This window comes from Ptychodera flava, chromosome 7, assembly GCF_041260155.1.
Source record: "Ptychodera flava strain L36383 chromosome 7, AS_Pfla_20210202, whole genome shotgun sequence".
NCBI classification, from domain to species: domain Eukaryota; kingdom Metazoa; phylum Hemichordata; class Enteropneusta; family Ptychoderidae; genus Ptychodera; species Ptychodera flava.
The window spans coordinates 25,864,773-25,936,861 of record NC_091934.1 but is presented as its reverse complement, the minus strand read 5'-3'; the positions used below and the strand labels follow the sequence as shown (position 1 = coordinate 25,936,861).

Genomic DNA, 72,089 nt, shown 5'->3' with positions numbered 1-72,089 from the left:
AATTTCAATTTACTGTTAACGTAACGCTACTAGAGTTGACTTGTCGTCATCAAAGTTCTTTATGCCTTACTCAGGAATTTACCGGTTAAAGTCAAGGTCATCGCTACTTGTAACAACCATTCTTACTTTCATTTATTGATCAAAACGAGACTGGCCGATAGTAATACCGCGCAATAAGGGTTATTCGTAACTCAGAAATACAACTCATAGAGATAATGATGAAAGTTGGACCAATTTTAATGTAATCATCGTGTGAACTGACTGAGTAATGAAATTCTTCTACATTTCCACGGCCATTCTTTGATTCAAGGAGAAAAAACAGTCGGCCGAATAATGTCATGAAGTGTGAACTCAGAGACAAAAATAAAAATGTTCGCTCTTCACAAAACCAAGACGTTGAAATTTGCCCAAACTTGTCCACTTACAAAAGATCAGAAAAATATTGTAAACATTGCAGTTTCCAAAAAAGTCCCCGACTTGTATTCTACCTAAAAGGAATAATTGCCATATTTTTCATTGCATTGCAGGTTTTGAAACCAGTATGTGGGTATATGTCCATTTCATGAGACTCGTACCTGAGCGCCACTGTCCACTCCACCATACAGGAATGCACGCGATGACCAGGTAGAGGGCGCTAGAGTTCCCCCGGCCTTACTGTGTACCGCGAGATGTCGTGTCACCCTTTGCTTGACAGCCTGTTCAGTGATTGGATATTACCAAAACTGTCCATTTGCATTTATAATGAATACAGTCGATGGATGTTAGAGATGCTATGACAATGCTGCGTCTTTGTGAAAATCGTAGAATCGATTTTGAATAAATATTGGGAGATTTTAAATAATGCTGGAGAACTAATAACTAGATTGTTTCATTTTTTTAGAAACATATCTCACAATTTCAATGACAGTCAATCACTTGAAACATCGAGGATGCGTTAGTACCTGAGTTCTCTTGAGAATTTTTGTTGATTTTTTATGTTTGCTGGATTAATCAAAGTGTTTTATGGAAATGTTAAGCTGTTCTTCGTTCCATAGATTTCTATAAACATTTCCAATTTGCAGTATCGTTGCTGGCACTGCCCATCCATAACTAACGATATGGGATTTCATTCAAAGTTTCATGTTTCTCATGAAAAAAAAAGCATTTCTTCCGGTTGTCATAGTACCTCAAAATCTGATAAAACATTTATGCACAGTCCCTCTATAGAGGGACTGTGTTTTATGGAAGAACAGTTTCTGTCCAATTCATTATTATGTCTGTATGATTCGCACAAAGTAAATATTGGGGCCTCGCACTGTGCTCCAATATTTTCAAACCCCCTCCCCCGACACCAAGTTTTATTTTGTGTACCCCTTCAGTCCTCCTCTGTCGTCATCGTTGAACCATGGGGGTACTGTAATTCTCGCTTCTACCTCCATGGTTGAAAAGATGCTCGACCGGGATGGCAGTGCAATGACACCACGGGCACTTTCTAAATATACAGCGTGTGCAAGGTGAAAATGTCTCTAATTTCCTTAAGACAGGCAACTTTCTTGTTCAAATACAACATCAAGTTTTAGCAATGCTATATGATAATGGAACACTGGCCTAATGCCACTTGTGTGGCGTTCTCATAAACGATTTCCCTACACCAATTCATCAATATGCCGAAATGTAATGATTAAACACATTTTTTGTAAACAAAGGGTGCGACAATTAAATGTACAATCAAAGAATATTGCCGTATCTCTGAATCTGTTTTCAGTTTGATGAACATCAAAACTATGTAAACGATTGTGGAATGAAGTTTTCTAACGTGGAGAAAGCATGTAATTGGCATATGACGTAAAAATACTCACACGCCTAAGTATGCTTTAGGCATGAAGGTACAAGTAAGACGTACTTAATAATGAATACCGACTGATAGAAATACGGTGAATGGAATTCAACAAAATTCAATAATATATATTATTGCCTGAATACATGGGTTTATGTGCCCGAGAGCAGGTGACAATTTGCCCCGCCAGGAGGGCAAATTGTCTCCTGCTGCGAGGGCACATAAACCCATGTATTCAGGCAATAATATTTTTATTACATGCCTTTCACAGTTAACGCTATATGACATTTAGTTACATGCAGGGCATTTGCAAACAATTTTACCATTATCGAGCAGCATCAAACAGATTCTAACGAAAGTCAAAATAGTAGTGCGCGCATTGATATTTTACATCTAGCGTTAAGCGTCTACTTTGACATCGAAAACGTCGAAGGGCTTCACCGGACCGGGTAACTATGGAAACCGGTCAGTACATCGTTCACACGCCCGCTAACTCCCCGGATGTTCCTATTCGAATCAATGCACATATTTGCACTAACGCCGAGGCATGTAATAAATACCAGCCTGGCAAGCGATTGATGAAGAAAACATGCGCAACATATGGAACATTTGCAGAAATTTAACGATTTAGGCCGAGTTTAACCGATCGCGTCACCTGCTGTCTCTGAGCGTATCGACGCGCCAATGCTCGGTGTATGAGTGCATTAGAAAGGCGATCAAGTTATGCGTTTCTTAGAAATATATTATCAATTTCTTGGAAATTGCCTCCCTATCAGCATTGTTTATTTTACTGTTTAACCTCATCTGTCGATGAATTGGGTCTGGTTATGCACTGGTCTTGAACCTTCAACTTAAGGCTGCGTTCACAAATAGCGATTGGGGGAGGGGGCTGGCTGGAGGAATCGCGATTGAAATCTTTTTTTTTTTCCCCTCAATACCCTCAAAAAATTTCAAATGGCCCCTCTATATGATCAAAATTTTTCAAGTCCCCCCAACTATCACAAGCACGCATATTTGTAAAGGATGTGCGCGCAGACAAAATAAACACGTATTGCGCCATTCCGCTCACAGATGTTCAACATTACCTGTTATTAGTACTTTGTATAGTCATATTTCTAAGGAAAGTTTTAAATTGATTCATTTTTAAATGAATCAGTGAACTTTTTGGATTTATCAGTCTAAGCCAACTTGAGTTAATTTAAATCTGGCCAGGTCAATTGCTCCTGCCGAAGAGCACACAAAATGATGATCATGAGAGAGTATGCAAATTGTGAAGTCTGGCTAATTGCCATATTGTAAAAAACTGAGTTCAGTGACCTATCAAAAAATTGTTTCAAAAGTACAATACATATATGTATGAATTAGATGCTACTCAAAATTGACAATATTGGAAGGTTGAAGTATTCCATCAAATGTTTTAATCTCTCTGAAATTTTGGGTTTAATAATGGCAAATTTGGTCAAAAAATAAATAATTCCATCTCGTCACATATTTTTTCATTTCGTCTTTACTGTTCAAAGTTTTACTTTTGTATTATTTTATCACGTGAATATGAAAAGTTAGAAAATTGAACATGGTGACTATATCTTTTTTCTTTAATATTATTCTCGTATGCCAGTCTCCTGGTCTTCCATATGTGTTACTCTCTGGCCTAATCTTGTGTACAAGTATGTTTCACTGTCATGACCGTCATTTGACACAAACTCTTCTTCAACTACCATGTACATCAGAGTCAGAGCTATCTCTATCACTGCTCAGGTATGCAGTGACAGTGACACTGCAGTAGCAGGGTAGTATCTGATAGTGACACTGCCCGTAGGCAGTAGCTGTATTAACTTTGACAATTTTGACAATATTTTTGTTCAGTTTATACGACTACGTTCTTCTTCTACTCCCTACAGCATGTTGAACTGTACAGTATTCAGCTTGCTATCACAGCCCGTGTATGTGTACCATGCATTTGTATCACTGACAACTGACTGTCACTGATTAAATTACCACACCTAATACATATTTGTATATACAGGTTTTGTCGACAAACTAATGTTGTGTGTTTGATTATGCTGTAGGGAGACAGCAAATATACATAGAAATATTGCAAAAATCATCAACAGTTGCAGCTTCTGCCCTGTTACTAGGCTCGTTTGGTTTTTTATGACAAATCACGCGTTTAGATTTTTTCGAGATAAAAGTCATGAAATGTGACAAATGGTTCTAGATTTTGTTAAAAGAAGTTACAAAAGTAAGGAATTTTATCTCCTGCAAACGTTCATACAGCGCCACCTGTGGCGGGGGTCAAGAGGTCATCGTGTAGGCTTGTCCTATCCTCTTTTGCCCTGAGACGGTCCTCCAGGCAAGACTGCCATTTCGGCAGCTGGGCCCTATCTGAACTTTAACAACGCCCTCCTCCTCCCCTTTCCACTACATTTTACCATGTATGGATTTGTGTTTGGGCCCCACAAGATTGGGGCAAGATTAAATGAGTTACCTATGTAGGTGAATTCTTTGTTAGACTGTTAATTGGTCACCCATTTTGTGGCCCACTTTATGTATTTCACAGTTATGAGCATGTTAATCATTGTAAGGAAATTTGTTTGTGTGTCAGTTTATTGGTCACCAATTTTGTGGCCTAATTGATGTATCTCACCTTTACAACTTTATCACACGTATAAGTAGGTTAGTTATTGTAAGGTCACACGTTTTGTACTATGTTTGTGTGTCATCAATTAGTGGCCTGTTTGATGTATTTTACAGTTACAGTTTTTCATTAAATGGTCACCCATTTGGTGGCCCATTTCTCCCACAAAGACATGAGTTGGGTGTTCCTTGATTTGCCTATGTTGTTGCTGGCATGGGCACAGCATCACTACCAGTGATGTGGGGCCTTGTCCAGCATTGACAGCGTTTGCAGGGGATAAATGATTACTAACATTACAACAATTGGATGAGATAATAATGGTATTCATTTTCATTGAATTACCTACAAAAACTGGAATTTTGGAAAATGTAAAACATGAAAAGGAACCAAAAAATTTGCGAGTCCCCCTCTACTACCCAAAATGTTCGAATCCCCCCTGAATTCCTCCAGCCCCCCCCCCTTAACCATTTTGTGTGAACGCAGCCTAACAGTTTACAGAAATGGGATATAGAGTCCGAGCAACTGCACCGAGCAAATGCTCACAAAAGTTTTGACCTTGATCTGAAAGGGCGATAACCAAGTAAATCACAAGTAGCACAAGTACACACAGCCTAGAATTTTAGAATCTTCTGAAATTTATTTTCTCTATCTCCTTGATTGTGAGGAAATCACGTCACATTAGTTAATCAACCTTCCGGACTATCGAGAGCAAATAACTTGTCCACGGTCGAATTATTGAAGTTCATGACATCGTCAAGTGAACCAAAATTATGTTTCTCTTGAGTATTATCATGGTGTCTTGCGACAACTGCATCTAAAAATTGGTCTTAACATTTATCATGTTGTCTTGTGTATTGATCATGATGCTGTCGTCTGCATGTATACATTGTTGTCCTGGTTATTTAAAGGGAAACAGTCGTCGGAACTGCGCTCAAAGGTCGTAAGGGACCCATACGACCAATGTATTGGCAAATGAAGCAGACTTACATAAATTTGTGATATGAGCTGACATAGATGCTGTTGCATCAAGTGTAACACCAAGATCACGAACTACAGGGGATGAATGAACGCTAACTCCCCCAACCCGCAGACTACAAGCACGTGGTTGACCTCCATCACTAAATTTCGACGAGAATCTAATCACCTCAGTCTTCAAGTGCCATCATTCAGTGCCAACAAGTTGGCACACATCCACTGTCTGATTTCTTCGATACAGTTCTCAATTTTAGCTGTCGGTGTGGAGACACGAGAGCAAGTAATGTACAGTTGGGAGTCGTCAGCATAGAACATGGATTCTAAACCATGCTTTTCTATGATGTCCTCAAGGGGTGCTGTATACAAACTAAAAAGCACAGGTCCAATGACAGATCCCTGAGGAACACCACAGTCAAGCGACTGTGCTGTTGACACCATCGACCCAACACACACCCTCATTGTCTCATGTTGATATACACAGTGTTCAGCTTGTCAACTCAGCCAATACATGTGTAAACTGCACTGTTATTGTCGAAAAGTGACTTCTGGTCTGGATTAGAATTCAAATGTAAACAATAACAATGCATTTTACACATGTAAACGCTAAGTTAACAAGCTGAAAAGTGAGTGTTTAAACATTCTTTTTGGAGTAGAATAAGAAGTTGCAATTGATATATAAAATAAAAATGATGAAAAAATAATTAAAGGTTATCATTCCTGGTGTAATGACCTTTCATAGTTAGAATGAGTCTAGATTGGCTTTACATTTTTCTCATCACCATATTATGACCCAAACACATTGTTTTTTGTAGTAAAGCTGGGTCTCTGAACAGGGAAAGAATGTGTGTAATTAGTGATCTATATTCTGAATGACTGCACTAAATCTGATGAAACTTGCTGCAGATGTTGATTATACAAAGATTTAACAGTCAAGAAAACCATAGCAGTATCAATTGCTAATTATAGTCTCCTCTGTAATGAACATAGGGGCATTTTTGGTTCAAATCTGGCGTTCTGATTTTTTTAATGTTAAGAGCCATTACTCAGACATGCCTTGACCAGTTTCTTGCAGATTAGTTGAATTTTGACATTTCAAGAGCCAGTAGTAACGAAATAACCCTACGCCATTCATACTAATGTCTGATTGTTTACAGTGCAATCCAATATGTGCATCGGTCGCAGATAGGTTTTTCGCACCTCATTTCATTTTTCATGTCGATCACATTAATTTCAATTTAGTTACTTCCACTGACTAATTGCCAATTACAAGCGGGACCATGTCATTGTGAATAACTCGTTGCTTCTGATTTTGGAACCAGTAGAAAGTTTTATAGTAATCCGCGGAACCCGAAAAAACGCACAAACATTGCACATGTTGTGGGTCCCGACTTGATTTGGAGATTGCGCCAGCTGACATGACACGAGAGCTTTCATAGACTGATCGCGGTATTACATCGCACTAAAAAGTCAATATATTTGGAAGAACCAGGAGGAATTTCCTGTTCCTACATCCTTTTCCACCTCAATGATACCTGTAACACCACCAATAACTACTATATGGATATGGATGCATCTCTGTTGACCTTTCCGTCGTCTACAAACACTAGCTAAGGTAGCTTGGTCGACCAGAGACAGAAAGCATCTACTTTATTGAAAAGGTCTATATTGGTGTTGTTTGTGTTCCTCGTCATTTTGTGTTATCTGCAGTTGATAATACATCTATTTTCGTGATTTCCTCTTTTGATCGATTTCGTGAAAAATTTTTATGGTAGTTTACCCGAATAGAATTAGAATAAACGCCTCTCATTCCGATAAAGGATTTCTTTGAAGTGCAAGCACGTGTGTTTTCGTCATGATGAACTCGTTTATTGTATTTACATATTTTTACCATATAGATGTTTCAAATATTGAAATATCCCCTCCGTCCTTTATCAGGTGGTTAAAATCAACATTTTTCTTCAGAAGCAGCAAACTGTCTGAGCGACGTACGTATCACTTATTATTGTTTGTCCAACAAGGGCAAGCAATTAATATTGCCATTTTAAAGACCGACAAATGCTAAAGAGGGACAAGTAACGTGTTGACAAACTAGCGAAAGCCTTAATAAAAATTCAATACAACAAATTCCTAACATAGCAGAAAGCAAAACATATAAAACGCTAAAATCAAATGATACTGACACAAAAAAACGAGTAAACGACAACATCACAGTACATCAAAACATTTTAAAGACTTAAAATTGATACCAATGGCAATACCAGGTACAAACCTGGCAGCACACAATAAACCACTCAGCTAAGGAAAAGGTCAAGAATTCAGTGAGACACCTGAACATCTGAACGGAATCCAACGAAATACATCAACATACGACGTAAAGTCAACAGTTTCAACATTCAGTACACACACAAACACACACCTACACACACTACACACACTACACACACACACACACACACACACACACACACACACACACACACACACACGCATCCGACTTCAAATATTACTACTAATGCAGAGTTCGCACTGGGAAACTTTGAAAGTATTTAATGTCTACCACTGATAGGATCTCACTTATGGAGTAAATTAAGGCTATTGTAGGGGCTATTTTAAAACACAAACCGTGTAGTACCTGTTTTCAGAGTTTGTCATCTTTTTGTTGCAGAAGTTGGTAAAATGCAGTGCAGGGGGAAAACCGGATATTCGGTTGCCCTGGCGACAATTTCAGGGTTAAAAATATGAGGAAATTTGTGGCAAAGATATCTATTGAACGAAAAGTCATACAACAACCGAATTTTTTCTGTAGCATTCAGATGTATATGTATTACAATATGAACCTACATCTATGACTGTATAAGATGTCAATATAAATTAAATCATAGTCATCTCGGTAAGATTGAAAAATTAATAAATTTCACAACTTTCCGTCAAGTTTCTACTATGACATGATTGGATGACCTTGTTTTTGAGATTTATTTTGTAAACTATTTAATTTCACATATGTTGGCTGATTTTCATTGCATTCCAACCATTCTTTCAAGAGTTATTACTGCCACAAGAAACGAATGCAGTACAAAACACAATTGTTAGGAGTATTGGATTGAAATGTTTACAACATAAAGGTGATACTCATACTTCATGCAAAGTTTACGACCTCAAAATAGGGTATTGGACAAGTTTAAATTGTCAGTTAGAATTCTATTTAAAAAAGCCTGGTTGTAATTGCTTTCTAAGTGAAAAATGAACTGTTAATTATCAAAAAGCATTGATTTTATAATCAGCATGATAATGAAATTCATGTGAGATTCTTTATTTGTTATGTATATGGACACCATAACGTCTAATATGGTTTGTTTTCTGGTTTAATTGCTATACCTGAATGAAAATCTTCATGTGCCTTACAGTAATATCCACACAAAATATAAAACAGAATCATTTGTTGCAAATTTCTTCCCGATTACTCATTGATCTGGCTTTTTTAGACTGCAATTAGTCTCAAACTCACAATTTCCACAACGCCATATTTTTACCTCTGAAAAAGCTGCTTCAATAAGCAAGCAAATAGTCACTACTTCATACATGATGCCATAACTCAACAAAGTTTTTAGGCAACCAAAAATAGCGATTTACCTGTTTTGAATATATAATTGGACTAAATAAAATTTGACCAGGGGTCAGTGGGAAAAAACGCGATTTTTCTCGATTTTAGTTAATATTTTTTGAAGAATGATATAGCTTATTTGAAAGTATACATGTCGAGGGTGACAATGAAGGAAAAAAATAAAATTTGATTTTTTGAGCATTTTGACCGACATTAGCCCAGACGATGGCCTTAAGTTTCACCAGGTCAATTTCGTGACTATCGAAAATCTAATTTTCATCGCAGACTAAACACAGACATGGCCATTTGGAATTACAATTTGTTTTGCACGATAGCCACTGATATTTCATGTTGTCTCCGAAAGACAACGGTTTCAAAGATGCCTCACGGAAAGTTTGAGCAAAGGTTTAAGTCTTACTACATTAATGAGCAAAATTACACAAAAGATGGAAATTATCTAGAAGCTGCGATACAGGCACTTGTTGATATATACACCGTTTTGAAAACAGAAGAGAACACAACTCATGCCGAAGCCATGATTATGAAATCGCGAGATTTTGTCAAACCATCGGATGAAGAAAAAAGGACGGGCGGTTCCATACAACACGGAAGATAACACAAGGGAGCGTAAAAATAATTCGTTGACCAACAATACTATGACCACGTAGATCAGAAGGCATAATTAGTCACAACAAAAGGTTAAGTTAATTAAAATTGTTTGATAAATTTATTAATACGAATTTTGATATAAAGTGTTGTATTTCTACCATCATTGTATACTGAAATAAGTATTCAACTATTCTGGAATCCTGAGAGGTGGTCAGATTTTTTGCCAGATTCACACTGTGGTAGCATAGACCCTCAGAGATAGGGTCTATAATTGACGTAATGTATGGTAATGCGTGCTCACGGTATTGACTCTGCGGTCTATATAAACATAGAACAGAAAATACTTCAATTCTGTAATGTAATGTCCTTGGACAACAGGAATTGGTCAACACTTGTTCCACTTATTTTAATCTTCCACACAAGTATTGGCCGACGGTAAAAGTTTGGAGTTTCGGCATAGAATATTACAAAGTTGTGCCACCACAATTTACTGGTTTGTGAAATGGAAGAAACTCAACCATGACTTGTTTACTTTTTGTGGAGCAGAAAGAGAAATGCAGTGTCATTTCGTGAGTGACAGTAACTTTGCAAAAATGTTCGTGCGCAAATTTTATGAATGGTGGCAAAGAGTTACATTATAGGGTCTAGCTATTTAGGCAAGCGGGATTCATTCTTGGAAAACTTGAATTCAGCTGGATTTTTTGAATGAATTATCTCAGGGAAAAGTCCTGTAGTCGAGAACAGGCAAATATCCCGTTTCATATGTTCTTAATGGAGGTGAAACAAAAACACAAAACACACAGAAATATTGCCCCAGAAGTATAGCGGAAAAGTTTGAGATCGCTAGTGCGCTCTTGTCTTTAATTTGAATCATAGATCGATAAGTTTCTGTAAAGACTATCCTATGTTAAATGTTAATAAAAGGCTTACACGAGGAAACGTTTTCAGACCTAGGTATCAATCGCATCGATCAGAAATATGCAGGTATCCCACTCACCAGATATAAGCTATCCTTGCACTCATGAGCACTAATTAGTCAAGGCACTACACCATCCAGAGCAAACACAGACAGGTCATCACTGTCGTACAACATACAACTCGCTGAAGGTAAGTGCAAGAAGAGGATTATGAGATCACAAAAGACAACCAAACAGAGTGCAAAGAGGGCAATCAAGACGTCCCTTCAACAACCAATCAGAATGAGACAAGCCACAAAACCAATCAATCAACTTGATGGCGGGAATACAGTGTATGAATAAAGATTCATACATACACAGCCATTGGTATGGCAGCTCTCTCTCTCTCTCTCTCTCTCTCTCTCTCTCTCTCTCTCTCTCTCTCTCTCTCAGAACAAAATCCTAGCTTTTCTTAAGGAGAACAGCAAAAGTCTTGATCAAGAGATAGAAGACGCTCTCAACACAGTTTAGAGAAAAGAGCCAAGTAATCTTAGGCGATCCACTGTGTCGGACCAGCAAGTAAAACAGCATATAACTATAACACTCAAGAAAAAGCAAACCGGGTTTCTCGCGTAAGAATGGCAAAGAAATCAAACGGTCTTTTTAAAGACCGATACATGTTCGAAGGGAAACTGACATGACAACAAACAGGCGAAACCTTAACGTGAATTAAAACAGTCCAAAAATAACAACATCTAAAATGACATAGAAACAGAAAAAGTAGTAAACAAATAACGTCGCATCAATAGAAAAATTAAAGTACTTGGCATTGATGCTAACAGAAATCTCAAATTCATAAAATCCTATTGGGACATAAAGACTGAAATCACTCTGCTGAGAAAAGGCTTAGAATTCAGTGAGGTACCTGCCCATTTCAAAAGGAGCCAAGTGTACACCCTTTGAACCACGGAACAGATCACAACTAATATCGAAGGCATAGCATCGTAAGTGTTGAGAAAACCATTAAACCTTTAGAAAAGGGGACTGGTGGGAAGAGCAGTTCCATTCACGGATAATATCACAAGAGAAAGATTGTTTACCAAATTAGCCTTAAATTCCCCTCAGTTTTCCAAGAGTTTTCTTTAAATAAGACCCATGAAAGACTGAAAAAGTAAATAACACTATCATATGTGTCGAAAGTGGCATGTAGATTCAAACGTTTTAACATCATCTTAGATTTCCCGCCATTTTCAAAAACTAATGTAACAGAGAAAATAAAGATTACAACAAAGTGTTGCCATCGTGTGTTGTGCATTCAAGTAAGTGACATCATGTTTGTTTCTTTTATGATCACGATGTGTATGTGCAGGAAACACTCCAATTTTTGTACTTTCCGTGGGGGCGCCATTATATGAGTGCGGCACCAGTTTATTATTTAACCTGCTAAAACGCGTTGGCATGGTCCAAATCAGCGATCAGTAATACTTCTACACAAGTCCTTCAATTAGCACGTGCACATTTACACGAACCAACTTTGGTTTGAAATAAAATCATGCATAATTTAATCCATAATGCAAAAAATTCGCAGCTATTGGGGCTTTAATTCAATTGGATTTGAGATAACACGATATTTTGCAATGGAAACGTATGGCATGGAAACATATATATTATTGTTACTGGCGACTAAAGGAAATCTTTCTATAAACCACCGTTCTGTATGCAAGACCTTATGGCAATAATGTTTTTCCGCGTTGTCTTAACCGTCTTCAACAGTAGTTATTTTCATTGTCATGTGTTTTACTAATAACAATAGCACAAGGAGCGTATCATTTTGTTTTTTAAATTACTTTTTACTGATTTTCTTAATGATTTTCTTTCAGTACTATTTATGCAGACTTCCCGTCTGCATCAACAAAACGTAGGGAAGCACACTAAGGACGTGACGTGATGCTGTCTTTACTATTCATGAGCTGTTCATTATTATTCATGAGGCAAGCATATTTGTTACGTGGTAGGCTTGAATTCTATCGAGAATTTACGGAATTGTCTATCTGCTTATGCGTGCACGAGTCACCGTTCAGCTTTCTGATCTTCAGCTTTCTGGTCTCTAGGCTGGAAGGGGTAAAGTTGCATCTTAGATTTATGATACTCGCTACATCCAGCCTTCTATCCATCTGCTCAACATCTGAATACAAGCCTTGCTGCCCCGACAAGCTACCAAGTGATCGACAATACCTTTGTAACCCAAATCAGGTCATATTGGACTCAATTTTTCATGCAACTTGATTTCAATGTGCACACATGTTGGCACAGATAATAAGTAAAGCAAGAATAAGATTAGATAATTTACGAAGAAAGATTCAAATAACATTTCTAGTATCCTCGCTGCCACCCATTTTATTCAACATTTCTGACCTGGATTGTGTAGACCTTGAATTAGAACTTAGGCCACATAAACACATGCTCAGAAGTGAGATCAGATTGGGACAAGCACATTACTCTACATAAACACATAGAAGACAATAGATAGAATACCTTGCTATGTTTATAGTATTTTTCAAACTTGAAGTAGAATGCACATCGGGGACAGATATTCTTCTTACTTTCAACTTTTTAACGATGCTTTTCTGGTCTACCACTTGTTTGGACCTTATTTTAAAGATCTTTGAGTAAAAAAGTTTTCTATGCTAGTTTTTTGAAAATCGAAAATTTTTATTTCTCCCCATAGCGTTAACACAGGGACGGCGGCCATTTTGAATCTAAAATATCAGTATATTTGAGGTAACTTAAAGACCTGGACTGCTTCTGCGTCTTTGTGGATTAACTTATGGCAAATGGCCTGCGCAAAACTCCCATCAATGCAATTTGGGCTGACCATCACACCAATGTTTCTCCGCACAAATACTGATTTCAGGCCGAGTTTAGTTTCGAACAAATTGGGTTTTCAGGCCGAGTTTACCGGTTGCGTCACTTGCTGTGTCTGAGCATATCCAGGCGCCAGTACTCAGTGTATAACTGAGTGCATCAATGACTTCAATCAAGTATTGCGTTTGGGGGAAATTTATTACAAACTCCGTGGAAACTGTAGCCCTATCAGCATGGTTTATTTTACTGTGTAAACTCATCTGTCCATAATGTCGGTTCACTGACAGGTTATGCATCGGTCTTGAACCCATTACTGACAGTTACCAGGACCTGAACAGAAAAATATTAATCAGGCAACTACACTGATAAGAGGTCATTTGCCTTCAACTAAAACAGCAATAACAAAGTTAACCCATTTGTCACAAGTAGCACTAGTACACAAAGCTTAGAATGTTAATCCTTTAAAATTTATGATTTTCACCCTTTCTTTAATTGAATCAGTCACGGCACATTAGCAAAGCAGAATCCTGGATCATCGAGAGAAAAAAAACTTGTCCAAGGTCAAACTTTGGAAGGAAATCCTAAACTCCTCAAATCAACCAAAATTATGTTCGCTTGAGTATTATCATTGTATTTAGTGCAATTAACATGTTGTCATGTGCATTTACAATATTGGCCTAAATATTAATATTTACGATGTTGTCTTGTCCACTGATGATGCTGTCTGGTGCATGTACAAAATGTTGTCAGGGCATCACATTTGATATGCTGTGTAGTACATTTACAGTGCTCTTTTTGTGGACTTCGGTTTGTTCTTCCTTTCATTAATTGGTTGTGCTGTGCTTGTAAAGTTTTCTTGTGCCTTTCCCTACTGTCATGGGCAATCGATGCTGATTTCTTATGCTTGTAGCCTGTTGTCCTGTGCATTTTTGTCCAGAAAATTTACACCATGCCAAAACAGCAAAGCCGCTCTAAACGCTGCTGGGCTGGTGCATTGTCCTAGGCACATTTGGTGTTCCAGGACAAGAAAAATTGATATAAATGTCAACACAATCCCGTCAAGGGAATTTTTCTCCAAAGTTACCATAAGTATCAGTAGCTAACAGGTGGAAATAGCTTCTGATTTCTTTTTCAATACTAAACTTTCAATTGTACTAAGTCGAAGAGACAACGAAGACGTCTGCAGATAGTTCTTTCAGAAAGTGCTGATGAGGCGATGCCAGATATATCTGTCTGAGGTAAGACTATCTCTCGCGATGAGATGATATCGGGTTTCATTTGAATAACTCCTGCATGAGGCATAGGCAAACATTTCCCATTTGTTCCGGTTAGAAGCTGGAATTACATGGAGTACACTGATATCAGTCATGAACATCTTCTCAAATGTTAACCCCTATTGCAATGATTCGCGTTGTCTTAACCGTCTTCAACAATAGTTATTTTCGATGTCACTAATATCAAAAGAATAAGGGTCGTATCTATTTTTTTAAATTATCATTTACTGATTTTGTTAATTATTTTCTTTTAGTACTATTTATGCAAGACCTTATGGCAATAATGTTTTTCCGCGTTGCCTTAACCATCATCAACAGTAGTTATTTTCACTGTCATGTTTTTTACTGATATCAATAAACGCAAGGATCGTATCATTTTGTTTTTTAAATTACTTTTTACTGATTTTGTTAATGATTTTCTTTCAGTACTATTTATGCAGACTTCCCGTCTGCATCAACAAAATGTAGGGAAGCACACTAAGGACGTCACGTGATGCTGTCTTTACTATTCATGAGCTGTTCATTATTATTCATGAGGCAAGCATATTTGTTACGTGGTAGGCTCGTACTCTATCGAGAATTTCCGGAATTGTCTATCTGCTTATGCGTGTACGAGTCAGTGTTCAGCTTTCTGGTCTCTAGGCTGGAAGGGTTAACGTCCTATCTTAGATTTATGATACTCGCTACATCCAGCCTTCTATCCGCTCAACATCTGAATACAAGCCTTGCTGCCCCGACAAGCTACCAAGTGATCGACAATACCTTTGTAATTCCATTCACGTCACATTTGATTCAATTTTTCGTACAACTGGATTTCGAACTTTTTACAAATATTGATATAAATAATAACTTTAACAAGAATGACATCAGATAATTAAACGGACATGAGCTGCAATTTATGGCAAGTTTTTCAGTATTCTGATTCTGTATATCAACTACCGTGTCTGACCCTAATCCGTTTGTCATGCTGAAATTTCGAGTATTCTTTTTCCACACGGCTTGTATGTGTGTAGTGATCATTGTTTATTGTTTACAAATGATTTCTATTCCGGACTTGAGTACAATTTTCAACAATAACAATGGAGATTATACTCATATAGGTTGTGTTGATATGCTAAATACTTGGCATTAAATTACAGTTTAGGGATTCAAATCAGAAAGTGTAGGGACACCACAGAACAAAAGTTCTGAAAAAATAGCCAAAAGATACAGCTTATGGAGTTTTGAGACAAATGGTTCTCGCCTAATTCTTACCGATGTAATTTAGGCTGAGCACTAGTGTGTTCCAGTACAAAGCAGTCTGTACTGATGAGGGGTCAGGTCGACTTTTGTTTCCAAAGAGTTAAGTTTTGGGCCGAGTTTAACCGATCGCGTCTTCTGCTGTCTGTGAGCGTATCTACGCGCCAATGTTCGGTGTATCCTGAGTGCATCAGTAAGGTCAGTGAAGCTAAGTGTTTTTTTTTTAGGAATTTTATTATCAATTTTGTGGAGACTGCTGCCCTATCAGCTGGTGTACTTTACTGTGTAAGCTAGTTTGTCGATGAAATGGGTCAGATTACTCCGATCTTGATTCCTCAACTGACAGTTACCAGGACTCAGCTGGAACAGAAAAAGATTAATTGGGGAACTACACTTATGAATGGCTCAGGAAAGTTCGACCTCGAACTGAAAAGGGCGATGACACGGTAAAACGCACTGTCACAAGTAGCACTAGTTCACAAAGCTTAAAATTTTTGAATCTTCTGAGTTATTTTCATCCTTTCTTTGATTGTAACAAAATCATGGCACATTTAGCAAAGAACTCTTCAAGGTCATTGACAGCCCAAAACTTTGTTCAAGGTCGAACTGTGGAAATCCATGACCTCCTCAAGTCAACCAAAATTATGTTCGCTTGGGTATCATCATGGTGTCTTTTGCAGTAAACATGTTTTCGTGTACATTGACAATGTTGGCCGTAATGTTTACAATGTTCGCAATTGTGTATTTATGATGCTGTTGTGAGCATGCACAATGTCTTTGGCATGAAATTTGACATGTTGTCTAGTGAATTTACAGCGCTCTAATTGTGCATTCGGCATGTTGTTTTTACACGCAATGTTATCATAAGCATGTTGTCTAATGCGTTTAGCACGCTGTCCTGTACATTTATAGTCTAGCATCTCCGCAGTTTCCGTAAAATACCCCAAAATTTACACCTTACCAAAACAGCAAAGACGTTCTAGACAGGTGCATTTACAATATTGTCCCGAGCTCATTTGGTAATCCCAGGCCGGAAAAAATCAATCTAAATGTCATTACAATACTTTTAGGGTTTTTCCAAAATTTATCATTTGTATTAGTACCTAACATACGGAAAAGGTTTCTGATTTCTGTTCCTATACTAAAGTCTCCATTGCACTAAGTCGAAAGAGACAATGTACGTCTGCAGATAGCAATTAGAGAAACTGTTTAGGTGGCCATGACAGAGATATCTGTCTGAGGCAAGATTATATGTCGGAATGATATAATATCGGGTTGCGTGTGGCGTAGGCACAAATTGCTTTCACGAATCATGCCATTTGTTCCGGTTAATTACTCTGATAAATGGCAAAGCGACGAGGAGGATGCAGTTTGAAGCCAGCAATGTGAATGTTGGAGATATAGGATTATTCGAGTGTATTTTTGACTCTCAGTCATGATTTTGTATATGAGTGTACACACATAGCATAAGTTCCCGATCTTTATTTTATTACGTATAAGTTCATACGATCTGTTCTATTTTAACATGCTATAGTGCGGTTACCGTGGTAAATTTTGTGACAAGGTTTCGGACCAATACGGTTGTGTCGTAATTGGCTCTGATTAGGAACCAGTAAAAAGTCTTACAGTAATCTGTTGAATAAGGAAAACCAAACATTTCGCATGTTGTGAGTCCCGCTGTGATTCGGAGATTGCGCCAGCTGTATTGGCATGCGAGCTTTCATACTGTTCGCAGTATTACATTGCACTTAAAGTACCAATACATTTCACTGTTCCTAAATCTCTTTCTACCTCAATGATACCTGTAACACCTCAAATAACTACTTGACCTTTCCGTCGCCATCAAGCACGAGTATGGCCGCCTAGAGGCAGAAAAACTCCACTTTTTTTGAAAAATTCTACACTGAAGTCTTTTGCACCTGTGCTCTTTACCCTAAGTGTTATTTGCAGTGATATTTCCTTGCTTCCCTCTTTGGTCATATTCCCGAAGCTGTTGTATGGTAAGTTTACCCTTACAGGTGCACAACACTTCTCTTCCGGTCCGACGAAAGGCTTCTTTTAAGGTAGAACGCGCCTCGGGGACAGATATTCGGACTCTCAAACTTTTACAATTCTTTTCTGATATACCACTTGTGGGGGTTCATTTTAAAGCTCTTGGTGTAAGAAAACTTTTCATCGGCTTAGATTTTCGAAATTCGAAAATTTTATTTTTCTCCATAGAGTTAACACAGGGATGGCGGCCATTTTGAATTTAAAATATCGGTAAATCTTGGGTTATTTGTTTCTCTAGTACCAAAATTTGCACGGTGACCCCCGATTTTTATTCTTGATTTTGAAAGAGAATGGTTGAAAGATTCCTTAAGGAAAGTTTGAGCAAAAGTTTAAGTCTTTCACTTTCGAGGTGCATACTACCTGAAGTTCAAGCATTTGTTTTATAGTCATGATGAACTCGGTTTGTGTATTTACATATTTTTTATCATAAACATGCTGCGTACATTATTCAGTTTGCAGTGTTCATCGTTGTTTGGGGAAAGACACCCACATATCGTTCACGTTTCGCTTATTTGCATTTTCCCTGTATTAAAGTGTGTAATTTTAAGAGTAGGGCCATTCCATTTGGCGGTTAGCATACAGAACTGAATACCGATGGCGAAACGATGCTATGGTCTGTGACAATATGGCCGTTTGACGCTTGGTATCGAAACCACAGCCACTGTTGGTTGATTGTAAGATGAATATACTTTGTATTTCCATATTGTTTCAGTGAAGTTTGCTCTTCGAGAGTAGGGAACCTAGAATATCTCCGTTTGTGTTGATTGTAATTGTGGTTGGCCACGTTATTAGAATTTTTGTCTTGTGTGTCCAATTTGGTATCGCTTTTTTGTTTAGTGATCGTAGACATGACTTACGTTGTACTTCATCACCGCTATTTGTTTTGTGTTGTCCATCGCTAACCTTGTGCACAATCGCCGGTCGACGAACTATTGTGACCCGCCCTTCTGTATAAACTATGTATGGAACTATCGTTCCCGTCATATAACTGACGGTTTTTACGATTACATGGTCACCATTTTTTCTTAAAGGGACAAAGTCGGCCATTTTTCATAAATTTTGTTTGATGCGAGATACTACTTATATTGTTTGACATGTTGAAAGATACTGAATAAATGGTTGACCATGCATATATTCGACCCCTGTTATTTATCGTGTCTAAAACCGTGTCTCAATCCACGCATGGTCACCCATTCATTCAGTATCTTTCAACATGTCAAACAATATAAGTAGTATCTCGCATCAAACAAATTCATGAAAAATGGCCGACTTTTTCCCTTTAAGAAACAGCAAATGTTCTGAGCGACGTAAATATATCGATGATGTTCGGCTAACAAAGGTAAACAATTCAAATGGCCATTTTAAAATGAAGTGTTAACAAACTTTTGAAACCTCAATAACAATTTAATACAACACAATTCAAAACACAACAAAAAATAAGCTATGATAAATTTAAAAAGGATGAATTGAAATGACACAGAGAAAGAAAACAAAGTAAACAACAAAACGTGGCAATACATAAAAAATGTAAAAAACATAATTTGATACCAAAAGCAATCTCAGGTCCAAACCTGAAAGTACACAATAATTGAAATCAGTGTGCTGAGAAAAATGACCTGAATTCAATAAGGCACTTATGCCTCCTAGCGGAATCCAACGAAATACATCAATGGGACTTCAAATCTGTACACTGTTAGTCGTAAATAAAACACACACATATCCAAATTCAAATATTACCCTTAGGGTAGAATGCGCTCCGAGAAAGATATTCGGACTCTCAAAGTGCGACAATGTTTGGTTTTTTTTTGGTCTACCGTAATTTCGAACGTTATGGATTAAATAAAATTTTACCGAGTTAGTTTTGTGTAAATCGAAAATCTAATTTTTCTCATAGCGTAAACATAGACATTACGACCATTTTTGAATTCCAAGTGAAATATTGGGTAATTGGTTTTCACATTCAAGTAAAGAAATGAAATGTGACCTCTGATTTTTAATTTTCCTTCCGAAAGCGAATGGTTTAAAGTTTTCTTGGGGTGTCTGAGGAAGTAAAAGACACACTATCTGCATGAAGGGCATGGCAGCTCCGTAAACGGATGGTTACACAAATCAATCGTCGACCCGCAATACTACACAACATACAACACAGGACAACGGGGTTTTAAGACATCGTTGGTCAAAACAAAGGTTTAAGTCATTCAGTAAATTTTCTATGGGATTCTCGATTAAAAATGTTTATGATCACTTTATAAATATTAACGTTGTTGTTTAAAAGTACAGTATTTGTGCCATCATCGTATACGTACATATTATCCAACTATACTGGAATCCTGAATGATTTTCAGAATTATGCCACATTTACGCGGTTGTAACACAAACTCTCGGAGACAGGGTCCATAATTGGCGTATTGTTTGGTAATTCGTGCTCACAGTAATGACCTCGCTGTCTCTCTGAACAGAGAACAGTTTAATGATCTAATTCCGTAAGTAACTGTCATCGGACAGCAACTCGTCAACGATTGTTCCAGGAATTTTAATGTTCCACACAAAGTTTCGACGGATGTAACAAGAAGGGAGTGACATAATGGTATTACCAAGAATTACGATTTTGTGAAATGGCAGAAGCTTCCACTATGATTCGTTTACTTTTTGGAGTAGAATAAGGAATATAGTCTCATTTTCTTTTGTGATGAAAATATTGTAACAATGCAGAAATGATCCTGCGCGAATGTTAAGAATGATGAGAGAGAATTACTTTAAAGTCAGCCACTTTAAGGAAGAAGAACAGCAGTCTTGGAAACCTTGAATTCAGCTATGTTTTAAATTATTGTATTACCTTAGGGAAATAGCCCTTTACGAATGTATTTGCGAAAGGAAAATCGTCCATTTTATTTGTTCGTCATGGAATTGAAACAAAAATACGAAACACAGAGAAATATCGGCCACAAAACACACTCATTGATGGAAACGATATCCTTTTTCCTCATTTGTTCACAGTATTTCTCTTTTAGTGTGTTATCGTTCTTTTTCTGTGCCTCTTTTTGAAGTTTGTAAATTTAAAACAATGATAGTAAAAGACTTACCCGAGGAAACCTTTCGGCATCATCGCATCGACCAGAAATATATAGGTGTACCACTTACAAGCTGTCCCTGTGCTTATGAGCAGTAATAAGTAAAAAGGCACTCCACATCCAGAGCAAATACAGTCAGGCCATCGTGGTCTATCACATGTAACTCATCTGAGCTAAGTGCATGAACGGGATTCTTAGATCACAAAAAAAATAATGAATCAAACAGAATGCAAGAAGGACTTTCATACCGAGACTTCAACAACCAATAAGAATTCGACAAGTCACAAACCCAACCAATCAACTCGTAGGCGGAAATAATGGTCAATAATTTACAGCAGTATATCGATAAAAACTCAAATATACACTGCGATTAATATCTCCCGTCCAATAACAGCGAAGGCAGCCCCCTCTCTCTAATGAAGAACAAAATCCCAGTCCGTCCGAAAGAAATCAGTAAATATCTTGATCAAGAGATAGAGGACGCCCTCAACACAGGTTAGAGAAAAGAGCTGAGTAATCTTAGGCGGTCCACAGCATCGGCCCATCAAAAAGGATAGGAAGAGCATCTCCATACAAAGATGATATCACAAGAGAGCGATTGTTCAGTAAGACAGCCTGGATTTCATGGGATTTGGGATAACATGATATTTTTCCTTGGAAACATTTGGCATGGAATCAGATATCTATATCGTTTATTGCGACTTAAAAAATCTTTGCATAATTTTCCGTTCCTCACTAGTCCCTATCCAAAAAACAATATGTCTAGCCCTCTTTGTTATCCAAAAATCAGATATGTTCACACTCATTGACGTGGTTTACTCATGAAAGATACAGTTGGAGTGACCCGATGTACATTGCTATCAGTAATGAACATTTTCTCAAATTTTGATCCTATGGCAACGATGCTTATCCACTTTGTCTTACCCGTCTTCAATAGTAGTTATTTTCAATAGTATTAGCGTCATATCTTTTGTTTTGTAATTAATTTCTACCGAGTTTCTTAATGACTTTGTTTCAGTACTGGTGATGCAGACTTCCGGTCTAGATCAACAATAAGAAAGGAAGAACATGAAGGATGTGACACGATGCTGTGTTTACTATTCATGAGCTGTTCATTATTATTCATGAGGCAAGCATATTTGTTACATTGTAGGCTCGAATTCTATCGAGATTTTATCTGCTACCTCGTGCATGAGTAAACATTCAGCTTTCTTGCATTTCTTCAACTTTCTAGTCTCTTGGCTTAGAGGTGTAAAGTTGCATCGTAGATTAATGATACTCGCTCGCTACCTCCAGCCTTCTGTCCATCCGCTCAATATCGGAATACCAGCCTTTACGGCCCCGACAGGCTACCAAGTGATCGACAATACGATCGTAACCCCGGTCACATCACATTAGACTGAATTTTTCTTCAACTTGATTTCGATGTGTACAAATATTGACATAGATAATAAGTCTAACAAGAATATGTTCAAATAATTAGCGAAGAAAGTTACAAAAATAACATTTCTGATTTCCTCCATACCAGCATTTCTCTCCTTGGCTGTGTAGACCTTGAATTAGCACTTAGGTAAAACAAAAAATGCTTGGCATGGAAGTCATATAGGGACAAGCTGATTACTCTCCATGGCCAGTATTATGTCAGTATGATTTGCACCTAGAACAAACCTAAAGCGCTCAAAAATATGCAAATGTCCCAACAATTTCAAGGATTTCGATTTTAAAGGATATCAATAACACATCATTGCCAGGAACATATGAAAACTTTGAATATCACAGCTGCGTGTCTAGACAAAAGCTCGGATATATACTGACCTATGTGGTTTTTTTATGACTGTAGATGTAAATATAGTTTAAAAGCTTAAACCCCAATCCACAGATATAGACTGCTTCTCTGACTCTGTGGAATAACCTAAGACAAATGGTCCAATGCAATTTAGGCTGACCATCAGTGTGCTTCCGTACAACTTTAAGCAGCTGTAGAGATGAGTTTGTCAAGAACGCATTGAGTTTTCAAGGCCGAGTTAACCTATTGCGTCTTCTGCTGCCTGTGATCGTATCCATGCACCAATGCTCAGTGTATCCTGAGTGCATCAGTAAGGTCAATGAAGTTATGTGTTTTGGGGGAATTCTATCCTTAACTACATTGAAACTGTCACCCAGTCAACATGGTTTATTATTTTTTGTAACCTCATCTGTCGACGAAGTGGGTCCGGCTAGATATACTCACTGTCTTAAACCCCCGACTGACAGGGAGCGAAAACTTGGTCGAGGCCGAATTATGGATATCCACGACCTCCCCAGGACAAACAAAGTTATGTTCGCTTGAGTGTTACCATGGCATCTTGTGCATAAAACATGTTGACATGTGCATTTACAATGTTGGCCTTAAGGGAGCCTTCAGTAAATACAGGGGGTGGGCCTGGGGAATTCCGCGCACACCTGTACCGTAAAATGTGACCCTCCCCTATTCTCCTGTCTAAAATGTGACCCTCCCCCTAGTCCGACATTCTAAAACTTGACATCCCCTCCCAACCACTGCAGTATTCTCCCCAGGAATAACTGAAACAGTATCAGCTAATTTACATAACAGTCGGTTCAATTGTTATGTAAGTTTTACGGAGGGGAGGGCTGGTGTTTTTGGAGGGACAGTCGCAATATATCACGCAAGAATTTTTGAAGAGATATGGTATTTCATACATTTGAGAGAGGGTCACCATATTTTGTGCAACTATAAGAAGGCAAGATGTGGCTGATTTAGTGCTTCATCCAAAAATATCAAATCATAATACATGGAGTCTATCAGGTAAATTATTGACAATTCCCCCCCCCCCCCACAAACATGCTATTTCTGTATATTATATGTGTTTAATAATGTATTTAAATATACTTTGCTTGAATTGGGAAGTAAAATGTGCATTTGTGTACAAGAAATTGATTTGGAATTTCATCTAAAACGTTGGTTCACTAAACATGGTAGTCTATGATGAAACTATGAATAATTTTTTTCAATACAAAACTAGGTAAATCTGAACGTTTGATTTGATTATTGGATGTGCGTTTGATTATTGGTATTAATGGTGTTGATTAGACTAGAGTGGTTATAAGTCCATGGTTGTGCAAGAAATTTGATTTTGGAATTTCACTGAAATGTTAATTCACTGTCTATGAGAGAGCTATGCACAATTTTTGCCAATATAAAACTAACAAAATCTTTGCATTTATGTACATTTGATAATAATTATTGATATACACTTTTCCACCTGTTGCATATGTTTTTGTCGCTTGTCTTTTATCAGTTTTAACTGTTCAAGGTGTTTAATGTAGGATACCACTGCATCTTCTTTGCTTGTGAAACTTGTGGACAATATGTACGTATTTAAAGTAATCGGCGTATTTCGTTGGTGATTTCTTATTCAGGAAATATCACACGGACAATCAAAGGTGTGGCCATAAAATCAGCTTCTGTCAAAAGTGACCCTCCCCAAAGATAGGTTTTTAAAAAGTGAACATCCCCCTTGAACAGTTTTCTAAAAAGTGACCCTCCCCCCCTTCCCGGCCCACCCCGCTGTAATTACTGAATGCTCCCTAATATTTACGATGTTGTCTTGTGTAAAGATGATGCTATCGCATGCTGAGCATTGTTGTCTTGTCATTTAACATGCTGTCTTGAGTGCATTTACCTCTGTTGCATTCAACGTGTTGTCCCGTCTATTAACGTGTTGTGGTGTGTATGAAATGTTGTCTTGAGCCTCTTCCTTGCCGGCGTGGGTATTTGATATTGTTGTCTTATGCACTTAGCATGTTGTCCTGTAAATTTATGGTCTACAATCTCTCCGCAGTTTTGTAAAATACTCCAAATTTACACCATACCAAAACAGAAAATACGTTCTATACAGGTACATTTACAATACTGTCCTGGGCATATTTAATGTTCCCAGACCAGAAAAAAATCGATCTAATAATGTCATAACGTTAACGATACTGTCAAGGGTTTTGTTTCATTCTATTCAACATTTACCAGTATCAGTACCTAACAGATGGAATTTTTTGTGGTTTTGTTTTGTGTATCTACTACAGTTTTTCTTCTTTACTCTCTGAAGCGTGATTTAAGTCAAGTTTTTAATTTTAACACAGCCCTATATGTACAGTCAGCATTGTTATTGTTCAAAATGAATTCAAGTCCGGACTAAAATTGATTTGTCATCAACAACGTACAGTGATTACGATCTCATATACAGAATATTTTGCCAAACAGAATATTTGTTATTCTACAATGCTGTGGGAGTAGAACGAGAAACTGCAATTCACATACAGAAAAAAGTACTGAATTGGCCAAAAGGTACAGTTAATGTCCCTCTTATGTAATTATGTTAATTTTCTTGACAGGTGAGGGAAGTCATCATGTTTCCAAACTATTTCAATGCAATCGCCTTTTTTCTTTTTTACTGGGTGTTTTCCTGTGAGAGAAAAAATGACAAAACAGCACCCTCCTTCCGTGCAAAAGAGAAACACACAAACACATACGGTACGATATCGATTCTCCCCTCCGAAGGTGTTTGTGAATGCAGCCTAAACAAACTAAAAAAAAGACAAAAAGAGAACGTTTGGGATTCGACTCCCGGTCACTATACCAGTTATCCAGATGTTCACATAAAAATAACTTTTTATTCATAATTAACAAGGAGACAAAACACACAAAGACAAAAACACATTCGCTAGTAATCAAAATTAAAAGCAAAGAAAGAAACTGCGCAAAACAAAAGCAATTCTGTATAGTACAGATGTACATGTGTTTGGGTTGGTAAATTTACATTATACAGTTCTATTAAGTAGTTGTACTAACGTGTTAAGAAATAACATTTTTGGAGGAAGACAAAATTGAAGCCTCACACCATGATGGTTCATCTTTGACATGAAATAGACAATAGCTCGAGATAAGGCATAGTTTACTGACATCACGTATCACGGTTTTATGCTGTTTACTTAATTTCAGTGCCTTAAGAAGTTGTAGAAGTCTGAGTTTATTGTCTGTCGTCATGTGTCCTCTCGATCCGACTACAAAACAAATGAGTTCAATCGAATATCCTTGAGCTTGTAAAGAGTTAACAAGATGTGAATATTTCATGCGTTTTTCCTTGTGACGTCTCTCAATATTAAATTCAAACGATACTATCAGTTCAAAAATGATAGTTCTTTTTACATCCTTGAAGAGAATAACAAGATCAGGACGGTCAGGTGTACATAAAACATTGCGCGGGATGGTACCCTTTGTATGACCTGGTAAATCGGTATAAATAGATAATGTGTCCATAACTGATGACGAAGCACAAGTTTGAAAAATATAATGCAAAATATTATTATGTCGCCACGTGTATCTATTCTGTTCAAGCATGGTTTTGCAGCCATTCAGAACATGATGAAGGGTTTGGGTATTACTGCAAAGTTTACACTTTGAGGAAATTTTCTTACCCCATCTATGTAGATTATTGAACGTTGGAAGACAGTCAATGGCGCGCAGCTCTGACTGCGAAGCTGAGGATTTTTTTTGCATGTTATAGATAATGCTTCTCCATGTAATGTCAGATTTTTCTTCAGCAAGAAGCTCCAGGAATTTTCCCTGAACAACAAGAGATTTTATTTTATCCATCCAATGACACTGATGTTTTGTTGTAACGATTTGTTTGATGTTTTCCTTCGCATGGTCCCACTTACTACCTGTTGCAGTATTAACAGCGTCTGTTGCTATGGCAGCAGCTTCAATGCTGCCATATGATTTCCTACTGTAAGATTACTCCCGTGCTATCGTGGCATTCATGGCTGCTATGACCCGGTCATCTGCCCTGTTGTGACAGTGTGCTACTGATATTTGCATGACATTCACTATACACCTGGGAGATGAGCGGAATGGCAAGCCCCTATTGACTGTAAAATCTCCGAGCAATTTCGCGTGATGGGGACAAGATCGGCGAATCCTGGGAGCATCTGGTCTATGATGTATTTTTATGTTTTGAGACAAAGTCTTGAAAAATATAGCTTCAACGTTTACAGAAATGGCTTTCGAAGTCTACTAAGTAATGACAATGAACAGACTCTTTGTTTTGGATCAGTTGTATCGTTCTTGTCCGTAAACTGATCAGACACACGAAAGTCATATTTCCCACTCATTACTTAGAGGATATAAACGGCAAGCGAGGGTATTTGGTTGCAGATATAAGTCCTCTGGTGGTGAAAATTAGCATATTTGTGTGAAAATAATCACCTCGCTTCGCGAGGTTATTATTTCACACAAATATGTTCAAAGATAGAGATGTAAATGAAAAAGGTACTTTTCCTATCTTTTACAATGTTGACAAACCCATAAAATCTCTGATAAGTCCACGGATAAGCATAATTAGTTGTGCTGACTAATTAATTACAAGATGTGTATATGAGAGATAAACGTCCTTGTAATAGGCTGTAAAATAAATAAAGAGTCAAGAGGCTAGGTTAGGTTATATAATCATTTTTTTTTCCTCCGATCAGTTAGAGCATGAAGAAAGGGAGAGGAACTGATTGAGAAAACAGTGAGAAAAACTTAGTACGTATGGGCCGCCTGTGATACAGGTGGACAATGTTGTTATTTAGGACCGAAGCTGGAACGAGGGTTCAGGAGCCCAGCCTCAACTTAAACTCAAACAAGAACGTATCTGAACGCGCGCGTGCACCGTTGATTCCATACAATACGGTGACGCAAGCATCGATATCGCGATTACACATCAAACTTGCAGAATTTTACTGAAAAAAGAACTTTTGAAAATATGGTGCAGTTGTTACATAGTCGTCGCTGCTTATTCAAACTCTTCATTTGTGGGTTCATCGAGCAGCACCAGACTAAAATATAACAATCAAAATCAATCTCAAGTGTTAGATTTGTTTGACAGTGTGGCGCGTTGAGCTCTCAAGCTGGAGTTTGAAATAAGCGAGCTCAAAATGTTACGCATCGCGCAGGTCTTCTTGTTGAGAATATAAACCGCAGCTCCAGCCAATTAGATTGCCGGATTCTAAGCATATTATAATGAGAATTGGATGGTAGCCCCCAAGTCATGTGCAGTCTGCGTAGCCGAGACTAAGTAGCATGCAGTACCAACCAATCAGATGACTTCGTCTGAGAGCATTTTTCCTTTTACTTTGTTTACTTTATTCATATGCCTGTATGAAGGGGTAGAAATCTCTGTAAATCAAATGGCGAAAAAGTCACTTGTGCTGAGAATATTTTGTCTGACGTATTTGGCGCAAAATGCTTTGCCTGTACCTGACAAAAATTTACTTCAAAAGTAACACTCTGGGGAAAAAGTTGATTTCATGGGCATAAAAAGTTTGCTTTTAAAGCCACAGCTCCCCATCAGATATAAAATGGTTCGCCCCTAACAAAAAATAATTGTTGTACGTCTGCCAAGTTTGTTCATTTCACGTGAAGCATTCGTTTGGAGTGTCAGATACGTGCAAAACATCAGTAATTAATATCGGCGACCTTTGTAAGTCTTTGGCGTGGTATGCCCTCCGCACTTAAAATGGGTTCCAAAAGAAAACAAATTTCACTTTGTTTGTTGCTTTGCATTTTGGTACTGAATCTCGGGGTTGATTCCAAGCCGCTAAAGCAAAGAGACGGCTATTCGCACGGGACGCATCTCGAAGACATCGAAGACATCGGGAAGAGCCATCGCGGTGACGGATGGACTAAAAACTTCAAGCCGCACTCCAAGTACATGCCCGTGATTGACCTGATCAAGGAAAAAATGGAAAAATGCAAAACCTATCCGAACGACAAGCTATGTGGACCGGGGCGAACGAAGTACCTGCCAAATCTGGGTAAGAAAATTTATGAATTTTTTGCAACTTTCGGCAAACTTCTGAATACTCAATAGTTCGGAAATCTGTAGCCTGAAAATGGGTATTCTTGACGTGAGAAGTAACAGGGGGTAGAAACACAGATTTATACCACAATCCTGTGTTATTGTAGCAGCTCTGCAAGGTAGAATTCCCCTCGGGGACAGATACTCTGGCCCTCAAATTTTTACGGTTCTTTTCTGATATATCACCTATGGCAGCTCATTTCAAAGCTCTTCCTCAGGGAGTAAGAAAAATTTTCACCGTTTTAGTTTTTCGAAAATTGACTAACACAACGATGTGGTTATTTTGAATTTTAAGAATCGGTAATGTTAGGTAATTTGTTTCTCTAGTACTGAACTTTCTACGGTGGCCCTGATTTTTATCCTTGATTTTGTAAGAGCATGGTTGATCGTTTCCTTGAGGACATTTTCGAGCAAAAGTTTAAGTCCGTCACTTTAGAGGCGCATACTGTCTTAGATGACAATTTGAGACGAGTAAGAGGTGATTTATCTCTGAAAAAAAAGTTTTGGGCTGATTCCAAAGCATCCATCATCTCGTACTATGAGACACGCAACGGGTTCGGAATTCGAATGCAGGATGATCAGGGAATTATTAAAGCTGTCAGTTCTGAATTGAGAACACGTGCAAAGCAGTTCAAACCACTATTCGACACAAACTCTTCAAATTTTCCCTCAGATGGGGTGTTCAAAAATTTAAACTCTTTCTCATTTACTGTTATCAAAACTTAACATATTCTACAAAATATATAAATGGTTGGTCAAAGATGTCAGGTGGGTGACATGCTTTGGTCAAAACAGTGGTCAAAAGCCTACATTTCATTGCATGTCTTAGGTCCATTGTGTACGTGAAGCGAAAGCCACATAAACGCAGAGTTAAAATTTGACAAAAACTCTTAAGTAAGGATAGCAAGGTGCGGTCGATCAGAGCTTTGCTCGGCAAGCTTAACTGAAAATACAAAAATCCTTTTTCAAAATTCTGCTTAGCTAGTTCCTATTTTTCTTTTTTTAAATGTCAACAGATTTTCCTCAAATCGCATTGCAATGTACCAATGTCAGCATGTCTTACACCACATTGAGAAGCAAAGTATAATTCGATCCGAAATCCTCTTTTCTATTGGATTTTGGGCGTGGTCTAATAAGGGCCTTCCCATCATGCCACGGCGTACATTCCGGGCACTTTCAAACAGCCTATACGATTGAACGTAAAGTGACAAGGACTGCGATTGGTATTATCACATGATTTTAAAAAGTTATCAATTGTGTCAGCAATGCTTTTAAAAAAATGGTTCTTCGTTGCATTGAATTGTTTTTTATTGCCGTCAAATACGATTTCTCATTCCAACCAAATAATTGGTAGCAACATGATGAATGGTCGTCTCAAAGTCAACGGCGTTGGTACGGAGAGATATTGAACCAATCACAAAAGTATGTGACGTAAATTAGGTGTTCAAGAGTTTTGTTTAACGTCTGGCATTTTTTCCTTTCGTGGGCAGAATTTTCCAGCATCAATCTAAGGGACGGGCCAGTTAGCTTCAGCCTGGGGGGTATATTCATGCAACTATTTTCTTTCTAGTGACATATTTCAAAATAAAGGGTGATTTTCATGAGTAAAATGATAGATATAGAAAGGCAGCTTTTTTGCCGTCATTAGCTGTGCTATTACGGTTTCAACGGTAAAAGTAAAGGTCCTTTCAGACTCTGTGCACGTCAGATTTGGCTGCAACTTATACAACTAGCTATCTAGGGCTTCTTAGGAGATGTAATTGGTACCAAACAAGAGAGCCCATTTTTCTTCCTGTCCATTGTTATGGTATAGGCGTGATTGCACTTTGTTCATACTACTGGTAGTGATAGTTTCCTTCATAAAGTTTCTGAACCTATCATTAAAAAGGTAACAGCGAAAACCAAAATTCATATTCGATACCTTGGAAGCTACTTCAAGGACAACTATTAAAGGACAGTTTCAGAGAACTGAAATAACACATTGTCACTGAAAATAAAATTTTATATCTAAATTATCATGAAAACAAACAGAATTAAACTTAGTTCTTCTTTAAGGGCGAGTAGATATAATTTATGACAATACAACTTCTTCGTTATTTTTTATTCTGTAATATCAACCACAATGTCATGTCTTTGAACCTTTTCACTCCCATTTTCCTATGTAGATGTCGACCATGATGGTGAAAGTGTTACAGGTACATTACAATGCCCAGTGTTAAGCTTGTTGAAATAACTAGCCTGCACATGTAAAGGCAAGAGAATTTTCAGTCTCGACCAAAATTCATGTATTGACAGTTTTTGGACCTATATGTCTATTTTTATACACATGCATGCTATGTTGACAAATTATAGTCTGGGCATTTCTGTCGTTAATATACAGAATAAAAATCATGGAAAATTGTCAAAAGATTCAGCTAGTTGTCCCTTCAATATGTTAAGCTTTACTCACAAAATGAGGAAAAACAGACTTTCAGTGAGCCAAGCAAGGGTTCGTAAACACTAAACATGATGGCTTGCAACAGTCTAACTACCTACTGAAGTTTTTGATTTACTGCTAATTCTCTCTCTTTTATGTTAGTGATTGACATCAATTTATGTATAGCAGTTCTGGACATCATGCTTTGCATAGAAAGTGTGAAATACATGCATTCACAGCTCATTCAAAATACTGTACTCACACTTTCAAAATGATGTTTAAAATATAACAGAGAGAAAATAATGCCCCAAGGAAAGTGCTCGCTGATGTATAAATATTGGACATCGTTGAACGACAGCGTTCTTCCGTGTTTCTCAGACTTTCCAATCGATTGCATCCTGTCGGCTTGAACCCTCGGATCCTGCGTGTGAAATCCTACAGGCGTCTCTGCAGAGACTATCGCTGTCACAATACTTGCATGCCGCGGTCGGTCGTTGCCCGTTGTTGTTCTGATAGCAGCGACCGTACCAGTCAGTGCTCTCCTGCATGTCAGTGACAACAGGTCACCTTTATGATGGATGCGGTCCAGACTGGATCCAAACATACAAACCCAAATGAATGAGAGAGAGAGAGAGAGAGAGAGAGAGAGAGAGAGAGAGAGAGAGAGAGAGAGAGAGAGAGAGAGAGAGAGAGAGAGAGAGAGAGAGATACATGAATGTATGTTAAACGTTGGTATGCATGATTGCTTTTATTTTCACGTTTTGTTTTAACTTTGTCTCGGGGGACGTCACCCTGTTTTCGAAAGTTGGAACGGGGGGGGTCAGGCCTTTTGATGTCCACAAAAAAGTATCCACCAACCCCCTTCCCCGACCGAAGAAACTGACCAGTCCCTACAATACTTGCGCTCTTCGGCATACTTTAAGGTTCCTTACTGATGTGAGCACGTCCAGGTATTGACCGTTATCAACTATATCTACAGATAGGTAAAGGCCTACATGTGAATCTGTAAAGCGAAAAGTCTTCGTCGAAAAATTGTACACTGAATGACTTATACAAGTATATATATTCCATGTTTTCTTGATATGACAAAAAGATAAAAAAGAGCGGCCTTGCCTCTTTAATCTAGGCAACAAGTGAGTGAGTTCGAGGTAGAGAAACCACAGCCATTCGACTCAATGCAAAGAAAACGTCACTTATTATGACTGCTTGCATCAGTGACGGTATGTTTGCATTTGAGTCGAGTACCTTGTGAGCAAGCGCGGTGTGTGCGGATTGGGTGGTGTTGTTTTGAGTAAATAGTACGTCTGACCTCCTTCAAGACAATGTTTCAACTTTTGCACAGTTCATTTCTTCGTGATGGATGGCTATTGCTGCTTAGCTGACAGTTACAGCTACAACTATCTCCCGAGTTCAGTCGATACACACGCAACGTTGACGTAACCCTATTCCCTTAACCGTAATCACGTGACAAAAGTTTAGATGGACGTGTTTACTCGAGCTTCAATAGAGGTTTTCCAAGCTTGATTTCCGGATCATGAATGCTTTGAAAACCTTAAAATTGCATTGAAGTCTTTTTCAAGACGTTGATTAGCGTAGTAATAGTTGTAATTAGTCTGTATATGTTATCTGCATTCTTTTACGATCGTTTATTTCAAGGTCAGCAAGAGAGTATCCAAGGCCAACATGTTGTTTTGCAAAAAACCTCCAAAAACAGGCAAAATGAAAAAAAAAACCATTTTTTCCCTTTGTATCTAAGCAGAAGCTTTATATGTTAAATTATACACAAAACGTGATTTCATGTGTCTGTGTCTTGTAGTATGGAAACTTGCCATTTCGACATCAATATGAAGTTTCTCATGCAGTAGTCACTGGGGTCAGTGCAAAGGTCGAGAGAAAATTGATGGTTGTAATATGAGCAAACCAGATTAAAACCCGTCTCTACACGATCCCTAAAAACATTCCTATGTAATCACAGGTCATAGCATAGCATGTGATATTTGTTTGTGCACCAAACACAGTTGACGATCATGTTCAGCCTGCTGTTAGGGACTTGTCAGTTTCTTTGGCCTTGGATGGATTTGTAGGGGTGTCACCCTTATTTTGATTTAATACGGGGTCACCGTGTTATGCATGGAAATGCTCAATGTAGAGGGTGTCGGCGTGTTTTGGATTGTAAGATACCGGCCCACAAAGTATAGAGTGTATTTCATGAGAAAAACATAAGTAACCAAAGGTGGATTTTGTCATAACGTCTTTTACGGTCTCAAAGAGGAAAAAGTCCTTTCTTATAAAATCTTCTGAAACTAGCTCCCCAAGGCTTGTTAGGAGATGTAATTTGAGTCCAGCGAAAAAAAAAATTATTTGTTTCTGTCAATTGTTTTTGGTTAGGGAGCGATTCCAATTTGCGATCCTAGTAATAGTTTTGTTGAAAACGTTTCTGATTAAGTCATTAAAAGGCAACAGTGAAAACCAAGATAGAAAAATTCACATTCGATACTTTTGAAGCTAGCATAAGGGGAACTTGTAAAGTAAATAGTGCAGGGTCACTGAAAATGAGCCTTTACACCGAAATTATCATGGAAGGACGGATAACGAAATCAGTCTCATCTCTGTTCTCCTCGCAAGGGAGAGTAGCTGCAATTTATGACAACTTCTTTGTTATTTTCATTCTATATAATAAAGTATAGTTTTATATACAGTCTTAAGCTTTTTTACCATGTTTTCCTCAAAGGTCCACCACGATTGTGAAAGTGTCAAAGTATATAGTGTTGCAGTGTCCAGTGTTAAGCTAGTTACAGCCTGTATATATTAATATTTATAGGCAGCAAGTGAATTCATTGTCACAATCAAATTCAGGCACCGGGAATATCTCATAACTGGCAATAATTCATATATATATATATATATATATATATATATATATATATATATATATATATATATATATATATATATATATATATATAAACCGTACTCTCTGTGCCCAAGTTCAGAGATTGCCATTGCCATAAAGCCATTATGGTGATAACCATAAGGGCACATTGTATACATTTTTGTGTGTGTGTGTGGGTGTGTATATATATATATATATATATATATATATATATATATATATATATATATATATATATATATATATATATATATTATATATATATATAAAGCACAATTGGAACAAATTTGGGATAATTGGATCTACATATTAATTTCTCAAGTGTTTGGTGCCATATAGCTGTATGTTGCAATATTACAAAAAACAAGAGTGTAATTTAAAAAGAAAAGCAGATGAATTTACATTTGCAGGTTAAAACGGCCGTATTCGCCATCCAATTATCCCAAATTAGTTCCAATCGATATATATATATATATATATATATATATATATATATATATATATATATATATATATATATATATATATATATATATATATATATATATCTGTTTATACCTATAATATTTGTCCGTGCAGAGTGATAGTTTGGGGCAGAGTATGCATCCGATTCGGGTTTTCAGTTCACATTTTGTTTTATTGATTATTTCAAACAAAAATAAACATAAATCATGTTTCAGCTACCTATGTATTTGTAAACAAACAGCTAGAAAACGTCCCAGACTGAGCCCCCTGAGGACCGGCATGTCATTTCAAGAGGGGAGAACTCCCTGTGGCCGAAAGGAGTTGTTCAGATTCATTTTGCGAAATGTGTAGATTTATAACCTGCCGCACACAAAGAGAAATTAGCAGCGCAAAAGTTCGTTAGAGGATGTCATATTTTACTCAGCCAATTTAATCCCATATGCAGCGATTTTTCGTTGGAGTCTTTCCTTTTGTACAGTTGAGCAAAATATCCAGCGTTTTTCATATTTTTCCTCGCTAGCAAAATTCCTCTCCCTGTGCGCCACAGAAAGCAATTTTCCGTGCGTCTTTTTACTGAAAACACGGTTGGAACTAATTTGGGATAATTGGATCTTCATATTTTTCAAATTTCTCAAAAGTGTTAGGTGCCATAGAGCTGAATGTTGCAATACAAATTACTCATAAAAACAAGTGTGTACATGTAACTTAAAAAGAAAAGCAGATGAGCTTACATTTGCAGATTAAACCGACGATACTTCAGCATTCAATTATCCCAAATTAGTTCCAATCGTGTTTGAAGTGCATGCGTTGAAATCAAAGGATAGTACAAAATGCGCCCTCCCCTCTGAAAACAATTATTTCGTCGTCGATCTTAACGCTCACTGATTACTGTGAATAAGGTGATTTTAGTATTTTAAGTCCATTAACTTGGATTTATACAGCAAATTCATTGTCTATTTTTTCATATATATTTGGTTATAAATCTATATTGATACCGTTCTACTCGATCATTTGTCTCCCCTTTCATGGTGTCAACATTTCTCTTCGTACAGATTGAATCCTCATTGACGAGATAAAGTTATATTCTCTCCGTTGATGTTTGGTTTTCAGCCGATGAAGACAACGATGTCTTATCATTTGATATAAAAGACGAAGTATCTGCCAACTATATTTTACGATCCGCCGAGTTGTATCTAAACGTCGTTACAAGCAACCAGGACTTTAACCTGTCGGATGTCACGACGTCTACTGACCGGATGACCCTCAACTACGACACAAAGCAAATCTTGAGACTTTCCAGCGGCTCTGAAAACAGGTCCGAGAACAACTTCAAGATTGAACTTGATGTCACAGATGAGACAATACTGTTCCTCGAAGCCGGAATCTCTGACAGGTTCAATTTCACCGCCGACGTGGCTGGACACCATCTTGATCTGTCAGCCTTCCTAATCCTGAAGTTAGAGCGAATCTTGTCAGGGCGCCCTCTAGTGTTCGATTTGCTTTGGCCACCGAAAAACGTGAGTCGCATAGCAGATAATGTACATCAGCACCATGGCAGTCGCTCAAGAAGGCTTGTTTCCAAGGTTACCAGCCGACGCATATGCAGGAGCACAAAGTGAGAGTTGACTTCAGAGAGTTAGGGTATGATTGGATAATCTCTCCTTGCGGTGAGTGTCCCGGATGTTAAAGTAAGTTCGTCACATCTCAATACAATAAATCACAGTCCAAGCATTGAACACACACAGAGCAGTGTGATCAGATGAACAAACAGTATTGGTTTGAGTAACATGTAAGTGCCAAGTAATGCTCTTTTCCAAACTGACTTTTGGAAAAATGTTTTGCAGTCTAATTGCTACAAAGTAGAAGTTATTTGAACTGTGGCAAGACAAACTTGTCAGCTAGTCTGAGTGAGAAAAGGTCATAAAACATTCAATGAATACATTGTTCAATTATTTTAAAGGCAGAAATTACTGTGATTTTTACTGCAGGTTTCGAAACCAGTCTGTGTATGGGTGTCTGTCCGTTTCCACTGGATTCATACCTAAACGCCACTGTCCACTCCACCATCCAGGGCTTTATGAATGCACGCGATGCCCCGGTAGAGGGCGCTAGAGTTCCACGGCCTTGTGTACATGATGCCATGTCACCCATCCCTCTGATCATCTGGGACGAGGAAGGAGACCTCACATTGGCTGTTTACTCAGAAATGGTTGTTGAGTCTTGTGGTTGCCGCTAGCAACCATGACCAATTCTTGACAGCCTGTTCAGTGATTGGCTATAACAAGGACTGCTTATTTGCATTTATAATGACATAGTTTTGTTCAAGTTTTCTTGTGAAATTCTTATGAATTTTATAAATTACAAGTTTGCTGTATGAACCAAACTGACTAAAATATATATTTAGATGTTTACTTAGTCCGTGTAATCTCCAAATACTGGTTCAAAAATATTCTTCTTACTCAGCACAGTTGCATGCACTGTGAACTTACTCTTTTGTTTGTATTTTTTAGTTTCATGTTTAAAAAGTAAGTAAGCTTACTCTTCTTTAACTCTCTGAGGGCTGTAATTTTTCCCATCAAAATTTTAGTGCAACAATTTACCAACAGTTATGCATTTTTCTGTAATTTTCTTGATAATTTTGGACCAAATAAATACCACATTTCATTGGATACAGTTTTTTCATCAAAATTTTGTCAAAAATCTGAAAAAAATTGACTGGGGTACATTTTATAAAGGTGACAAAAATTGACTTTGGCGCTCAAAGGGTTAATATCTACCTTATATATATATAACTTTTTTCTTCATCCTCGATATAACATGACTTCAATACTTGTAAGTGTCATTAAAGATTTTTGCTATTGTTTAGTGTTGACTTCAGTCTCAAGTTCTTTCAGACCAGAAAAAAGGTCTCCTTTTCATCAGATGTTTTGTTGACCAATTCACCATACTGAACAATAAGGAACAAGCTGCAGCAACGGTTGGACCAGTACCATGGCTTACTGGATCCTGGCGCTCACTATGGGTTACGGTACTGAACTAAAACTGCATACCAGGAAGTCATGTGACATTGCGTTTGCTCTCCATATGACTCATATAGAGTTAGCTTGGGACCATAAAAGGTATACAGTCACCTGTAATCTAATTATGCCCATATATGGTCAAAGGGGCGTTCCTTGGTATTCAAAATGCCCATGTGAGGGGCGCTGTTTTTAAAAAGTGGCCACCTGCTTAAAATCTGTGATTGGTTAGATTTTAGATGGTAACTGTGGCAAAACTGGAACAGGTGACAGTATAGCTTTGATATCCTTGGCATTTTGACAAATGCAACTCGCAGACTTTTCGCCCAGAATTCCACATTTTTTCTAACTCTAGTTTCTAATCCATTCAGTTTCTTGTTTTCTTCCTTACTTACATTCTCCCTCCAATACTTTCAAGGTCGTTCCCTGGAATGCTCTGGGGAAGGGACTGTGAAAAAGGCCCATTTATGAAATGTAAGGTCATCTATATCTTTCAACTTTGGTCGAATTCAAACATGACATTCCAAAGTCTTCTTGATTATTACACAGTTACATGTTGAAGATGTTGGAAGACGTTAGAAATTATCCAGGTATTGAAATTGGTGAGTGACCACTTTTCACAAAATGCTGATGTGGCAAGGATTCTGTCATGGTACAGAATATTTCATGAGAAAAGTCAGCCAACAAAAACCACTAAAACGCATGAGCATGCACGATCCCCGGCCACAGAAACAAAATATCATTCTCTCATGCAAATTGTGACGAAAATCATGAAAAGTATGATATTTTTACTATACTTTCAATAGTTTATTAGGTACTACCTTATGGTATAAATTGGTACATTATTTGATTTCATGGTGTTTGTTGTAAAATGTACAGGAAGTACTGGTCACCATTTGGGATTCTGGGGAAAAAAAAAAGCATTAAAAGTCGGGGCTAATGTGCACATCTCGGAAGTTGTTATCCAATAAGGTGGCAGAATCTTACCGTTATAATTGAATAATACCAGTTGAATAATCATAATTGAATAATAATTAAATTGAATAATCTAAGTTGCGGTGAACATTGACAATCGACCAATCAAATATAACCTTCCGAGCACACTGCACATCAGTAGGAAAATCACTAATATAACCCATCTGCTAGGCACATCTGCTAGTAAAGACTACGTGACCTTCTGCTGATAGCGAGAGACATCAGAACATATTGCTCCTTCTCGGAGAATTGATACCAGAATATTGTCCTCAATCATAAAGAACACGACTATCAAAATGTCTTATCTCACACTGAGGGCGCTGTTGTACTCAAACATTCGTAGCACAGCTATCAAGATGCCTTATCTTGCATTGAGGGCGCTGTTGGGAAATGTGTGTCATGTGGTAATTCATGGATGTGGCAACGTTATTTTGTTCTTTGCTTTTTCTTCCCATGTGGTTTCTGTTTCTGAAAGACTTTCTTCCGCTTCCTTTTGTTGCCGTTTCCAAAGTCTTGGGTTTTGGTACGTTGGGTGAGCCCTGCTTTCCTTTGCCTTTCATTTGCTTGGGCTGTGATGTACCTATTGAGGGCGCTGTGTCCTCCTGTCTTGGAATCTGGTTGGACTCCTCTTCATCTTCTTCCTCTTTTTTGTCTGTAAACAAGACATTATTATTGATATAAAAATGTTTCATGGTTGACAAAATTTTGAAGATGCCACTACCTCTGTAACAGCTGCAACCTTTTGATTTTATGTAATCAAAAACTGTACATTCACTTTATTGTAGAAATGGTTTTCCCAGAGGTCATCGACCCTGACTCACACTAACCCCAATACTAGAGTGAACATGTAACAGGTGTTTTTACCACCAGTGAATGTTTACTTTCTTGTGTATTTCATCCAAAAATTCTTCATCGTTTTGCCTTATGTATGTTATTGTAAACCCTTTGAACCCTGTTGAAGGGTCAATCCTGACACCATCTCATGGGTCACTACAGGGTCAGGGTTCAAAGATGAAACGATTGATAGATGATGTATCCAAAACAGAAAACTGTGGTTGTGATGTCCAAGGCTATTTGCTTTAACCTGCTCAACCTGAATTCCATGTAAACAGGTCCACAATCACTATAGACAACACTGGCTTTGGGCTAAACCATGATGGTAAAAGGGTTGTTTGCATCTAACTTCACTTCAATGATGTATGTCAATACGCTTTGCTCTGCTGGATTGTTGATAAATATAATTTTTTTCACTACTAGACACTGACAGACTGCAACACTGATAAACAATACTCACTTTTACCATCTGGTATTTTGTTGTCAAGCTTCTTGAACTTGGCAACAAAGAAGCCGTCCATATTGTGAGTGTGGGGATAAAACCTCCTGGTTAACTCCAAGCTGGGATGAAATCTTCTCTCTCGATACCTAAACAAACCAAAAATAGTGTTTAGTACTCAACTTTGAACATACCAAAAATAGTGTTTAGTACTCAACTTTGAACATACCAAAAGTAGTGTCCCATCAATAAAGTTGTGGCTGTAGACAGTATAACATCACATACAGTAATATTCTAGATTCTCTGTAATGCTTATTTGACTGGTTTTTATTGTGCTTATTGACTGAAGTGCATATATTAACATTCACAGCTAATTTACATATTTAGTTTTGGTATGGGGAAAAAATTAAAAAGTAAATGAATGGAAAGAAAACACACTGAAGTATTCTCTTAGTTTAAGAAATTAATCAGTGACAATGTGGCCTCCAAATCACAACGAGGCTGATGATGAATTTGTCTTTGTAGTCCGTGTCGTCAGTCGATAGAAGAATCTTCATTCAAGGTGAGAAGACGGTTTTCACATTAATGGTAACATTAAAAGTTAGACAGAGTGTGTTGCCTTGTGTTATGAAGAGAAATATTCTCCTGTGAGCACACAAATCATTAGGTCACGTGCTAGCTTCTGCCTAGGTTAGGATGCTGCTAAAAATGACCTAATAAGAGACGGCTTGCTTTTGGGTGATGAAAATGGGGCAAGGCTGAACCATATTATAAATCAACATAATCCTAGGGAGTTCAGTTGCTTCAAAAAGCAATGGGAGGTCCCCCTAGGAAAAACGCCATTGTTTTCATAATGAATATTGGGTGCAGGTCTCTTCAGGTGGGCAGTCATTGGATGAAGCCTTACCTCTTAAACCCTGGTCTGCCAAAGTCTAAACCAGTCGGAACCAGTTTGACGTTTCGTTTCTTCAGAGCAAAATCGACAACCCACTCATTCTCGTCGACCTGTTCAGAGAAGAACATAATTCTGTTACTGCCTTCAGGAAGTAATCAGGAGGCAATGTCAGCACAGAGGGAGTAGATGCTACTGATATTATACTATGAACTCTGTCTGTAAAGCAAACAGTTCATGTTTATCTTTAACCCGTGTTACATCATCCCTGTAATCACTAATCTATTTCATATTCACAAAATTATAAAGAGTCACCCACCCTTAGCTGAACTTTGATTGGATCCACTGACACTATGCCCCTCTCTTTTCAAAGGAACAGTTGCCGTAACTTTTCATGAAATTTTCGCTAGTGTAGTTTTTAATCTAACCATGGCTTCTTCTTACACTCCCAAAAAGCAAGTCTAGATACACAGTATTCAGCTTGTCAGCTCAGCCTGTGCATGTTTAGACTTCATTTATATTGCTGACAAGTGAATTCTGGTCTGGACTGAAATACAAACGTCTACAAACACAGCACATTGCACTTGTACTCAGCGTTGACAAGCTGGAAAGTGGGCATGTCAACATATTTTTGGAAATAGATGATGAATTCACTAGCTACTTATTCTGAAACTGATATTTGTTTTACAGTACAACTAAACCCTAACTGTTGTAGCAGTCTCTGAGGCAATCTGATCCTACACTATTCCGTTTTGACGAGTAACGACACACTTACCAATATTGAACATGTGGAGTATACAATGTAACCGCCACTTTTAGATTTAGCTTCGACGGAGTCTATCGCTGCCAAAATGAGCTCCTTCTGCAGAGTCACTATTCTCTGGGTGTCAGTTGCATCCTGGGAAAAAAATCACAACCATTACTGGTTCTCATCTGGGTTGATTTGTTGGATGAAGTGGTATTTCACAAATAGTGTAAAAATATGGAATAAGACTTCCTGCAATCAATACTTTCATTGATACATATACATGTGTGTGTATATTTCAATGTTAATATGTGACAGTCAAACCTGTCTGAACCGAATCCTGTCTAAACTGAACCCTTTTCCCAGTCCCATTCCAATGTTAAAGGACCTCTATAAACCAAACACCTCTCCGAACAAAATAATTTTCTCAGTCCTTGAAGGGTTTGGTTTAGACAGGTTTTACTGTATATCTGATAATATGCAATGCACTGTTTGTAGTTGCAGGTTTGTTGCTAAATATAACTGCATGTATGCAACGATGGACACTGGTGCCTGGAAGGCACAGACAAATTTTGTTGGTGTGTTTGTATGGCTGTTGTTGCACCTAGTAGTCTGAGCTGTTCACATGTCTCTCTGGTATTCATTGTAACATAAGCAGTCGCCAACCAAGTTCTATTTTCGTTGTTCTTGCATGCATAATTTCCAAAAGTGTAATCTACATTAACAGACAAAGATTTGTTTTTGCAAATTAACGAGGGGACAATGAGGTCATTTGCAAACATCCCTATTGGTGTATACACTTACTTCCTATGTAAATTTCAGTTGGCTTAAATGATATCAAGTTAGTGTGGGCATTGACTGGCATACACACTACTGCCAGCAAATATCAATGGATTGATATAAACAGTGGCAATCGTTGCAAACCTTGCATTCTGTCCCCTTTTATTCCAGTGCAATTAGCACATGACAACTGCGGACCACCGTCAGAAGAACCATAACATCTACACCTATAGGTGTGCAATGTGCTACACAAAAACACAAACTATGGTATTCTCAAACACACACTTGTTAAAGCTGCAACTGAACACCGATTGTCAAGACCACTGCATTTGGATAGTTACATGTATCTGAGAATTTGGCAAATTAGTGTCCGGATGATCAGTGTTCTGATGCATGCATACGGCAGTTTCTGTATCTAACTCACTTTGGTGGTTTTGACGGCCGGATCCTTTGATATGACTCCAGTACCACTGCATGGTGCATCCAACAGAACACGGTCAAAGTTACCAATAAGCTGCAAGCAGTAATGGTGCAGAAAGAAGGGATGTATTAAAATGTTAACAGACTGAGCATTGATCAAATGACTTTCACTTTCAACTGACAAGACATTCAAATAGATAGACCTTGTGTTTTTTCTTGAATAGATGGATGTTGGTACCGGTAACACTGTGTGATTCACTAAGGGCATTGCCAGAGAGATATCCACCACACAGTGTCATCAGTTTTACAATTAACCCTCTAACCACCATGGTTTGTCCCAAGCCCATTGTTATCAATGGTGATTGTGGACTTTTTTACAGGGAATCGGGGGTGAGCAGGTTAACTTTCTCATTTTGGAAGGCAAACTTGGAATTGAATTTCACCAATACTAACATCAACATAATACCAAAGTACAGTGAATTCAGTTTTATGTAACTTTATGAAAATCAGAAGTTGTACAGGAGATTCATGCATACAGTGGTTGCTTAGTTAACACCAATGCCCCTCTCTAGGCATCCTGTCCTACCCGTGTTGTCAGTTCAAGGTGACTTATTCTCAACTACATATCCCACACGCAAAACAGCAAATTTAATCATCACCACCCAATTTTTTTTTGTCAGACTCAATGTTACACTGTTTGTGACTTACACTAAATCCAACTGACAATAAACACTCACCTTTGGAAACGACCGGCCGTCCTCATTGCATATGACTGTATTGGAGATTCCCATTCGGTGTATATTACCCACAATGCTTTTCACCCTCTCTTTGTTGGCGTCATTGGCGAAGAGCATGCCGGTGTTTTTCATGAGTGATGCTGGGAAGAAAACAAATCATCGTCGATGACACAGTCCCCACTTGTTAATGGGTACTTTGATTACAAGTCCTCAGAGAGGATAGAGTCCTTTTCATTAATTGGTCTGTGATAAAAATACTTTGATACAGATGGAGCTCAGTGGCCAAGAATGAGTTCCATGGTGATGAAAACATAAAACCAATGTAGGCCACCATCCTAAAGGTCATTAAATGAGTCAACTAGGAACAAGTCATCGTTGATGACACAGTCCCCACTTGTTAATGGGTGCTTTGATTACAGGTCCTCAGAGAGGATAGAGTCCTCTTCATTAGGTCTGTGATAAAAATACTTTTGAATAAATTCGCTTGATACATGTCTGAGCTGTAGTTCAGGACATGAAAAAATCGTAATAAAATGGCCACATGGTGGCCATATTGGATCGAATCACAAAACAAATCAATGTGCATATGTATGACATAGGTCAAAGTCCTTGTACCAACTTTGATTAAATCGGTTGAAATATGCCTGACTTATGGCTTTGTACATGAAAAATCATAACAAAACGGCCGCACAGCAGCCATATTGGATCGTATCACAAAACAAATTAACATGCATATGTATGACATTGGTCAATCTCCTTGTACCAACTTTGAATAAATTTGCTTGATACATGTCTGAGTTATGGTTCTGCATGGACATGAAAAAACGTAATAAAATGGCCACATGGCGGCCATATTGGATCGTATCACAAAACAAGTCAATGTGCATGTGTATGACATAGGTCGATGTCCTTGTACCAAGTTTGAATAAAATTGGTTGAGATATGCCTGAGTTGTGGCTCTGTACATGAAAAAATCGTAACAAAATGGCCGCACGGCGGCCATATTGGATCGTATCACAAAACAAATTGATGTGCATAGCTATGACATTGGTCAATGTCCTTGTACCAACTTTGAATAAAATCAGTTGAAACATGCCTGAATTATGGCTCTGTACATGAAAAAAATCGTAATAAAATGGCCGCCTGGCGGCCATATTGGATCGTATCACAAAACAAATTGACGTGCATATGTCTGATATAGGTCAATGTCCTTGTACCAAGTTTGAATAAAATCGGTTGAGATTTGCCTGAGTTATGGCTCTGTACATGAAAAAATTGTAACAAAATGGCCGCATGGCGGCCATATTGGATCGTATCACAAAAGAATTGACGTGCATATCTATGACATTGGTCAATGTCCTTGTACAAACTTTGAATAAAATCAGTTGAAACATGCCTGAATTATGGCTCTGTACATGAAAAAATCGTAATAAAATGGCCGCCTGGCAGCCATATTGGATCGTATCACAAAACAAATCAACGTGCATCTGTATGACATATGAAGTAATCCTTGTATCAAGTTTGAATGAAATCGCTTCAGGCATCTCTGAGATATCTGCGTGAACAGACGGACGCACGGACGCACACACGCACGGACATGACCAAACCTATAAGTCCCCCCGGACGGTGTCCGTGGGGACTAATTAATCAACAGGATGTTGCAAAACATTTTTGCATCCTATCATAACACTGATAGATTATCACTGGTACCATATTATATAAAGTTTGATGCAGTGCTTCTGGACATTCACCCTAACAACAAAAGTTCATCATGTAAATGCAAATTGGCAATCAATTTAATTTAGTGGATCGTATCACAAAACAAATCAACGTGCATATGTATGACATAGGTCAATGTCCTTGTACCAACTATGAATAAAATCGGTTGAGATATGCCTGAGTTATGGCTCTGTAAATGAAAAAATCGTAACAAAATGGCCGCACAGCAGCCATATTGGATCGTATCACAAAACAAATTGACGTGCATATCTATGACATTGTCAATGTCCTTGTACCAACTTTGAATAAAATCGGTTGAAACATGTCTGAGTTAGGTCTCTGTACATGAAAAAATCGTAATAAAATGGCCGCCTGGCGGCCATATTGGATCGTATCATAAAACAAATCAACGTGCATATGTATGACATAGGTCAATGTCCTTGTACCAACTTTGAATAAAATCGGTTGAGATATGCCCAAGTTATGGCTTTGTATATGAAAAAATCGTAACAAAATGGCCGCACAGCAGCCATATTGGATCGTATCACAAAACAAATTGACGTGCATATCTATGACATTGGTCAATGTCCTTGTACCAACTTTGAATAAAATCGGTTAAAACATGTCTGAGTTATGGCTCTGTACATGAAAAAATCGTAATAAAATGGCGGCCATATTGGATCGTATCACAAAACAAATCAACGTGCATATGTATGACATATGAAGTAATCCTTGTACCAAGTTTGAATGAAATCGCTCCAGGCATCTCTGAGATATCTGCGTGAACGGACGCACGCACGCACGCACGCACGCACGCACGCACGGACATGACCAAACCTATAAGTCCCCCTGGACAGTGTCCGTGGGGACTAATTAACCACACAGTGTAATGGGTGCAAGTGTTGGAATGATTCAACACAGAGTGGCAATGAAGTCTTCTTTTACAAATGCTAAGCGTCAACAGGTGAGGATCACGGACCCCGTTGAAAGTATTTATCCAATATCAGGTGCTCCAAGACCCTGTGGTTTGTTGTGCTATTAGATCCAAAGTTCTTTTATGCACATCTTGAGTATCACTGCATATGAACACTAGAGGCTTTTTTCTAAAGTTTTAATATATTTACTGCATTTTACCAGAACACAGAAGTTTATACCATAGGGAACAAAATGACAATCAGAAAGATGGCTGCATTTTTGGTGAAATATCTTGAAGCCTGCAATTTCTTTCATAACTATTTGGTCTAATTTACATTCTGCAGGGGATGATCACAAGTATTAAACCCTTGGCTATCTTGAATCATATACAATGATACTGTCTATGCTTGAATGCAAGAAATTTCTGGCACAACATTAAATTACTACATACTTTGAATGCCTGAAAATTCTGGCAAGTCGTATAAGTATTGAACGTTATCTGCACTATAAAGGTAACACTGGCGATGATAGTCAAGGGGGTAATAGCTATTGGCTGAGAAGTTTGGCGTGCACATAATTAAAGCTGGGCTAAATCATTATTCCCAGAAAATCAAAAACTTCACTATAGCTGGCAGCATGCTGAAACACATAAGAAAGCATTACAACAGATATACCTATATACGATGTCTTGCCACCCGGCGCAGCACACATGTCAAGTATTCTTTCATTTTCTTGAGGTGCTAGCGCCATCACAGGCAAGAAACTGGAAGCCCCTTGCAGCATGTAATGACCGGCCAAGTACTCTGGTGTGGCCCCTGAAAGAGGAAAAAGTTTTTTTGAAACTTTTCTTTAAAAAATTTACACATTTCAAGAAAAGCTGTCCCACTGTTCAGATTCTCTGTAATTAAGTGCTATGGGATCCTTGAAACATCTATGGATAGGTTTGTACATATAGGTTTGTTTGACTTGTGAAATTGTTTCATCAGTGCAATAGGTTTGTACCTGTAAAGTTCTGCATTCAGTAGGTGGGGCCAGGAAAAAATGCCGCGATAATACATTTATGAATGAGAATAATGTTCTGATAAATATTCAATTATGTATTTATACAAAGATTAAACTTTCCCATGGAAGGTGTCTGTCACTTCCAATGACAAGGTCATCTGCAAGTTATCAGAAAGCTTACCAACAGAAAACTTCATTGATTGTATACTTGCAGCAACCATATACCCATGAAAAAATATTTTCCAGAACAGCGACTCATGATATCATACTTGTTTATCTTTACATGGGTTTTATTCAGATTCACAAATCTACAGGTTTTATAGAGACCAACAAATTAAGTTGTTAAATGTTTGCCACTTACCAACAGGAACTGAAGAGTTATAAATGACCAAACCAACTTTGGACCATTTGCCGATGGGATCTAAATTCACACCTCTGTTTATCAAAGCCTGGAAGAGATAGGAAACAGATGAACAGTTTCTGATGTATGGCACTTTACACAGACTGAATAATTGCTTTATGTGCATCAGCATGCCTGTGGTTTGTAGAAATTGTGAAAGTGTGTGTGCCAAACTTAGGTTACATATTCAAATTTCAACTGCCCTTGTAGACTCATCTTAAATGGGTTTTGACTATATTTGAGGGGCTATTTGCCTGAAATTACAAGAAATCACAGGATATTTTGTAAAATATTCAAGAAAGTCACTGAAATCTGAAGTCGATAAAAATCAAAATGAACATCATACAGGTAAATGTACCATACACAGTTGTGACTCAAATATACTTGAATGGCATTTACAAGCCCAGTAGCTAGACTTTGGCAATTTTTTCACTATTTTTGTTTCTCATGTCAACTTCAGTTTTTCCTTGGACGCCACAAGGCATGTTGAGATACACGGTATTCAGCTTATCGACTCAGCCTGTACATGTGTAGACTGCATTGTTATTGTTGACAAGTGAATTCTGGACTAGAATTCAAGTGTAAACAACAACAATGCATTTTAGGTGTGTTGACGCTGTGTTGACAAGCTAAATATACATTAGTAGGTAGTTGAACATGATTTTGGGAGTACAATAAGACCTTGTTCTTGACACATGAAACAAAAATACCAAAAACATCATCAGCAGATACAGCTTCTGCCTTGTATTGTATCCAATTCAATGAAACATTTCCTCCATTAAAGGCGATCAGTCACCCAGTTTTGACACGAAAAGATACAGAACTTGGTCATTGCTGTTTTCTGCTGTTATTTTTTTGGAAAAATACCCATTACCTGTGCCAGATCTCTCCGCCTTGTTTTCAGCGTGTTTGTTCTGATTGTGACGGGTCTGTGAACTTCATTTGCTTCAAGAAATTCTATTAACTAAAACAAAAGCAAAACAAGGGTTAGTTGAAGAACAGGGAAACATAAATATAATTCTTGATTTTTCTTCTGTTTTCATTTTTTTTCATACAAAGTATTTCGAATTACAATAGAAAAACTTCTATCTTGCTCAAATAAATATATGCTGTAGCTCGGAAAATATTTTCACTATCAAAGAAGCTTTGAGTTTCACAGTAAATTACTGGCATCCACTCCATGTTACTAGGTTCACACTAAGGCGTAGGGCCGCCTCTAGGCCAGTGCACAGATTTTGATAACATAGAAAAATTTTGGTCCGCCTTCACACTATATTTGATCTAATTCCTCTCTGTCATGTATCGACCTCATCCTAGGCCCAACACCGACTGTGGGTGCAACTGCAGCTAGGGCTGACATAAACCACTCACACACACAATTTGGACCTGGTCGTAAATTTGTGTCAACTGTAAACCAACTTGTCAGACCTGGCTGACATAAATTAGGCCGGCCCAGGGTTGGCATAGTATGTTCACATGTTTTTTTAAAACCAGGGCCGACTCAGAGGTGACCTACATGTAAATCTATTGAGTGACTGTAACAATGTTTTGAGAAACTTTCACATGTTTCGTTTAAGGGATGGGGTCATCGGAACTGTGCTCAAAGGTTGCATGGAACCCATACGACCAATGTAAACACTGTATTCAAGGTATGTTGGCGATTGATGAAAGTTTAAAACAGGTCTGTCATAATGTACATCGTAAAATTTAAATGCTGCAGATATGTTGACATGCTACGTCTAGATATCGTACATGAAAAAATTGTTTGTAAACATGAAAGTCATACAGGTGCAGTTCCAACGACCCAGCTCCCTTTAACTCTGCAGTGGAGAAAGCATATCCAGGTAACCCACGGTCCCTCTATGTGATAGAGGGACCGTGGGTAACCTGATGACTAAACAGACTTTGACCTCCCAACCTTTCACCTCCTGACCTACCTCTGAAAGCTCAAATAACTGTACAATCTGTTCTATGAGGTAGTCGTTGTAACTGTAGTAGTTGCCCAAGTCTTTTTTCAGCTGAGCTATATAGTCTCTTCTTGGTCTGCAACAGAGGAAAGATTGACAATAGTAAATGGCCTTGAAAGTGAATTATTTAAACTTGTGCTAAAACCTGCCACCTGCAAAGCTTAAAGCATCCTTTTTCATAATACATAACATCATGTTATACCAATCTCCCATTTGAAAGAAGTGTTTTTGTTTTATAATTGTTCAGTTATGGTACAATGACACCAATGTCAGATGCTACATTGGACCTCTCTCAGTTTTGAAAGAAATTACGCATGGCATCATATATGAGGTCACCGTACAAACATATTAACGAATGACATGCAGTGTTTCATAACGGCCTTGACACAAGCCAATCAGAGATCATATTTCTTATCATGACAAAATGCACGCGCATGGACAAATCATAGATGGCATGTCATATCTGATCATGCTCAGAAAGCAATCCAAATATCAGAATGTTCCATTACCTGCCCTCCTGGCGTCTGTTTTTGAAATCACCGAGGACTTGCATGACGTCTTTAATCCTTTGGTGAATCAGAGTCAAGTCTGGTGGCTGATTGCGTGAGCCAAATATTAAGGAAGAAAAAATCAAAAGACAGACCACTAACTGTGTCAGACAGAGAGCTCCAACCTCATGTGTTCTATGCTATCCCTTGGGAACTAAAATCTAGTCAATTACTTTATTTTCCATTGTGTTTGCTCTGATAGTAAAATACAGTTTCTTGTTCTACTCACAAAATCCCAGCAACTAGCGTGCAGTGTATAGGGATTGTGTCCAATGTTATTGCTAGCAACCAAATTTTAGTCCAGATCAGAATTCATTACTCAACAACAACACTGAACATTGTACATGAGACATCGTGTCGACAAGACTAATACATGTACTTGCATTTCATAATACGTGTACAGTACTTCACATAGAAGAGAATAAAATTTACTTATTTTCAAAAATAGCAAAAAAAGAGTCCAGAGTCACAGCAATTTTAACTTTTATATCAAGTCCACAACCCACACACACACACTGATTTCATCGTATTCTCTCTATCATTTTTACAATTCTTCTGCGTCCATTCAGTGCACCACAAATACACGTTGAGCAGAAAGAACAACAACCAACACCAGCCTTGTGTATGGAAAGCTCTGAGTGAGAAATATGATGAACTCTGACTGTGTTCAAAATATGACATTGCGCCAGCTGTGATAAAACTGCATTTTTGCTCAGCACTTACAGGTTGGGCCTGTACAACTATCTACTGAGTAACAATTGGGGGTAGGGGAAGGGGGGAGGTGAAAGGATATTTTCTTTTTCAATTTCTTGTCCACTCGGCAGTTCATATGTCTCCATCTGTGCAATGTTGGTCTTCAGTTCTTCTTCACCTAATATTCTGTAACAGAAAGGCAATGGCTGAGTCAGAAATATTGAAATAATGACAACGTACACACCGATGGGCTTGACTTTTGTATATTCTCCGATACATAGGCAGGGCCTGAAAAATATAATTTTTATCCATTGTCCTCGGACAAGTAGCCTCTGTTTGTCTACTTGTCCGTAGCAGAAACTCACTTGCCCTGAAATTTTCGGAAAAAATAATTCTTCTCTTAACCAGATTGTGGGACATCTCCTACAATGGTTTGTCACAAATTTGTGGTATTTACAGTGTTCAATTGTAGAAAAAGTACTTTACCATAATGAAATTAATTTAATATGCTTCAGTCTTTTATGGGAATCTTGCCAGTTCCCACATTAAGATGTGTTTAACAGAAATAAATAAGATGTTTCATCACACTTATGACTACGAAACTAGAAGTGATTGAAGACAGTCTAATGCACACATTTAACATGGTTTTTTCACTAATGCTGTAAAGTTCACTTCATTTTTATAATTGCCAAAATGAATCATACTTTTTCATTAAAATTGCAAAATAATTAGGTTGAAAACACTAAATATCTGAGAGGAACTCCATAGTAGCAATAGCAACTTGCCATACCACGGTTTTGACAAGCTAGGTGGCTTTTGTTAAAGTCCGCAACAATCAAGATAGGGCGTCTTGACCATATAAGGAAATTAGTGTGGTGACCTACACAAGTTTGCTGCGTACGATCGATGAGTGGCATAAGACTCCTTCTGGAGAAATTTCTGACTGCAAAATATTACTTTGAAAGACAGGGATATAGTGCAAAATTTTGGAGTTACTGATATTTTTAGGTAAAGTTATGAGCTTCCATCACATCACATAAGTGCAGTCAATTCCGTATGATGCTCAGTACACACTGTGTTCACTAGCTAGCAGGTTAATGAGGTAGAGTGACCGTGGTTGTCAATAAAGGTTGCTTTACTGTTTCACTGTCCAAATTGTTCTGTGAAAAGTTAGTTGTTCTTTTTAAAATGATCTAGGCTTCCGCTTCAAACATCATTGTCTGGTTATTATCTCGTTACATTTTACATGTAAAATGAGTGGGGAAGTACGTGGCCCGGCATTTGCCCCAGGATCCAGTGGCTAGTGGACGCACATCGACTTGCTTATACCATGAATCGCAAACTGTAACAGAGTAACTGATTTTTCTTTAGTGTTTCGGTTGAGACGATAAAAATAAGCCCCGATTTGCGTGCGTCCCAGTGACCCATGTGTCTGGTACTTTTGGGGGACATTGTTTCAAATTTGCGTCAAAAGACGAAAGAATGCACTCTGAGTAAAATACTGAGTTGGCTCTGAATTTTCTGCCCGCGGGCATGTGAGGGCTAGTTTTGCGCTTGTCCGTATTAAAAATCAGTCTGTCCTGGGCATCGGGCAAGCATATTTTTCAGGCCCTGATAGGTAGGTAAATCACTTGAGGTATATCTACCTTGTGCCTTGAAAGTGAAAGTTTTAAAGTTTTGCTCAAACTTTCCTAAAGGAAAATTTAAACCACCATTTTTCACAACTAAGAAAAGAAATTAGGGCTGCGATGAAAATTTGCAAATTTTGGCTCAGCAGAAACAACATTTACCCCAAATTTACTGATATGTAAAATTCAAAATGGCTGCACACCCTATGCCTGCAAGTCAACTCAACCGGGAATAATCAAATTTTCAATTTGACAGGAAAAAATAGTGAAACATTAACTGGCTCTGAGAGCTTCAAAACGAATACACACAAAGTCACAGATACACAAAGTATTGGTAAAGTATGAGGGTCCAAATATCTGTTCCCGAGGCACATTATACATGGACAGTGAACCCTATTGTTCCCAGAAACTACTAGTATTCATGACTATTCATTCATGAATCTTCAAATGAAGAAATACCGGTGTTACTGTGAAATCACCGATATGTGGATTGCCAAGTTCATGGTTGTAAACGCTGAAGCAATCTTTGATATGCAATCTTTGTAAAAACTGACTTTGCATTTCAATACAAAATAAGATGCTGTCTTCATACATTTCTGGCTGGAATTGACCACTACTTCTAAACAAGATTCTGTTCCTAGATAAGGTTCTCTCAGATTTACAAGACTGATTACAGAAAACACAGTAACATGTACAATCTTCCTTACAGGATATCATATTCAGTGAGACTATTCCGTTATTTGACTGACCAACTTACTTATCTCGCTTCTGTTTCTTGTCTAACTTCTTTGCAGCTTTCTCGATTGGAAGAAGGTCGCTATCATCGTCATCATCATCATCTTCCTCGTCATCATCATCGTCAGAGTCAGAGTCTGATAGACCATCAAAATCATCACCAGGCTGTGTAGAAATGAATGACGGAAGAAACTGTATTGACTGGATATCAAAAGATCAGTTTATGTTCAAAGATCAGAGAAGAGTACATCTGTTTTATAACAAAAATATAAACTCTTACAGGAGAAGGTTGTTTATCACCTAAACTTTCAAAGCAACACAAAAATCATGTGAATATAGTCAATGTCAATAAACCAGATGTGAAAACAAGAAATTAAGATCTGTTGCTCTAGTAATGTAGAAATAAAATTAGGGAATTAGTAGACAGCCAGCTTGTTTGTGTATTACCGGTAATATATCTCTATCTATCTATCTATCTATTCTATATATCTATCTATCAAAACAAATAAAATTAAGTACAAAGTAATTATATATTTGACTAAATGCTCTACTTTTAGGATCGAGCACTGTAATTTCCTACAAGGACATCTGTACACTTTATATTTATCTATCCATATATATATTTATATATATATATATATATATATATATATATATATATATATATATATATATATATATATATATATATATATATATATATATATATATATTACATACACACACACATACATACAGTGAAACCTGTCTAAACTGAACCATTCAGGGACTGAGAAAATTGTTCGGTTTGGAGAGGTGTTCGGTTTATAGAGGTCCTTTTAAAATAGAGTTCTATTGGAATGGGACTGGGAAACGGGTTCGGTTTAGACCACATGTATATATTTTATATGATCATCATTGAATGAGCGTGGCACAACTAGCTACAGGAAATGTACCACATAAGATGTGTCCATTATCAAGTAAGAGACTTTCATACCATTTCATCATCACTTGATTTCTCTTCCACGTCACTCTCATCTGCATCCTCAATGCTGTCTTTCGTCTTGGTCTTTGGTTTCAGCCATGCTTTGTTCTCATCTGTGTAACCTGTCACATTCTCTCCTTCACTCTCATCATCATCATCATCATCATCATCATCATCATCATCTTCATCATCATCTTCATCTTCCGACTCCAAATCTTCACTCGCCTCCTCCTCATCACTACTGCTGTCTCCTTCCTCATCCTCTTCAACCACCTGTTTCCTCTTCTTATCAGTAATTTGAGCCCTTTTTGTCAATGCCTTGCTTTTATCTCTGACTTCCGTCTCTTTTTCATCATCACTCTCTTCACCGTCATCTCCTAGTACAGGAAATGCAAAAGTACATTGAGATACTAATAACCATAGTATGTCTTTAATATACAACTGCAGTCCATTTGAAACCACTGTAGCACCTACTGTTCCATTGTTGATGGCAATATCATACAAAGTTTTAAGCGATAGTCACTGTATGCATATAAGATAGAACAATATGTTGCGCTTAAGGTAGTTCGAGCCTCAAAAATGAAAGACTAAAAAATTTCTCAAACTTTCCTCCAGCAAACTTTCAACAATTCTCTTTCAAAATCAAGAAAAACCCGGGGTCACCTTACAGATTTTGATACTAGAGACACAAAATACCCAATATTTACAGATTTTTGAAATTCAAAATGGCTGCCATACATGCGGTATCTCTATGGGGAAAATAAATTCTGGAGTCACTAAACAAAGCCGGTGAAAACTTTGTCTACTCCATAAGCTTCACAAGGGGTAGGCCAGCAGAATATTGTAAACATTTGAGAGTCCAAATATCTGTCTGCGACACATTCTACCCTTAGCTAAAGTAATTATTCTTTGATGGCAAAATTTTACCTCTGTACAGAGAATGGTAGATTTAGGGTTGACTTGTTAGATTAACTCTGTATGTGCTCTGATGTAAATACCGGTAGTACTGAGATTAAAAGGCCTCCCACTTTTGCTGACAGTCACATCTACAATGAATTGATAAAATGATGCTTTTGTCAATATCTTCCAACTCTGCAGGAAGTGAGCAGACGACAACTTGCAAAAGTGTCCTCTTTTGATTCTAGAGTTTTACATGCTTTGGAGAAGGTCTGCATTGTACATGTATTGTGGAAGGGTACATCAAAGGAATGTCAGAAACTTCACAATTTGAGTAAAAAATTTGAGAAACCTTCATAAAAGTTGTCGGCCACACTTGTTTTAAGCCTAAATAATGAGGCTATTTCCGTGAAGTGCTCAAGCTTGTCGTGCTCAGAGTTGTTGAATTCAAATATCCATTGCTACCTATCAAAGTGATAAGGGGCGGCGTCAAAAGTTCGATGTCGGATAAAAAACGTAATCCTTTTAGTTTGGGATTTGGGGTTGACCCCAAAAGTTTCTGTCTGGCAAATCGATTTAAGGTCTTACCTCTGAAAGGAGAAACCTTGACTTTATTTGTATTGTTCTCGTTTACTCATCGATAAACTTCAAGTTTGTTGTTAATATTGTTGTATTTCATTGGATAAAACACAAAATCTGTTCTCAGTGTTGATGAAGCATTATTTAAGTCGTTTTTTATTTCATCCCGTAATTGACTGGTCCTTTGCTTCGCTTTACATAGAAAGAGCCTGCCAATAGGTTCAATATAAGTCGATTAAGTTTCTAGGGGGGGTGGGGGGTTTGGGGGGAAACTAATGGAATTAAGTTTTTATCCTACATTGAACTTTTGACGTCGCCCCTAAGTGGGTAATTTGTTGCTGCTATGGGCAGACTACGAGACATACAGATGTCGACAAGTTGTTGCCATGACTACTGCACTTACCTTTCTCTTCCTCCATGACGAAGTCCTCCTCTTCATCCTCTCCTTCGCTGTCAAGGAGATCCTTCTTTTTCTTCATCTCCGCCTCTTCCTCCTTCTTCAGTTTTTCCTGCTTCAGATTTTCCATGGCCTCTCTAACCATCGCTTCCTTCAGCAACCTCTTGGCATATCTGCAGTAAAGTATTATAGTTTGCTTTATCCATTCTGCACTGTACTACTGTATGAATATGAACACCTGATGAAAAATTTTCGAATTTTTTGTTATTTCTAACTGTCACTTACTGTAACATACAGACCGTTGAGACAACGTATGTAGAGGTAGACAACGTATGTAGAGGTCTTTAAACAATATTTTTTTATTATTATTATTAATAGCAATTCATCAACCATCCAGTATGAACTGGAATATTTTCTTGTGATAAAATGTGACCACAGTTATATAGAAACAAACGTAGACAATCAAGTGATCAACAAATCAACCCCCAAAGATGGGTATACTGTGATATTTTACCACTTCATGACATATAAATGTATGCATGAGCAATAGTGAGTGCATGTGTATATAGAGTGAATTGGTTAAAACCAAATGGTACACCAACATGTATTACTGGGGAGGTTTACTGACATTACAATATTATACAGGTGTATCGAAATTCGGGCGTGAAAATTTAGAAATGGGATTTTTCACTAACTGGAAGCTCACTCATGTTTCAACTGTGCCATGTCTCTAATTTAGCACTGTTGTTTCAACGTCTTATCTTATCAGATCACTGCTTTTTCACCCATCAATATACAACAGACAATGTCTAGGTGTGTATAACTTTGTGAAGGCTATTGGACCCAAAGAATATTTGCCATAAATCACTGGAATTATAAGAGTGTGCAGCGAGAGGAGCTACGGAAAGTCATTTCAGTTCATATCCAGAGGGTTGCCTCTTCTTTACTTGACCCTTTGCACACTGCACTTTTTTTCTCACTAAAATCATTGTGTGCAACATTTTACCAATTTTATGAATTTTTCTGTAATTTTTTGGATAATGTTGGATCAAATGAACACCACATTTTATGGGCTTCAGATTTGTATCAAAATTTTAGCAAAATTTAGCAAAAAAAGGACTGGTGTATATTTTGATATAGGTGACAAAAATTGACTTTGGCTCTCAAAGGGTTATTTCTGTTCCACTTTGATGCTACTTTGAAATCAAGCACATGTAATATGTGTGTACAGTACAGGGATGTAGAAAATAGCCGGCAGCCGGCAAAAACCACTGGCTGTCAGTTAAAATTTGCCAGCTGTGAAAATTTAGTTTTAGTAAAAAATCAGGACATTTTGCACAAATTTAACATGCACAACCGCCTGTACTTGTATTTTTGCCACTTGTAACCAAAATTTTCTGTAACCCTGCAGTACTGTACATGTCTTACCTTTGTTGTCGTCTATGGCTGTATTTTTTCTTGACACCAACCGACGAGTCTGGAAACATTGAAATGGAAGTGGCTAAATATCTTATTTCATAATGAAATTGAATCTTACTGTACCACAACCTACACCTTTGTGAAAATATAAAATGAACAAATATTTCATTTTCTATGTTGAACCAATAACTATTTCTATAGACCTTTTCCCAGTTATCCCACAATGCATTGCTGTGGCTATATCAAACACTGTACACTGTATATACACTCAAAACAAAGAAAACATACTGATTTGTGTTTAAAAAAATGTCGCACAACGGAGTGTTATAGAAGAATGACACAAATTTGCAATGCCAAATAATGCCCCGGGTATATTCTAACCATCAGCTGACAATGATCTTTGTTTTGCAAAATTATTTTGAGGCTTACACTTACATACTTTCGGAGCTAGCTATATGATTAAAAGTAATTAAAACGCTGCACTTGATATCATAATTTGCTTGACTGTAGTCCGTCTGAGCTCTGATTTGCGGCAGATATGGTATACTGTTTCAATTGCCTGAAATTCAAGCATAGCGACGCGGTCCCGGTAGCTTGAATTTTGTTCAGTGAAACTAATGTGTTACAAAATAATGCAAAATTTGATTGACAACTGCTTGTTGTCCCTCAAATGTACAAAATGTCCCCACAAATAAATGGCAGTCACTAGTGGGACACAGTGTCCCCTGATCTAAAATTCCTGGCCGCAACACTGTGCAATTCCGCGAACGGCACCTGATTTGTAGCATTGAGTAGTTTGAGTGTTTCTTTTTATCTATTCTACCATTCATGGTTTCATGCAAGAATAAATGTTTCGTGGTAGCCAAAATGTCCTGACACATTAATGCTTCCAAGTTGCAGGTAAAAACAACATTATGATACGTCGTGACATCGTTCTTTTAGGATGAGTTCCTGGTACTATACTTTGGGTGAAGTGGTTTTAGTATGAGATGGTACTTGGGGCGAAGTGGCGTTGGACGAGGTAGTTTTGGTACCAAATGGTCTTGGGGCGAAGTGGTTTTGGTGCGGAGTGTCTGGACCCCAGTGGGGCTGAAACGGAAAGGGGTCAAGGTGACCTTTTCCCGATATGAACAGATCTACATTGATACACAGTCCTTCTATCCACTGTCATTGAAATAAAGTGTGTGTACGTGTGTTTCTGTGTGTGAAAGGACTTAATTTTGTTAGGTCATTTCAAAGGAACGTCACTATAGTATAGTATAGAGGATAGGATACAACTTTGACTGGAAATTAAACCATAGGCAGTGGTCTTCTACTCCACTCTCTATGATTAAACTGAGGGGGCAGTCCTATGTAATATCTAACTGCCCCAAACCAGAAATGTGTCACACTCGCAGCATGGTTCCCAGACACTTCGCACCAAAACCACTTCGCACCATACCATCTCGTCCCATACCATTTCGCACCAAAACCACTTCGCACCAAAACAACCTCGTACCAAAACCACTTCGCCCCAAAAGTCACGTCGCCCCAAACCCTTTCGCCCCCAAAACAATGCCACTTTGCCTAAAACTTATCGCCACCCGGTAAAGCTGAAAATAACCAACAACTGCTATCGAAGTTTCCATCACCTTTCTATCATCCCAGGACACAGTGAAATCTTGAAATTGTACACATTTCGAGAAAATGACATCGTGCGATTCCGCGCACGGCACCCGAGTTGTAGCATTGAGTAGTTTGCGTGTTTCTTCTTTAGTCTACTGTTTATGGTTTCATGCATCAATAAATGTTTCCGTGGTAGCCAAAATAAGTTGCATGTAAAATCAACGTTATGATACATCGTGGCATCGTTGTTTTAGGACGAGTTGATGGTATAATACTTTGGGCAAAGTGGTTTTAGTACGAGGTGGTACTTGGGGCGAAGTGGCTTTGTACGAGGTAGTACTTGGGACGAGGTGGTTTTGGTGCGAAATGGTTTTGGGGCGAAGTTGTGTGGGGCGAACTGGTTTTGGTGCGAAGTGTCTGGACCCCCGCAGCATTACAGCTGTGTATAACCGTCTTTGCCCAAACAATGCCGCAGTGTAATGTGACATGACGAGAATAACGGCCTATCATTGGACAGTATAACGTTTTGAGATATACACGTGTACGCGTGCTAAGATACTGCTAAATGGGATCTCAATGCCGCAGCCATGGAGGAAACACGGTGCGTGTCGTCAGGTTTAATACCTCATGGTCCAACAAAACAAGGGCCACGTGCCACACACGGCACTGGAGCACCGATCCGATTAACTCACCTGCTGCTGCCACACTTTTTGGAAGTTGTGGATGTCCTTGTTTCCTATCCTTTCTTCCCGGACCTTTGCGTTTCTTAAGATCCCTAAGATCTTTCACACGACCCATGGTCACTTAAAGAGTATGTGCAGCGTTAATGAAGAGCAAACTTTAGCGAATGAAGGCAGCTGTGCTGAGCGTGGAACCGGACCGTTTACGCCTCACCATGTGTTGCCGCAAAAGGGTAAGACATTGCGACTTTTCAGGATTATAATTCTCATAGACTTCAAACTTCCATTCAAAAACAGTTACTTGAAATTTTTATAGATTTTGTAAGTTTTACAAAATGTGTTACATTTACTTTCGTCGACATACTTGTTTAAAAGTATTTCAGTTGTCGTTGACGTGTTGCCGTAAATGGGTAAATCATTAAAGGGATTGCTCAATATGGCGGAATCAACATGGCCAGAAGTACGGCAGGCACAGAGCGAAAAGCGGCGAGAACTGGTCTTATCTGGAGGCAATGTTTCCGAAAGAATCAAGGAAAATAGTCTAGATGAGTCAATCTATACATTGCAATTGTTGAATTTCCTTGAAATTTCTGAAACTTGTCTGGAGCGCATTTCTGACAGCATCGGTGTCCTGGAAAACTTGACAAGTCTGATACTCCGAGGAAACAAACTGAAACATATGCCTTCGTCAATCGGCGATTTGCATCAGTTGTCAACTCTGGACTTGTCCAGAAACGAGCTTGAATGTTTACCGGAAGAGTTTACTCAGCTCAAATCCCTGCATACGTGTGATGTAAGCATCAACAAGCTGACATCGCTGCCGACAAAGATGGGTGAAATGGAGAGACTGACCGTCATCAACGTCTCCAAAAACCAACTTTCTGACTTCCCGGTAGAGTTCTTCAACCCCTGCATGGCGCATTTGAGTGAAATTAGAGCTAACCATAACAACATATCAGTGCTCAGCTCGGACATTTGCGAACTTCCAGCGTTGAAGGTTCTCGATTTGTCGCACAATAAACTCGAGTCATTGCCGGCAGAAATTGCTGATTGCCAAAAACTACGAGAGACTGATTTCCGCGAGAACTGTTTCAAAGACCGCCGTCTGGTCAAGATGGTACAGCAATGCGCCACCAAATCGGTGCTTGACTACGTTCGAACTCATGTACAGAGGTCGAACCCGGCGAGAAAGGGCAAAGGGGGCTTGACGGAGGGCGGCAAGGGGGGCAAGAAGAAAAAGGGGAAGAAGGGAGGGTCTTCCCAGGTCGATGTTGAAACCCTGGCTGAGGATGTTATACGAGTGTTGCATGTATCAGAGGGGTTGGGTGTTGAAGTTAACATGACCGATAACATAGCAGATGTGAGACCCTACATCGTGTGTTGTATTGTCCGTGACTATGATTTAGAAAAAGGTGGAACGTTCAAGAAGTTCATCACGGCTCAGGTATAGACCACTAGATAATGAAAATAATGACAAAAGTGTCTACAAATGAACAGATCTTTAGTGTTAAAGGCCAGGAACTTGATCCATTGGATTAAGTTTGTTATCGTCTATAAGAGGATTATTGAGTGTCATAGCCTTTTGTTTTCCATTGAAATTGTAATCTAATAAGTAGCTTTCCCTGTTAGACACGGTGGCACAGGCCTTTTTAAAGGCCTGTGTCGGTGTCAGATTGTCTTGCAAGGAAATTTACTCACTGGATTACAATTTCGTCGATGAAAAACAAAAGGCTATGACACCTCCATAATACTCTTAAAGATTAGATCAAACTTGATCCTGGGGATCAAGTCCTTGCCTTTAAGATTCAAACCATCCTACAAGTATGCGCAGCTGTTGTTGCAGCTTCTTGCCAAGAGCCATAAATTCATATGCTCGAATTAGTGTGACTTTTGTAGCCATTTTAACACTAGCATGTTTTATTTTCATCGTTAATACTGAAAATGCGGACAAATTTTTTCTTATGCATATTAATGAGAGAAAAAATTACGTCATTTGCGATCAGCTCTATTTATGGAATGTGTAATTTTGGTGGAAACAGCGTTAGTGTTTATCTAACTCCAACAGTTTTTGATATAAATTCATTTCAATTTTGAACCAAGATCAAGTTTGAATATGAGAAATTCAAATTTCAGTTTCATACTTTGCATTATGAGATGGCTGCTGGGACCTGCATCCAATAATTCAGTTATCCTGCAGACTGGTTGGCTGATCCAATGCAATAAACCGATAAACAATGTATCTTGGCCACCAACTAGGCTGCAGGACCATGGACTTTGGCACAATGCTAGCCCTACACAAATTCTGTGCCAAGTCTGGTGTGTCAAGCCTCAGAAATGGCACATCAATATGTTTTAAAAAAATTTATGAGCTAGGTCTCTCTGATCCCATGATTTTGAAATCACTGTACTCTACGTATACTGTACCTCATGAAATATTGCTTATCATGAGATTGACTTGGGGAGCAACTAATAATTATAATCTAAGTCTCCTGAAGGTTAACTTTTTGATTGAAAAGATATCAGGTACCAAATTAAAAGTGGTGACCTGTCCTGAAGTATGCATACATCATTGTTCATTTCAATCAATTACTTATCTTTCTATTGCGTGTGTATTTTCAGACAAAATTACACGACACACTGGGTCAGAAGAGGACAGCGGCAACCATAGCGACTCATGATCTGTCCTTGGTAAAGGGACCACTCTATTATGATGCACTGCCCCCGACTCAAGTTCTAGTAAGTGTATGAATTCCTATTTCCTCTCATCAGGTAGTTGTTTTCATTTCATAAAAAAGTTGCCAAGAGTTTCAGTCAGAGCTGAATTAGGAATTGTGAGGACCTAACATTTTGATGCAGTGATCTCCCCAGGATTTTCTGATAGAGTGGTGGCTAATTTGCATAACAATAAATGTAATTGTTATGGTAATGAGTTTCTATTGTTTACCAAAAATTATAGAGTGGCGGCCACCACTCTATAATAGCTCTGGGGAGAACACTGCGATGCATCTGCAGAATACTGGACCTGTTCTTTCTCTGACTGTCACTATCTTTTCATCTTTGGAGCATCTTACAACTCCAATGCTACAAAGCCATTTTAGTCAATAAAGAAATCACCATGGTTAACATTCACTGAGAAAACATATACCATATTATGTATATTTGTAAGTGTCTTCAAAAAGTCATGTCCATTATTTGATACGGAACATGCTTTACAAACTTGACTAGGTAGAAACATGAAAGTTGCGAGAAAACAATGACAAACATACAAGTATAATCTTTTTCAGACAGTGAATTAAAATGGATATGCACCTTACTGGCAGAAAAGAGGGCTGGCTATTCATAACAATTGTACCACCATTTGTCATAAAAATCATGCTGATGTGAAATTTTCTTTTATCCTCTCAGCTGACACCTTTGGGCAAGAAGAAGGAGATCACAGCTGAGTCGTTGGTCAAACAACTCTGGGAGGAAGCTGAAACACTCCGTAAAGAAAAGAAGAGAAACACTGTCAGTGGCATTCATAAGTAAGGGAATATTCGTTATTATCCACCTTGGGGACAGATATTCAGACTCTCAAACGTTTACATTGCTTTATGGTCTACCACTTGGAGGGTTTATTTGGAGCCCATGGCGTAAATAAAGTTTTCGCCGACTTATTTTTGTGAAAATTGAAAATGTTATCTTCTCCACAGAGTTTATAAAGGATTGCCAGCCATTTTGAATATCAAGTTTTGGTAAATATTAGGTAATTTGTTTCTCCAGTACCAAATTGGCAGAGTTATCCCAGATTGTTATCCTTGATTTCACAATGGAATGGTGTAAAGTTTCCTATGGAAAAGTTTAAGCAAATGTTTTTAGTCTTTCAATTCGGAGGAGCGTAATATCTTACATATTTTCCGTTCCTCTTATATTCAACGATCAATCACCCAGGGCAAAAAATTTCATGTTCTGTATTTTAATACGAGAATCTTATGAGAAATGTGCTACAATTTTTGTGCTGTGTAGGTACCTGGAGCTTGTCAGGGGCTGTCCGAAATATCCATGCCTATTGGACAAAGATGGTCAAGTGATCAGTTTTCCACCAATCACCAACTGTGACCCAACCAAAGTAAGTGGCCTGACCTTTTTACATGTGGGCTTGAGTGATATTTCCAGTAGTATTGTCTGTACATATGATATGTCAAGTATGAACAGTGTTTTTGCTAAGGTTTGGGAATATCGGTAAATGATTTGGGAACCCCGGTAACATTGCTACTGTCCCCTAATCTCATTGCATTGATATACCTAGGGGAACCCTGGTAAAATGACTGGGGAACCCCGGTAACATTTACCGGGGTACTGGCCTTAACAAAAACACTGATGAACATCTGATTATTTGCAATCTTCTCTTGCAATCCATAAAAAAAAATTATTTCTGACCAGTTCACCCCAGATTCTTTGTAAACAGGTCCACCATCACCATTTGTAACAATTGGTTATGGCCAAACCATTGTGGTGAAAGGGTAAGGGAGGGTAGGGTTACTGAAAAGGATATGTGTCAGTTATTTTCTCCCACTATTTAAGTCAGGAATACTCAACGCTTTTTCATTCTCATGATCAACATAGATAAACCACATCAACCATTTTTTTCACATTCACCACTAAAACAAAACAAAACAAAATGAAATACATTTAAGAAACATGTTGTTACTACACTGTCTTTGTAAGATACCCAGGATGAGAAGCAAGCCTTTTATATTCCTTAGTCTTATTTGTTTGTTAACTTTAACCATTTTTAGAGATACTCTTAAGACATGAAGATATCAGAAGTGGAGATAGTCCCTCTGAAAAGCTGGGGTTTTTTTTCAGTAATCTGGCCTCCAACATTTTATATTTGATGCAAAAGTGCATTCATATCAGGTGCCACTTTTGCAGAATATCCATGGTAAAATCTTGACAGACTTTCTGTGTCTTGTTGCGACAGTGTAGTTTGCTGAATAAGGGTAAAAATACTGCTGAGTAAGCCTTTTTAACACTTTCCCTGCACAAAAGTATTATAAATGGAAGTCTTCCTGCTATGTTGACCACCTTGAAGCTATATTTTCAAACTTTTCCCTTTCGTAGATCTCTAAGAGCACGAAGAACATTTTCATCGAAGTGACAAGTTCCACCAGCCAAGACGTCTGCAAGAAAGTGCTTGACGCCCTGCTCAGGCAGATGCTCGACATCATCAAGTCCGAAGGTGAAAGGTCAGAGGTCGCCGGCGATGAGGGGTCAGAGGGCACAGAGGCAGACTCCGCGAAGTCCAAGAGGGAACTGAGAGTACAGCAAGTGAAGGTCTTGGATGATGGCGGTAACTTGAAAGTGGTGTACCCATCCCGAACTGACCTTGATTTAGAATCGATCAGCGTCATTCGGAATGCTTGAAATGCTGTACAGTCTGATGAGTGTACAATTTTCTTCCTTTGCAGATAATTGAAGTTCGCTCTGATACATATAATGCCTATGGCTTGCTCATAGTGAACATAGTGTCTTTGCGTAGAAGGTCACGCTGGTCAGAGACAGTGGCGGAGAAGGAAGAGTTTCTTTTATATCAAGCTGCTTGAAAATGTAAATTAGTCATGAAATTGAACTGTACCTATCATCTGACCTTGTGTTTGTCCACTCACCTTGTCAGTGTTTTTGTGAAGTATGATTAGCCAGTGAGTGTTCCTAGCTATTTCACTAGTTTTGCTAGTTGTACTTGTACCTACATGGCCAAGTAAGTCGAGGAGACACAAGAAATGTTGCATTGCTGTCAAAATCACTCACCTGTCTTCTCCAAATTTGGTAAAAATACTGACTGTAGTGTATGTACAGTGATAGCCATCTTGAATATTTCACATTTAATGTACAATACTTTGACAATGAATTCTATCGTAGTTTATGAAACGCAGCTTCACTTCTCAGTGGGCTCAATATGCCAGCGAGGGCCTAGATTTTAGTTAGACTAGTCATAGTACAAATACTTACCAGATAAACAATTGAATGACACACACTTTACAAGACTGAATGTTTGGGAGAGTGGAAGCTTTAACCAATGTTGGAGAATAAAGATTTGGAGGTTGACCTTTGACCCCATACACCCAATATCCCTCAATGATACAAAGGAGTGTTAAAATGTCATATTTCTGACCATGCGTACAGTTTTACATGCCGAGTACAGGAAGAGGAATTCTAACGAAGGGGTGAACTATTTGGTATTCTAGGAGGGGGCGGGGGGGGTTCTGGAAGATTGAGATTGATGAGGTAGCATTATATTCTTTTACCTGATCCATTATACATTATTGTTTTCCACTCTTCCACTCTCCCCGCCGTTTTTTGGTCAAGCCTTCTCTAGCCGATTTTATTTTCGTTGGCTGGAAATCTTTATTTTTCGGAAATCTTCCAAGGATGTTAAATGGCCCACCCTAAGTTTCATTCGGTGATTTTTTATTGCGAGACACAATATATCTGTCAGGGTTGGTTCACTGTCACTGCCATCACTGACTAATAAACATTTTATCTGCTGAGTCAATAAATTTGCAAACTGAAATACCAAGAAGGTGTAAAACTTTTTTTTCTCATAAGATAATTATGACAGTATCAGTATTTTCCTTTCAAATGCACGTAATGCTTAATCACCCGATAATAATAAATATATATATATGAAGCAATGTTTATTAATGAGCACTATTTGAATATGCAAATAAAATGATAATGACCAATCATCAATGGAGAATATCTACTTGCTTAATATCGTGCACAATGCATCAAAATGACCAAATTGATGAATTCGTGGACCAATCACAATACAGGTGATTGTTACATTATTGTGTCCCAGGGCACAGTAGTTGCCGTATTTTCAATGTCTTGAAATATAACTGTACAGTGTAGTTGACATGATACTGCTTGACAAGTGAAGTGAATAACATTGTTAAATGTTCTTGGTGAGTGTTTGATAACTTTGACCTTAACTGTGGATTGAATAGAATGACAACATCATTTTTGGTATATTCCAGAAATAAATATAATATGCTCATCATTGAACTGCTGGTTCTGACAGGCCATCTATCTTGGTGTGAAGCGCAGCAAGGTGGGTGGTCTGATAGACCACCCACCTTGCTGTAAATTGGAGAGGTTTTATGAAACGCTTAATATCCTGTTATGAAATCCATCCTCACTATATGAATACATCATTCATTAGTAATAGACACTTCGTTCTTATCATGATACCAACGCGGCAGAGTAGCAGAGCTCCGCGTCAGGACATCGATTTTGCAAACTACAAATATGTGCATAAAATTAAGGCAGTAAGCACCTCGGACGTGAAACACTCAAACTTTTGCCTAAACTTATCTAAAGGAAAGTTTTAAACCATTCCCTTTCGAAACAAAAACGGCACAGAATTAGAGGTCTCCGTACAAAAATTTGGTACCAGAGAAACAAATTAACCAATATGTACCAACACTTGAAATTCAAAATGGCCGCCATCCCTGCGTTAACTTTATGGGGAAAGATATATTTTCGATTTTCACAAATAATATAAAGCTGAAAATTTAACTTTTTTCTATGTGCTGCAAAGTGGGTCTCCTCAAGTGGCAGACCCAAATTGTATTGTTAAAGTTTGAGAGTCCGGAAATCTGTCATCGAGACACATTCGAGAGGTGATAGAAATGTTATGCAGGACTCAGACTAAATGCCCGGTTTTTATGAAAAGCTCCGTAGTTCTGTGACTTTATTGAAATGAATAAGTCGAATGATATCATCTATGAATGTTGTACAAAGGCACTAACTATTTTTTTCAGGAAGCTTTTCTCAGGGTGATGAGTCACAAAATATGACACTTGCTAAACGTAATTCCTTTCATATATTACTTTCTGATACACAATAATATTATTGCAACCGCTACTCTGTTGCATAGAAATTTAAATGAATTGAGGTTTAACCCTCCTCACACGTATTTTTTTTTTTCATTTTCTTGCACTGGATGGCATTTGCTATTGACAACCACTTCTATATTTCACCATTTACTTTATTCATAACCGCGTCATTTTACAAATCGTAGAATCGCTAGTCATTATCAAGTAAAAACAGCAGCATACGTCACTGTAAATGTCACTAGACTTCTCCGTTTGATTTTTGCGCATTTCTGTTGATAGTTGTGCGTGCTGTAGCTGTAAGCATAAGCGGCAAATATACGTATAACGGTACAGTAACTGATTACACAGGGAGAAATTGTCAGTACATGCTGATTTTATTTCAACAAATTATGACAGACATCACCTGCCCTTAAGGAAATATCTACCTGTCAGAATTTTTTGTCAGCATTTCTGGCAAACAACTGCATGCAACAGATACTGTTTCAGAATTTCGTTTCGATATTTTCTCTCTCGCCGACACGTACAGAATTAGGGGACAGTCTCAGACGACAAAACGGCAGAAACAACAGTAAATTCACAGGTCATTATAACTATGCGCTTCGATCACCTCACATGGACGTATTTGCTTGCTGATTTATGAGCGATTTTAGCTCTATCAGTAACTTTCAAAGAAAATGGCACAAAAAATGGCTCGAAATATGCGCACTCACTTGCGCAGTCGAGAGTAAACCCTGTGCATCGCTGTAACGCGCCATCCGACCGTACCCTTTTACTGCACTCATAGCATGGCGTCCAGAGCAGTATGCTAGATATTGAACAGCTATTAAAAATGTAATTGATCACGACTGTCGACGAATGTGTGCAACTCCCAACTGACAATAAAAGGTAAAATGACTCGCACTCCATCTTGAGTGAACCTCATAAAGAGTTGGCTGGACTTTCATTCATTCCCTGCCAACAAAAGACAAAGTGTGTATTTGTTGCTCTCGATCTCGGTTTTCTCATTTCTCATGCCCAGCTTCGCGTTTCTATAATTTGTCGCTGGTGGCGCACCACACAAGCGATGAGAAAGTGCCTTCATATTTTGTCTTCCGATACTCTCGGTACCGTCCGTGTCCGTGCCATGGTCCACCATGCAAGAGACGAAGAACCTTCGTTCATCTACATGTAGTTAAAACTACTCACCATAGACTCACCAAATATATTGAAACAGTTATATTTATATAAATTATATCCCCAAAATAAATCGATATCTTTACACCTAATGCCAATTTTATCGGGACTCCTCGTCAGTCCTCGTAATATAATGTCTTCATCCCTAATCGTCTAGCCCGCCTTTTCTACGGCATGTACTAGCCGAATCAACAGTTCAGGATCACATCGTAGACTAGGGTCTCTGGTTGCAGATAACGATCGTCTGTTTTTCACATAAAAATAAATATTACAGTAACTCATGTAAAGAAAGATTTTACACATCTTCTGTTAAATCGTTTGACGTCACAACAAAACCACCTGTTAACATTTCGTATTCTTCAAATCCTGCATAAGATTTTCTTGTTTCACAAACTCTCTATCGACTTCGTTCTCGACGATTGCAGCTTCCATTTTGGAAAGATCTCCTTCCAAATACCTCTTCCGAATCTCTTTGAGTCTGGCGCTATGGACCACCCTGTGCGGGAAGTCGGTGGATTTTTCGGAGGGCTTCTGCGAATCAGCGTCGGAATCGACGCCCCCGTCACCGTCCGATTCCCGGTCCGATTCGCGTTCAGGAAGCGGTTCGATTTCATTTTCATTTGTGGCAGGTTCATTGTCCGGTAGAGCAAGATCTTTGCCCGTTTCTGCACCAGAAATTGGTTCGATGTCGAATTTCTTGGTCGAGGCCGCGGAGTTTTTGCGAGATCCCTTGGTTGAAATGGCCTCCTCCTTGGGTTTATTGGCCGAGTTAGTGCGAGCTTCGCGGGCTTCGCGAACGGAAGAAGAGCGCGAGTCTCTATCCGATTGCTTTGTGGATGCCGAGCTGTTTCGTGACCCCTTCCCTGATACAGGTTTGTCGGCAGCTTCCCTTGCAAGAGGGGTCTTGTTGTTTGATTTTCTATCTGACACAGACCCGGATTTGCTTTTGGGGCTAGAGGGAGAACGCGGCTCGTTAGATTTGATAGACGATTTCCTCGCATTAGATCCAGAGGCTTTGCGTGATTCTGGTGTAGACCTAGATGCCGAGCTGTTCCGTGACCCCTTCCCAGATATAGGGTTGTCGTCCGATTCCCTGACAAGAGGGGACTCATTGTTTGACCCTCTATCTGATACCGAGCGGTCTTTGCTTTTAGGTCTTGATGGAGAACGCTGCTCAGTAGATTCGACCGACGATTTCCTCACATTAGATCCAGAGGCTGTGCGTGATTCTGGTGAAGACCTAGATGCCGGGCTGTTCCGTGACCCCTTCCCAGATGCAGGTTTGTCGGCTGATTCCCCGACAGGAGGGGACGCGTTGTTAGACCCTCTATCTGACACAGACCCGTCTTTGCTTTTAGGTCTAGACAGAGAATCGTTAGACTCGTCTGGCAGTTCCCTCACATTAGATCCAGACGCTTTGCGTGATTCTGGTGAAGACCGAGATTGGTTGGTCGATTCCTCGACAGGAGAGGAAGCCTTTTGTGAGTCCTGTTCTGAAACTGACCCGGTTTGGCTTCTAGATCTCGACGGCGAGTACAAATCATTAGGATCGACCAAATCCAGCAGGTCCTTGACATGATCATTCATACTTTTCCTCATCAAAACATCGGAGAGTGCTTTCTCCTCCTCGGCTCTGGAGATCGCTCGCCGTTTCAGCCGAACCTCTCGTCGACAGGCTTCCTCTAAGGTCACGTCGCCATCCAGAAACTGTCTGGCTGTATCCCTGTGTTTTCTTTCTCTAGTACGACGGATGTTCTCTCGCGCCTTCAACAGATCTTCTTGCTCGGTCGGCCATTCGAAGTCCGACTCGTCGCTGTCCTCGGAGTCGTCCCCCTGCAGTGGTTCGTCTCTCAAACGCCGGTGCTCTTGCTTCAGCTTCGAGACAAGTTCCTCAAGGGTCTCGGATTTTTCGGGGTCCCAGTTGTGGACCACTTTCTCGTCCTCCGTTAAGGCGCGAACCCACCGTTTCCTCTTGGATTTGGCCGACGTCTTGTCCTGTTTGTCCAGCCAGTGCAACTTGAAGAAGAAGTCTTTCAGCTCTTGACGACGCAGTTTTTTGAGAAGCAGTTCCTGTTCGGCTCTCAGCATGTCCGTCATTTCGTCCAAGCCGTCCTTGGCAGCCCGCATTTCATAGCTGTATCTCCCAATTTCGACCTCGTTAATCTTCATTTCCAGGAGCTCTTCGGCGAGAATTTCATCTTTCACGACCAACCAGTCTGCCTTGAGGCGCGGCCTTCTCCAAGGCTGCAATATCGGCGCGTCTTCACCACCGTTTTCGCGGACTTCAACCTTAGGCAGAGATGGCGACACCAGCAGACTGTTTCCCATCGTGCCGGACCTTACGGGTGGGATGATTTCCGAAGACTAACGGCGTTCAAGCGGGCGCAGGTTGTTTTACAAAGCCCGTACGATGGTAAGGGAGCCTGGCCATTTCTACTCATTTTGTGCAACGCAACGCCAAAGCTAGACGATCCCTGTTGTTTAGAAAATGGAAAATCGATGTTATTGACGTAAATTTCTAAAGTTGTCTTCTCAAGACAAAACAAAAGAGGCCTCGATTCTTTCTGTGTTGATTGTCAGTGTCGTACCAAAGACAAGCGTTATTCACGGAGTTTTTGTATCGATTTGTGTGGTGCAAAGCCCGTTTGTCAACCATGCAAAAGAAATACAGGCTCATCTAGACGTTTCATTGATCTAGATGAACCACATAGATTCGCATGTGTACATTTGATTTATTCGCATTGTGAGGTAACGTTCGCGTTCGTGGGCGTCTATATTGAATTCTTAGTGAACGGCGAGCACCTTAATTCGTTGAAGCTTGTTCAAAAGAACATACTTCTATGGCACAGTGTTCATTTATACACACATAATCTCAGCCAAAAGGCTGAGAAGCGATTTTCTTGCCCATAGTTTCCACGTTCTTTCTGAAAGGGGTGGGTTGAAACATGTGATTTGACGTTTCCTGTTTTTGTTTGGAAACTAATATCGGCAAGAAATTTCTTCAACTTGTTGGCAAACACTTTCCAAAGGGGTCTAAACTTCACAAGATATTCAATGGGAATACAATTAAAGTGAGTTATAGTTGTATGAAGGATATGGCAAGTATAATCAAATCGCATAATAAGAGGGTAATCACCGGAGATTAGTGTAAGGATCAACCAGCTGATTTTAATTGCCGGGTCAAGTCGGAATTTCCCTTGAAAGGTAACTGTCAAGTCAGAGGCGTGGTTAACAAGGCCAAGGTATCAACGGAGGAAAACACGGAGAAGGTTTACATCGGCCTCACTGATAACACCTTCAAGACGCACTTCACTAACCACATGCAATCGTTCGGTAACGAGAAA

The 72,089-nt window shown here is 38.5% G+C and overlaps 4 protein-coding genes across 4 annotated transcripts; 2 read left to right on the top strand and 2 right to left on the bottom strand.

The window, feature by feature from the left end:
• Positions 1-28,495: 28,495 nt before the first annotated feature.
• Positions 28,496-36,398, top strand: LOC139137102 (uncharacterized). Its single transcript, XM_070705067.1, has 2 exons — positions 28,496-28,887; positions 35,816-36,398. Exons 1-2 carry the CDS (start codon positions 28,572-28,574, stop codon positions 36,322-36,324), a joined length of 825 nt encoding a protein of 274 aa, XP_070561168.1. The 5' UTR covers positions 28,496-28,571; the 3' UTR covers positions 36,325-36,398.
• Positions 36,399-38,505: 2,107 nt separating this feature from the next.
• LOC139137115 (uncharacterized) lies at positions 38,506-59,924 on the bottom strand. The gene is made up of 17 exons (XM_070705075.1): positions 59,705-59,924; positions 57,417-57,465; positions 55,995-56,161; positions 54,128-54,492; positions 53,174-53,316; positions 50,889-50,974; positions 50,057-50,150; positions 49,518-49,623; positions 48,455-48,544; positions 47,542-47,629; positions 46,853-46,993; positions 43,545-43,684; positions 42,812-42,901; positions 41,638-41,760; positions 40,878-40,975; positions 39,992-40,119; positions 38,506-39,349 (listed from the first exon to the last, which is right to left on the bottom strand). Exons 1-17 carry the CDS (start codon positions 59,808-59,810, stop codon positions 39,027-39,029), a joined length of 2,337 nt encoding a protein of 778 aa, XP_070561176.1. The 5' UTR covers positions 59,811-59,924; the 3' UTR covers positions 38,506-39,026.
• A 191-nt stretch (positions 59,925-60,115) lies between these two features.
• LOC139137118 (leucine-rich repeat-containing protein 47-like) lies at positions 60,116-66,739 on the top strand. The gene is made up of 5 exons (XM_070705077.1): positions 60,116-61,136; positions 62,312-62,428; positions 63,098-63,216; positions 63,698-63,800; positions 64,796-66,739. Exons 1-5 carry the CDS (start codon positions 60,129-60,131, stop codon positions 65,096-65,098), a joined length of 1,650 nt encoding a protein of 549 aa, XP_070561178.1. The 5' UTR covers positions 60,116-60,128; the 3' UTR covers positions 65,099-66,739.
• A 2,348-nt stretch (positions 66,740-69,087) lies between these two features.
• LOC139136404 (dentin sialophosphoprotein-like) lies at positions 69,088-71,073 on the bottom strand. The gene has a single exon (XM_070704128.1). The coding sequence runs from the start codon at positions 71,071-71,073 to the stop codon at positions 69,088-69,090; it is 1,986 nt and encodes a 661-aa protein (XP_070560229.1).
• Positions 71,074-72,089: the final 1,016 nt, after the last annotated feature.

What these genes read in the sequence shown, in the direction of transcription:
- LOC139137102 (XM_070705067.1), top strand. Translation starts at nt 28,572, where the DNA reads ATGCCCTCCGCACTTAAAATGGGTTCCAAAAGAAAACAAATTTCACTT. An exon ending in GAAGTACCTGCCAAATCTGG is followed by an intron (nt 28,888 to 35,815) that starts GTAAGAAAATTT and finishes TTTGGTTTTCAG; the next exon opens with CCGATGAAGACAACGATGTC.
- LOC139137115 (XM_070705075.1), bottom strand. Translation starts at nt 59,810, where the DNA reads ATGGGTCGTGTGAAAGATCTTAGGGATCTTAAGAAACGCAAAGGTCCG. An exon ending in AGCCATAGACGACAACAAAG is followed by an intron (nt 56,162 to 57,416) that starts GTAAGACATGTA and finishes ACTTTACTGCAG; the next exon opens with ATATGCCAAGAGGTTGCTGA. An exon ending in AATCAAGTGATGATGAAATG is followed by an intron (nt 53,317 to 54,127) that starts GTATGAAAGTCT and finishes ATTTCTACACAG; the next exon opens with CCTGGTGATGATTTTGATGG.
- LOC139137118 (XM_070705077.1), top strand. Translation starts at nt 60,129, where the DNA reads ATGGCGGAATCAACATGGCCAGAAGTACGGCAGGCACAGAGCGAAAAG. An exon ending in AGAAGTTCATCACGGCTCAG is followed by an intron (nt 61,137 to 62,311) that starts GTATAGACCACT and finishes GTGTATTTTCAG; the next exon opens with ACAAAATTACACGACACACT. An exon ending in ACTGTCAGTGGCATTCATAA is followed by an intron (nt 63,217 to 63,697) that starts GTAAGGGAATAT and finishes TGTGCTGTGTAG; the next exon opens with GTACCTGGAGCTTGTCAGGG.
- LOC139136404 (XM_070704128.1), bottom strand. Translation starts at nt 71,073, where the DNA reads ATGGGAAACAGTCTGCTGGTGTCGCCATCTCTGCCTAAGGTTGAAGTC.